This window comes from Platichthys flesus, chromosome 7 (assembly GCF_949316205.1).
Source record: "Platichthys flesus chromosome 7, fPlaFle2.1, whole genome shotgun sequence".
Lineage (NCBI taxonomy): Eukaryota > Metazoa > Chordata > Actinopteri > Pleuronectiformes > Pleuronectidae > Platichthys > Platichthys flesus.
Window position 1 is genome coordinate 4,701,011 of NC_084951.1, and position 50,662 is coordinate 4,751,672.

The 50,662-nt window shown below is 42.2% G+C and overlaps 1 protein-coding gene across 2 annotated transcripts; it reads right to left on the reverse strand.

Annotated features, from left to right (window-relative positions):
* Positions 1 to 10,226: 10,226 nt before the first annotated feature.
* wu:fa11c10 (protein FAM110A) lies at positions 10,227 to 41,200 on the reverse strand. Of its 2 annotated transcripts, XM_062391740.1 has the most exons (4): positions 41,076 to 41,200; positions 40,361 to 40,486; positions 13,463 to 13,874; positions 10,227 to 13,123 (listed from the first exon to the last, which is right to left on the reverse strand). In XM_062391740.1, the coding sequence occupies exon 4, from the start codon at positions 13,111 to 13,113 to the stop codon at positions 11,710 to 11,712; it is 1,404 nt and encodes a 467-aa protein (XP_062247724.1). In that variant the 5' UTR covers positions 13,114 to 13,123; positions 13,463 to 13,874; positions 40,361 to 40,486; positions 41,076 to 41,200; the 3' UTR covers positions 10,227 to 11,709. The 2 variants fall into 2 exon arrangements, with proteins under 2 accessions (XP_062247724.1, XP_062247725.1); XM_062391741.1 differs by lacking the exons at positions 40,361 to 40,486; positions 41,076 to 41,200 and adding an exon at positions 32,757 to 32,868.
* Between the last annotated feature and the right edge of the window lie 9,462 nt (positions 41,201 to 50,662).

Sequence of the window (50,662 nt, forward strand, 5' to 3'; positions counted from 1 at the left end):
AACGTATCAGCATTTACATTTTTTTTTTTTTTTTTTTTTCATTTCATGTCATTTAGCTGACGCTTTTATCCAAAGCGACTTACATTTTTTTTAGAACACTCATCATTTTATGAGGGGCCATCTAGGGGTTCAGTATCTTGCCAAGGACACTTAGGCATGCAGATGGGATAGAGTGGGATTCGAACCGGCAACCTTCTTGTTGCAGAGCACCCGCTCTATCCCCTAGGCCACGCTCTCCCCATTTAGTGTGTCAGCATGCGAAACTTGTATCTACTGAGATACGAGTTCAAAATGCGAAGGTCCAGGATGGGACGTAATGAGGTCCCCCCTTTCTGTGGGACCAGGAAATACCTCGAATAGAAACCCTCCAGTCCCTGCCTGTGTGGCACTATTCGTATGGCTCTTTTGTTTAATAGAGCTGATATTTCTTCCCGTAACACCCGGGCCGACTCTCCCTGCGCACGGGAAGCGATGAGGCCGGGAAAACAGGGGGGCATTGTGGCGAATTGAAGCCTGTAGCCTTTGGCCAGTGTTCTCAATACCCATTCTGACGCTGTGCATGCTTTCCAAATCTCTAGCCTCAAAGTTAGGGGGGAGTGAAGCTCTGTCTGACACAGACGATCTTTGGAGGCCCGTACCAGCTGCGCACTTCCGAGTATCACTGCGCATGCGCGGTCTGATAGGCTCGGAGCGAGCGGAACGGGATGTTTCACCACAGGTGGGACGCTGCTTCCCCCTTGTCGACCCAGTCAGCAGCCTGGCCTGCTGACTGGGTCGACGGACCCGGTTGAGCAGCCTTGGTTGACGGGGAATAGAAGGGCTTTCTCGGCCAAGCGGGCTTCGTTTCCGGGGGACCGTTGGTGTTCGCACCCGGTTGAGCCCTGGGGCGCTTCGGGATGCGGAAAGCAGGAGCGGCGCTCCTAGAGGCAACCTGAGCGAAAGTCTGCCGGGGGGGCAGAGGCGCCGCGGCAGGTGCTTTCCTCGGAAGGCAGAGCTGTAGCGCCTCATCCTCCTTTTTCTTCGCCTCACAGCGCTTTTGCATTGAGGCGAGGGCGGAGCCGAAGACACCCTCAGGGACAATAGGCATGTCCAGGATGTCCTCTTTTTCTCTATGAGACAGATTGGTCAGATTCAGCCATCTCGTCCTCTCTTGTAACACCAACATCGACATGCACTTCCCTGCCGCCTGTACAGCGCATCGCTGTCATGTAGGCAGATATCCGCGATTGTGGTGATCTCGTCCCACGCGGAACTTTCGGGCATGTCGGCTATGTCGTCAAAAAGCTCCGCTTTGTAAGCTGACAACATGGAGGTGACGTTGAGAGCCCTCACCGTCAAAGCCGCTGCTTTATAAGCTCGCTCAGTCATGGAAGATTGGAAGCGATCGGCTTTCGTGGGAAGTGTGGGGGCCCTGGATGAGGCAGCTGACAGCCGTGGATGAAGGTGTGCTGCCACCAGGGGCTCCATGGGAGGCATGCGGGCCATGGCATGATTATCCATTCCCTCAATATCCAAGGAAGACGCACCTTGAATGGTGGTTTTGCTGGAGTAAGTGTTATGTTTCCATGAGGCGGTAACTTCCTCCAGGAGTTCCGGGAACACCGGGAGAAGTTGTCTCGCAGCCCTCTTTGCTTGGGGTAATTTCTTCCCCTCGTAGCGGGACCTTGGGGCCTCCGCCACGACCGCGGGCCATGGAATCTTCAGTCTCTCTGCGCCGCGTTTACACACATCGTGCATATCGCCACTGGGCTGGGGCGTAATCGTCCCAACCGAGCCGTTTGCAGGGCTTGGAGAGCTGAGAGCCTGTGAAGGTGGGACAAAGCAGGATTCATAATCCTCGTCGTCACCGTCCGAAACCAGACATTCCCCGCCGTCGGACTCATCCTCCTCCTCATAATCCAATGTTGGGCAAGAGTCCCTACAGAACTAACCATGTGGTAGGATCCACACACAATGGGTCGTAAAAGCGTGGCCTTCGAGCCAAGATGAAGCCAGCTAAAGTCTCCCTCTAAGATCCAGCACGGAGATTGTATCTTCTGGTGTTAACTTAATCCCTGGACCAGCACCTCAAGGAAGCAGAACCTCTCAGGTAGAATAAAACCACTGAGACATCAATAATCGCTGCCATTTTTACCCTGCTCTGAAGACATCATGAGGCCCCTTCGGGGCCTCTCAGCTGTTTTAGTTGCTAAAGGGGGTAACCTTAACTTTTAGTTTATCAGCCATTTTTACCCTGCTCTGAAGACATCACGAGGCCCCTTCGGGGCCTCCCAGCTGTTTTAGTTGCTAAAGGGGGTAACCTTAACTTCTAGTTTATCAGCCATTTTTACCCTGCTCTGAAGACATCACGAGGCCCCTTCGGGGCCTCCCAGCTGTTTTAGTTTCTAAAGGGGGTAACCTTAACTTCTAGTTTATCAGCCATTTTCCCTGCTCTGAAGACGTCAACAGACCCCTCCGGGTCTTTCCAGATGATTTAGTTGCTAAAGGGGGCAACCAGAGTTATTTTCGTTCATTTCTTTCATTTTCTTTTATCTTAAGTTTGATCTTACTTTGATAGAGACTATTTTTGTTTTAACTTGAAAAGACCAAACAGGAAATTGCACGCGGAACAATCTCAGACTGTTTCACTTTCCCCACGGACTTTACTTTCTTTTCCCAACAATCTACAAACGGCTTCCACAGCCGTCCCCTGCAGAAGCGCGAGATTCATTCCGCTGAGGAGCACGACCTCCACATCCCTGAAGAAGGGCAACGTTCGTCCCGTTGAGGAGCAAGCAGAATCCGTTCCTATTCGGCCCAGCCGACGCCGCTGCGACAGAGGAACCAGCGCAACAGGCTTGAGCGGCCACGATTATTCACTGGACTTCGGAAATATCCGCGCCACACGCGCATGCAACACCGTGAAGGTCACAGTAAGAGGCTTTATTGTCTGGGCAGATGTTAATCTAATACGTAGCGTATTGTTTTAATACTTGAATGTATTTGTTTTGTATGAGACCGCCGAGTCTCCAGTGTTTTAGCGGCGATTCGCCACTTCCGGTTTCCGGTTACGGCCTTGTGCCATAGTTTTTAAGCGCCGTGAGCAGCGTCTCCAGCTCATTGTGACCGTTTGAACAACTTTAAAGATACTTTACCGGTCAAACCTCAGCACACAACGCCACTTGGGTGCTGAGTGGTAAAGTAAATGTAACTTGTCTCTGACGGTGCTTTTAGAGAGCTTTGCTCTCTCCTTGTATTCTCTCTCTCTCTCTCTCTCTCCTTCTAAACCGACCTATACACACATCCGATCTGTATTTAGAATACAGTTCATGTAACATAGTTAAATCTATATTCAGAGAGGCTGGACACATCTGGAAGCCATGCGGCCGAACGCCAAAGTAGAGACAAAGAATTCCCTTTGTCTGAAAATCCCTTTGTGTAATTCAGGTGACGACCACCAGTGTGAGCTCCGGCCACATGGTGTCATTAACATAGACTCCATTTTGAAGAACGCAAGTTAAACCACCATTTTGAGTCTATTATTGCCACGCCTCCTCTCTCACTCTCCTCCCATTCTGGCTCTAAATTCATAACGGCTCCGCCATCTTGTTTTGTAGTCAATTCGCCATTTTGAGAGTTTTTAGGCCTTGGTTCCACGAATCATGATCGGCCGCCATCTTAGATGTGACGTGACTTCGTCATCGCCACGCCCCCCTTCTTTTTCTCTCTCTCTCTCTCTCTCTCGCTCTCTCACACACACACACACACAGACACAGAGACACATTGATAGACACAGACAGATACACACACACAGATACACATAGATGAATACATGTGTTTTCTAAATTGTGATAAGCGGCTGCTGTTGTTATCTTTGAAATATGGGAGTTTGTTAAAATGATGAATCATTAAATAACACTAACTGTATTCCACATGCACACACATAGACACACACACACAGAGAGACACTTTGACACAGACACACACGCATACCATGACAGACATACATAGGTAGACCGCCGGTTTTACATGTACTTTCTGAATTGTGATAAGTGCTGCTGCTGTGTTTATCTTTGAAATATCGGAGTTTGTTAAAATGATGAAACATTAAATAACACTAACTTTATTTCCCCTTTTTAATAAATGCTTTTGTAATTAAAGTATCTGTAGTCTGTGATTATTTGTGCATATGTATGTGATTGCAGCTGGATTATGATTGCCTGTGCTCGAACTTAGAAGCCTTCACTGTTAATTAAATAATTATTAATATTAAATATTGAGATTATTGATTTGACATTTATCATTATGAGACTGATAGTTAAAGATTGAATTGTTGGCCCCTGTAACCAGGGTGGTGCCCCGCGACAATAAGCAATGATTACAAATTTGTATTATTTTTAATTGATAATTTTATTGTTTTCATTAATTATTTTAACTATTATTAATGGATAACCGTATCATTTCTAATTAAATGTGTTACTATTCTTAATTAATAGCTTTATCATTTTTGATTATTTTTAAGAAATAATTGTTATTTTAATAATCATATTTCATGATTATTAATAATTAGCCAACGTCAATTCTACTCCTACTATTGCACAACACCAACATGAGGGGTGGCTCCGTTAGCGGGTCAAGAAAATCCAGCGTGGAGCCCCAGCGCCGAATCTCTGATTCGGGAGCGTCCTCCTCGTCCACAACGGGTTGGGGTTCCTCAGTAATGGCACTGGAAAGGATCGGGTCCCTCTCAGAGATGCTAGCTTGGCGTGCTAGTCGTCGGCGGAGACTCTTCGCTGTGAAGCGGGCGCAGTCGGCGCACAAGCTCGCGTTGCTGACAGCGGCGCGGGCATGTTCCAGCCCGAGACACGCGGAGCAGACCTGGTGAGTGTCCATGCTCAATATTTTATTTCCACAGGTGCACAGGCGATGGGCATCGCTTGGTTGCGAGGTGGAAGGAAGCTTTGCAGCTGGATCCATTTAGCTTAGTGTGCTTAAGGGGAGCGAATTATCTGGAGTGATAGTCGCTTTTAGCTAGCTCCGGTGGCAGGCAGTGTGGTGACCGCAGGCTCCCGGTGCCGTTTAGCTAATCAAATAGAAGCAACTACCTATGATGAAGGCAGTCGCATCGGCGTTTATTCCACTAGCGTCCGGCGATGGAGGTGTTAGCTCCGGTCTGTGGACAGCAGCTAGTTAGCATCAACGCCGATTAGAAAATTGCTTGTTCGTGAAGCGAGAAGAGGTGTTTGAATGACGTGTGACGCCGCGTCGACCTTATTTAAGGTGCGGCACCTTGACGCGGACGTCACGACTGCCAGCCTACCAGGGCTGGCGAATTGGAATAAGTGCTTCTGTGAATACGCGCGAGGGGCGTATCCCATAGTGAGACATCGAACCGAATGCTAAGAAAGAGAACTACTTCTGTTTCTGACAGTATGTGTAACTTCCATAGAAGAGCATGTGAGTCGACGAAACAGAAGAAACACTGGAAGAATTTAATTTGGTTTAAAATTATACTCAGTGTCTCTCAGGCCTCCACACAACCACTTTATAAGCTAAATCAATTATTTATTGTTTCACTTTGCACTTATCCTCCATAAAGAGTCTTAATTTGGTTCTTGTGTGTGTGTCTGTGTGCGTATGTGTGAGTGTATGTGTGTTTGTGGTACATGCAAATCTGCACATCAGTGACTCTGTGCTGTCCTATGTTAGTTTTATGTGTGTGTACAGAAGCTCTCTGCTGTGATTTTTGAGTGTGTGTGCATCACACACCCACAGTATGCCTCAATTGAAACTCGACACACTACACACACTCATTTCAACGTAACACTCTTAATCACAACTGCTCCACACCTTCCTGTCCTGTGGGGAAACACAGGACTCATCATGTGCTTGCAGGTCAACAGTCAATACACCAAAAATTAAGGAATGAAGTGAACTAGTTAACTTAGGCTTGGTAACTCGGTTCTGGTAAGTGCCACGTGTCAACCATACCTCCGATAACCTGGCAAGCTGGTGTATACCCAGTCAACTTATCAGGCTGGTTGTCTTAGAATCCCCCCCCCCCCCCCCTTCACTTCCCTGGCGAAAGAGAAAAAACAGAGTAAAAAAGAGTCAAAGCTCTACTCACACCCAACATATTCATTTCTAGCCCGCCTTATAAAATGTCCAAAATGTAAAATATCTGATTGATTTATATGAGAATATGGAAAGAGAAGATTGTCAGTGAGTGGGCGGGTTTGTTGCGTTTCTAACAAGGGACAGATGGGAAATTTGAAAAATAACAAATGTCAAGATGAAAAAGTGGCCAATCAGGATTTGAGAGCATTTTCTCTCCCATTTCAAAGGCCCAACCTATCCCAGGATTCATTGCGCTTCAGAGACGGACTGGCTGCAAGCGACCCTCACTGACGGCTACAGACCCGTAGTACATACCCTCACTGACTGCTTCAGAGCCCTCCACACATTCCAGACAGACAGGCAGGCAGGCAAGCAGAGAAATATGACTTCATAACAAAAACAAAAATGTTTGATTTGAATTCATTTGGATTTGAACACTGGTTCCACTGGATTTCCACTAGTTTTCGACAGGACATTTTCCAGCATATTGTCTCTTCTCTGTGCTGGATGGTCTGAACCGCAGCGGAAAAAGCAAGAGTCAGCATGAGCTTGGTTTAGGAGGGATGGAAAAATATCATTTCAGCATCATTCCTTTACTCACGTTCATAGAGATGCACTGGTTTAACTTGAAAAATATGAAGAAGACTAAAATACTATCTAAGACAAAAACTATTCTAATTGCAGGATGAGCAGTGAGAGCCTAAAAGAGTGAATATTCTTCAGTTCACTCAGTCTTTGGATCAACACGTCACCACTTCAGCTCAGAGGAAATCCAACCTGTCATTATGTTTGTTTTAACTGCTTCAGATGAGTTTTGACATTTGACGATAAAGTTTTCACTTCGATCCTTCTCATGTTTTTTAACCACTCATGTGATGATGTAACTGCATAGGTCACCAGCTAAATGTAAACTCCGGGATTGAGGGTATTTGCTGTTTGATCCTGTCTGAAGCCGTTTAAAGATTAAGGCTGTACCAGGCCTCAACGTATAGAGGAGAGTAAACAAAACAGAGTTTTCCGTGTGTGTGTTTAGGCAGCAGGCCAGAGTCCAAAGATGATGTGATTTAGATGAACAGATAGAGACAGAGGGAGAGAAAGAGAGAGAGAGAGAGAGAGAGAGAGAGAGAGAGAGAGAGAGAGAGAGATGGTCCTGGAGAGATAAGGCGAGCAACGCATTGCTCTGCAACAACACGTTAAGCTAATACAGACAGCCCAGTTTTGTTTTTCCCACAGGATATACAGTAGGTCCCAGTGAAAGACACACACACAGACACATACACACACACACACACAACCCCCCCCCCCCCACACACACACAAATATAGTCAAAAACACAGAGATCCCATCTGCCCCGACGCCTTAATCAGCTTATCACTCCCTGCACTGAGGCGCTGCAGAATGACTGTATCAAGCGTTGACATACATTTGTGGCACTACTGGGATCAATATACAGCCTCTAACATATCGTCCCTGTCACACACACACACACTCACACTTACACTACTGACATGATATAACTAATAACATATTCCAAACATGCAAACTTGCACAGATTCTCTGCAAAGAAGACACACACACTCACAAACACAGATGCAAACACACACACACAAGTTTTTATCCCTAAAAAAGATTTAGAACACATTCAGCATGTAAAGGCTGTCAAAATCATTAAACATGCACACACACATACGCACACACACACAGAGCAGAGGAATGTTTTTCTTAGACAAACAACACCAACAAGATCGAGACATGCAACAGAGCATGCTCAGGCAAACACTGTGTGTGTGTGTATTCTGACTGAACGCCAAAGCCCAGCTGATCTCTTAGTAAATATGGACATATGGTCAGCCTCTGTAGGGAGAGAGAGAGAGAGAGAGAGAGAGAGAGAGAGAGAGAGAGAGAGAGAGAGACTGAGAGAGAGAGAGAGAGAGAGAGAGAGAGAGAGAGAGAGAGAGATAGAGAGAGAGAGAGAGAGAGAGAGAGAGAGAGCGAGATAGAGAGAGTGCATGAGGATGATACAGAGACGGTTCTTGGCATGATTTCCTCATCTGTCCACAGGGAGACCGCAGCAGGCGGAGACATCTTATCCTCCCGGGACACGTGTTCCTTCTCCAAAGCTGAAGCGTTTAGCCTTTTTGACTCTTCACGTCACCCCGGGGAACAAGTCAGGAGGTGTCCACTCTGTTATGTAACGATGAGACTATCAGGGGATGAAAACAAAGGAATTGTTGTGCCAGGCCTACTAGTTAGATATATAAGTTTCACAGAACTCGTACAGGAACTGACGTGAAATTATATAAAAAGACAGTGACAGGAATGTGATCTCTGTATTTTACATAGTATCTGTGTCAGAATCTACAGTTTTTGACCTACTGTCATTTGTAGGAAAGAAAGAGATTTACTGAAGTTTACTTTCTCTGGCTTGCTTGTATTTCTCTAAACCAATCACAATCATCACCATTAAACCAAGGATGCAGAGATGTTGCCGCTGTCAAATATTGTACAAGTAATGGTGAAACATTTGCACCTCATCAAAAATGGTCATTTTCAGCTCAAAGGTAATTGTTGGTGTTCCTGTGTGAAGGGCATTTTAAATGGTAACAGCCTTCCCTTCTGGAAGAGGGTCATGTGATAGGAGCCTGACGAATCACGTAGTGACCGAAAAGACGCAATCAGCGAGTGGTACTGAGTGCTGAGTCTGTAACCATCACATTAGAGTTGAGTTACATTACCATGTCTCATTTCCACCCTCTCTCTTCTTTCCATTTCCACCTCCCTCACTGGTTTCCTGTCTCGTCCTCTCCCGGTCCTTTAAACTACTGTTTGTGGAGCTCTCCTCGTCTCCTTCTCCCTTCTGTGTTGCTGGCTGTTAATCAGAGGAGCCTGGAAGATCAGGCGGCGGCTGTCTTGATGCCCAGCACCAGGCTGCAGGCAGCAATATTTATCATTTTCAACGGCACGCTCTCCACCACACATCTCCAATCCTCCAGCCACCCACATGCACAAAGCCATTCGATTGTGAGCGCGGTAAATCACGGCCACATCCTGGAGGAGATGGCGTTTGCAGTGTTGTTGTGATGTGAAGGGACTGAGACGCCTGACGAGCGAGTGGCCCTGAAGGAGCCACAGTCCAGCTGTGTGTGGAACTCAGACACTATGAGCTGATTGATGCTGGGAGTGTGGTTTAGTTCTGGAGTGCTCATATGATGAGACACATCAAACAAGTTGTATCATGGGAAATGGATGATGTAGGGTTTCCTGCGTCTGCTGCTTTGATTTAGTCCGGAGGTTTTCAAAGTATAATGCAGGCCTCTGTGGGGGGAATGCTGGTGAATTATTACATACAAAAATTGTTTATTTGTTATGGCATTATTCTATTAAAGAAAGATCCCCCAGAAACACCTAAATGTACGTGATCTGGTCAAAAATATGCTTCAGAAGTAGTTTTTTAGTTTTTTCCCACACACCTAACAAATGCATTAGGACAACATCAACTTCCACACCTGTAAACCAAAAGGAATTAAAACTCATTGTGGACTATATTTTGATACTGTGTTTAGTGGAGTATTCATCTAGAGCCACTTCCTATTTTCATGATTGTGCACACACACTGGCTGTGAATGTATACATTTATAGTGCAGACCCCTTTCACACTCACTCATTTTACACTGTGTCCCTCCTCCAGAGGATTTTATTGGGCGGCTGCTCTCTTAAAAGAGGGTCCAGAGCTCTGCAACAGGGTGGGGTCATCACAACAACCCACCAGACTGCAGTCTGAGCACACAGTAACACAACACTTTCTTGGGAAAGACTTAATGAAAGAGTGCGAGTGCAAGACTAGAGCGTGAGATTGTGTGAATGTCCACATTCTTCTGTCTAAGATGATGTAGAACACAGTCAAAGTAAACAATGACCATGCAGGAGAGCAAGGAGAAAACTGCCCTGCGTCAATTATTGATGCTGAAATGAGATTCGATGGCCGAACACCTGCCAGCGCGGAACTGGACCTGCACCAGATTGCAGATATCTACCGAGGTCTTGGCTTCACAAGATCCCAAAGCACTGAGGAAACCGGAGGAGCCGCATATCAAATCATTTCAGTAATCGTCAAAGAAGAAAAACAATGATCATACTTCAACATTTTTTATTAACTGTTTAGAATACAACCATGGTAAAGCATTTTCTTCACTTGTAGACTCTTTGGGCATCCAGTGCCAGATTCAACAGCTCACTTCATCGCTGCTGTCGCTGTTTTCCACCTCTCTGCTCCGGCTGCCGCTGTAGGTACGGAGAAGGAAAAGCTAAAAGCAGCTAGAGGCAGAGGGTGGAGAGCTCGCCCAGGGGAGACAGACCTCTTCTCTTGCGCCCACCATGAAAAAACAGTCAAATAAACACACTACAGTCTAACTTTCTGTAGTGCTCCCCACGGAGCAGAAGGGAACTTGTTACACGTAGCCTTCGCCCACACTTCACACTTTTGACTGGTGCCTGTATTAGCTTGTGTTTCAATAAACTTCTCTATAGATTTCATCGGATTGCACTTAAAAGCACAAAAAGACTGTAAGCAGTCGTCCAATATTAAAAAATACGTTTAATTTACATTTTTCAAATAAATATTGGTCCATTTTCATTAGTATGCCAAGTACATCTTCCTGAGACACTTTCAGAACAACAGACATGTTTATACATCATAGGTATCTTCTTTTAATCCATGAGTATTTTCTTCAGTCCTTTTAGCCATCCTTTGATTATTTCTCTGGAAGCAAAAAAACTGTTCATGTTACACTTACTTCAACCATCCACTTATGAGATCATCCCTCATCATATGACTTGCTCTCTCATCCGTGCTAACACATACAGTATGCAGTAAACAGATTTCTCTGGCTGCACCAGCGCAGCTTCATCCGAAACACAAAACAATTTTTCAGATTTTTCTAGAGAAATGTTACGGTCAAGTATAAAGATTCCACGAACTGCAGCTGCTCACGTTTACTGTAAATGACCTGAATGTACATCTGTGCTGTGAGGTGACCACCGGTGTGAGAGCAATACATGTGCTTTTGTTGAGATGACTGTGTAAGAATGCTTCACTCACATGCGGACAAATGTTTTTATAATTATAACAGTCTAACAGCCAAAATGGTTTTTAAAAATACAAATGTGTTTATGGAAGCTTTTCTTGTGACGTTTCACAGTATCAACGTGGTTCTCTTCCTGGCTTGCTGGACAGTCACCACACTGTGTGTGTGTTTGTGTGTGTGTGGCTAATTTCCAGTTTATCTTTGTGCTGCCAAGCTATCTGCTACACACACACACGCACGCATGCATGCACACAAACACACACACACATTAAGTACCTTTACATGAGGAACAATTGCAAACATCACCTGGCTTCATCCTCACCATCATCATTTATACCAGTCTATTATTGCTTTCGTATACCAGTATTGCTATACAAGATCAAGTGGAGGAAAAAGGAAATGTACGGTCCATCGAGTCTTGCAGGGAGGCAGTCCTGACTTGCAGCCCAGATAAAAAGACGTGTGTATACATATAAAAAGTTCTGCTTCCCTGTTGGTTTATTTCAAGTTCCTTCAAGTCCTCGTTAGTCTATACGTTGGAGACAGCGTTGTTGGTATCTCGGGCCTGACGGATGCCATAGAGCCACTTGATGACTCGTGCGTTCCTCTCAATGACAGAGATGCCGTACGGGACCCGTTCATTGGCTCTGGCGGCCCCATCCTCATCGCCCTCGTCCTCCCTCACCCGTTCAGCCTCATCCCCGCACTCCGAGCTGGGCGTGCTGACGCTGCGGAGCTTGGAGATGGAAACAATGTCTGAGTTGGCTCTTGTGAAGCGCTCCACTCCGCCCATCACCTCCACCTCTTCCGGGTCCAGCCCGCAGTAGTTGAAGAATCGCTCTAGGTCGGCTGTTGCACGGGAGTAACGGTCGCTCAGGTCTGATTTGGAGCGGTGCAAGGATGGGTGCTTACGGGCTGACCCCTTGGAGCTGGCGTTTGATATTCGTGTGAAAGCGGGGGATGCTGGTGGGATCATGCCCACTCTAACCAGCATGGGACTGGGTGGCAGATAGGCGGGAGGGGAGGGCAGAGTTTGTGAGGGGGTGCTCTGCTGAGTGTGAGGTTGGGGTTGGTTGTGAGTAGGTGGAGGCGGGGGTGGAACTTGGGGGTGCGCAACTTGACCTTGTGGAGTCTGTCTCGGCCTGATCTGCAGCATGGCCCTCAGGGGCTTCCTGATCTCTGCCTGAGGCCGAACATCCACCCTGCGTACTGTCACTGAGTTTGGGGAGCTATAGGGCACAGGAAGCCCGTTGCGTGGCGCTCGTGCTGGAATCGGGGGTGGACGTCGGATTAGTTCTGCTGGAGGGGCATGGAGGTTGTTACTGAGTGGTGAGGAAGTGCAGGAGGAGTTGGATGAAGAGTTGTTGTTGCCGTTGTTCATAGGTTTAAGGTTGTTGAGGAGCCTGTTGCTCCTCTCCTGTTCTGCTGACAGGCTGCTGCCGATGCTCTTAGCTCCTGACGAAGGAGATGACGAGGAGGGGGAGGTAGAGGAAGAAGACTGGGAACTGGGCAATGGTCCATCACATACATCATTGATTAGATTATTCAGAATATCCAAGTTAAGAGCAGGTCCTCTCCTCCCTCCTGGTCCCTCTCTTCCTCCTCTGTTTTCCACATCCACTGGGCAGCGGGGAAACTTGCGGGCTGGAGGAGTGCTGATCTGGCACTGGAACATCATCCCCGGAGGGACGAGGGGCTTGCGGATGATTGGTGGTTTAATAGGAGCCTGACGGGTGAGGGCCACCTGCTGGCTCTTAACGTACTTTGCCTTGTCGGCCTCCAGGCGCTCCACCGCACTCAGTTTACGGGCCCCGGGCTCAGCCTGGCGACGGAAGTAATCCGGGCCCTTGTTAAGTATCCTGAAGGGCATGGCCGAGGTGAAGGGAACTCCGGCTAAACGGCCGTCTGAAGGCCGCAGCGTTTCAACCGGCATGCTGGAGGATCTGACGGAGAGAAAGGAAAGATCTTAAGTCAAAATGTCTTTAAAATTAATCACAAGGAAAAGAAAAGCTGAGATTATGAGCTGTGGGAAGGAATAAGAGAATGATTATTGTGTTAAATGAAAACTGAAGTGTTTTCTAGCTTAAATGTGACAACCAGAATGTAGTAAACAAGAGGTGTGTGATGATTTAATGGTCCACGAACATCCTTTTAGAGCTCCCACATGTCCACTCTAAGCTTAAGAAAAGAGCTCTTTTGTACTCTCCCTTTTCTTCCCACTCTCCTCCCCCTCCTCCGATCCTTGCACCCTCACTCCCAGAGACCCCCGTTAACTTCCTTACCCGGTCACTGTGCTGCTGCTGTTCTCACTTCTCTCCTTTTCTTCCTCCTTTCTTCTCCGTTACCCCTCTTCTTTATAATTCCTTTTTCCAAGTCTGGGCTCAGTGAGAGGCTACTTGTGGGACAGGGTCAGTCGGGGTGAAATTCCACATCAGGTCCGGCCAGACCACCTCTGTTAGCTCAGTGGTGACCCACAAGGAGGTATGGCTGTAGATCTGGGTCAGCCCCAGTACAGCTGATCTGATGGGAGCTCTTTATCTCAAATACAGGTCTGGTAGATCAGCCAGCAACGATCCCAGCAACACCACAGCCTTTATGACCCCGTCACAATGTCTCTTCAGCCTCCGTCTGTCTGTCCAGCTGTGGTCACGCACAAAAAGCCAGCTGGTAACTCAGCAGCAGAGCCTCATAGTCCTGTAGAGAGTTCAAAACAGATGGAAGTCCAAGTAAGATATCGGTAGAACTCTCCTGTTGTCCGCCTCTCACGAACAAAAACATCCACTCACACTGAAACACACACACACTCCCTCTCTCACACACACTCTCACACACACACTATCCTGTGGCTGACAGACGGACTCTCTTCAATACTGAAGTGGAGCAGACGGGACAGGCTTTAATATCCCGTCTGGCTCCTCCCAGCCGGCCAATCGCACGTCACGCCAGGAGCCTCAGTGGGGCACGGGGGGCGGGGTGGTAGGCGGGAGGTGTGCAGGCATTGGTCCGCCTCGAAAGGGATTCTGACCAATCGGACCCCTCCCCCCTCTGAGCGGAACAAAACACTGAGGCAGGGTTTTCATTCAAATGAAAAATTCTTTGAAAGGGAGAAAGGGGGTAGAGAAAGGGAGGGGAGGGCAACGGGCAAAACAGCTGCAATATTTGACATTGACTTGCATCAAGCGCAGCAGGGTGATGTGAAAACACAGTGAAAAACACTGAAAGCCTGCACAACTGGTCACCCTCTGTAGCTCTTTGTCTCATCACAGTGGAGACAAAGTGTGAACAACCAGATTATTTTATTCACAGTCCTACTCAGCTCTAATTTGGAAATTCAGCTTTCAGTTGGTGCTTGACATGCAAGGATTACAGTAACTAAAAACTGTCTGAATACATTTAACTCTACTTTATAGACTCATCACTCATCGTCAGTGATGAGTCTATAAAGTAGAGTTACATTTATAGACTAAGAAACCTAAACAAAGAAGAAGAAAGTGAGTTTTTTTTTCTACATCTTCATGCCATTATGTTTTTAAAGTAAAACGTTCTCTCTCCAGATTGCTCGAATAACAGCTTGTATCCTACACACCTACACAGTTGTATCATTGTAAAATTCTGAATTTCACTGCACAACAAATGGAAGCAAAGACAACAACATCAGCCACGCTTACATGTGATCATCCATTTTGTGCGTTACACTGGTAGCTGAAGGTAATGCCAGTTGCTTTCTTTTTGAAAGGGTAATGTGATGGGAGCCTGACAAATTAGCGAAGGCTACGTTGAGACCGAAAAAGACAAAATCAGCAAGCGGTAGCAAGTGTCTGTCATTTTTTCCAATCATCTCTGTTTCTGTCTGCTCAGACTAAAACGCAGCCCTAGAGTTTTAAACTAAAAAGGGGCCAGCCGTGTTTCCAAACTTCTCAGTTTTCACAGCTCTAAAACTCAAATGAAATGTATGTAGAGTGGATGTAGCCTTAGCACCAAATTAGTCAGTTTTAGGAGTTCAAAGCGCTGCCGACGCACACAATGTTCGTCTATATTCAAGCTCTGATCTCCCAGAAAAACAATTCTCTCCATCTGCTCCCAACACCCCTCCACCTCCCTCCCCTTATTTATTGTTTACAACATTACACTCCAGGGTTACATCACACAGTCAGTGCGCCCCGTTTCTCTCCCTCCTCCTCACCTCCACCTCTAACGAATCTATCCACACATTTTTAATTAGTCTTTTTATAGCAGTCTTCCTTCCCTGCCTCCCTCAATATGTGATCCTGTTTTCACTACATCTCCTTCCCTCTCCCATCTCTGAGCAGCAGCAGATAGAGCAAAAGCAACCATGACAGCTTATGGTTGGACACACACACACACACACACACACACACACACACACACACACACACACACACACACACACACACACACACACACACACACACACACACACACACACACACACACACACACACACACACACACACACACACACACACACACACACACACACACACACACACACACACACACACACACACACACACACACACACACACACACACACACACACACACACACACATACTGGTTTCCATGGTTTGCGGGGCGTGCACTTTTTATCATAACCTGTGGGGACCACCCTTTCTAGAGGTTGTGGAAGTATGAAAAAAATCAGGGACACTAAGAAAAAATCAGTTAGTACATACACACCTTAAAATATCTAAATTCATGAAGTAGTGTTTTGACTGTGCAAAATGGGGACCTTAGAAAAAACGGGTAGGTATGGCTGATGGGGACCTCATTTACATATCATTTGCATGACTCACACAACTTGTTATAAGACTAATGGGGACCATGCTTCAAAAAGCATTTTTATATACATTATTACTGATACCGTAAGTCCTTCCATTATTACATTTGTTAGAGCTGTTTGTTTAAAACTAATAAAGTCTAGCATAAAAGAACAAAAGTTGTTGATAGAAAATGTAGAGATATAACATGATACCTGTAAATGGTGATAGGGATGCAAAGCATCACTTTGTACAGAAAATCTTGCTGTTCATGAACTACGCCTTACAATGAAGCAGAATTTAATAGGACTATTAGTGTAATGTGGTTGAAGTGAATATAAACTTATCAAACAGTGACGGGCTATCTATATCCCTACAAAGAATAATTCTTATTCAGTCAAATTTGTAAGATATTTTTAATTTCAGACAACCACATAGCAACCGCTTACTGGTGGTAATCTTCCCATTATTTACTTAATTTCCTCTTGTTGGCTGTAATGCGGTTATATATGTAGAATTTCACATTCTGCCAGCTCCGGTCCTTAAGAGCTTCTGGATCAGCCCTTAAACACTTCTCACAGTCAACCTTTGCTGGAGCAATACAAGATGTGATGAATCGATTCATGTGCCTTTCCACTGCCTTCACGTCTGTCTCCTTCCAGGGTGTTTTCTTCTTTTGGGCAGTTGTACCTTTAAGTGGTCGGAAAAACACATTTGTAAATACAAGGACTCCAAAGTGTGTAAGAGTTATAATCCAAAGTTACAAGTTCTATAAAGTATAAACTAACTTCTACAGTATAAGAAAACTAAAATATACAATTAGTCTGCCAAGAAAACACTGATATGTGCATTCTGACTGAAATTGTCAGTGGGGAGGAGGATTTTGATGCCATTTTCTTATAAGCTGAACATGCTGTGTTATAATAACAAATAAACTGTTCATTCTGATCAATGACATGGACTCACATTCACTGACATAAATTTCTCAAAATTGTCATGAAGAAAAAACTGTATTTATAAAATGTTGGATCTGTTGGATAAATAAATACAATGTACTGATTCACTCATTAATCTAACTAACTATGGAATTGTGAGGACGTAGGACAGGTGTTTGGTATAGGGACTAGTTGTTGTTTGTATGTTTATACTATTAAAACTGTAACTGTTATGAGTCCTACTTTAAGCACCTAATAGACTCTAGAATCAGCCAAACAACCCTTTATCTGATTATTGCAGGCATGAATATACAGATAAAACTACATTAAATGGGGGCAGCAACAGTTATGCGGCAAAGGTCTGAAATGACAAAGTATTGGTGGCAACATCTTAAGTTGGCAACACTGGCAACAGTCTCTGATCTGGCCTTTTTTTTATGACTGCTATCTAACGATGTCCTTTATAGTCTGACTTGACCGGGGTTCTTCTACTGCTCTGGGGGCTTCAGGTGTAATGTTTTGACCATCCAAAATCATGTTGTCTGGTGTTGTATAATCGCAGACAGTGGGGCCCATTGAGCTATCAGGATCATTAAGAGGCAGAAAAGTGTTCTTAAAGTTTAGTTGAACTGAAGCATCACTGTCACTGTCACTTTCGGAGATGGTATCTGGTACGTGATCATCTGCACTCTCTCATGACGAATCAAATAGTTCAGAATCTTCCAGATCTGTGTCTTTCATCTAAAAAAATTAATGAAAAGATTATAATTATGTAGAGCTGTAACAGGTAGATGAGAAATTATTCTTTGTGCTGTTTTGCAAGTTTTGTGTCATAATTTGATTATTTTAGCAGTTTATATTATAATAAGCAGAATATTTTGACTGTTCTGAAAAAAAAAAGACTATATCGAATTGCAGCAACTTGAAAAATTGAAGTGCAACTGAAAGTTATTGTAGGCCGTCTTAATTTTGGTACAAAAGTCTCAGTTTCATTTTTTGAAGTCTATAATCTGAAAATAAAGGCACATATGCAATAAATAATTTAGTAAAAGTGCATATAAGAATTTTTGAGATCAAAGTTGTGTCTGCTCTGCTAAACTAATTCTGAATTCACAATCTAGAAAAAACATGTTTCACACATTTTAGACACAACATTAGAGTTCATCGTGGGGACCAGTTTTATCTAACTTTTCAAAAACAGTTACTACTTGCACACTGTCAGAAGGTGTGTTGTGGGGACCACGTGAATACAAAATGTAGAGTGATAGTTTATCAAGAAAAAAAATACTGTGAAGTTTGAAATCGACCATGAATATACCTCTACCACTAACCTTCAAGATGCCATACTTGAAATGTCATTGTATACCAATTTACATAACTTCTGACCAGTAAAGCTATTTCTCATTCACACAACTTAACACATGCTTTGTGGGGACATTTTACACACAACATTATAGTTCATTGTGGGGACCAGTTTTATCTAACTTTTCAAAAACAGTTACTACTTGCACACTGTCAGAAGGTGTGTTGTGGGGACCACGTGAATACAAAATGTAGTGTGATAATTTATCAAGAAAGAAAATACTGTGAAGTTTGAAATCGACCATGAATATATCTCTACCACTAACCTTCAAGATGCCATACTTGAAATGTCATTGTATAACCAATTTACATAACTACTGACCAGTAAAGCTATTTCTCATTCACACAACTTAACACATGCTTTGTGGGGACATTTTACACACAACATTAGAGTTCATTGTGGGGACCAGTTTTATCTAACTTTTCAAAAACAGTTACTACTTGAACACTGTCAGAAGGTGTGTTGTGGGGACCACGTGAATACAAAATGTAGTGTGATAATTTATCAAGAAAGAAAATACTGTGAAGTTTGAAATCGACCATGAATATACCTCTACCACTAACCTTCAAGATGCCATACTTGAAATGTCATTGTATAACCAATTTACATAACTTCTGACCAGTAAAGCTATTTCTCCTTCACACAACTTAACACATGCTTTGTGGGGACATTTTACACACAACATTATAGTTCATTGTGGGGACCAGTTTTATCTAACTTTTCAAAAACAGTTTCTTCTTCTAACCAGCGAAGCTCTTTCTCGTTCACACAACTTAACACATGCTTTGTGGGGACATTTTACACACAACATTATAGTTCATTGTGGGGACCAGTTTTATCTAACTTTTCAAAAACAGTTACTACTTGAACACTGTCAGAAGGTGTGTTGTGGGGACCACGTGAATACAAAATGTAGTGTGATAATTTATCAAGAAAGAAAATACTGTGAAGTTTGAAATCGACCATGAATATACCTCTACCACTAACCTTCAAGATGCCATACTTGAAATGTCATTGTATAACCAATTTACATAACTTCTGACCAGTAAAGCTATTTCTCATTCACACAACTTAACACATGCTTTGTGGGGACATTTTACACACAACATTATAGTTCATTGTGGGGACCAGTTTTATCTAACTTTTCAAAAACAGTTACTACTTGCACACTGTCAGAAGGTGTGTTGTGGGGACCACGTGAATACAAAATGTAGTGTGATAAGTTATCAAGAAAGAAAATACTGTGAAGTTTGAAATCGACCATGAGTATATCTCTACCACTAACCTTCAAGAGGCCTTACTTAAAATGTCATTGTATAACCAATTTACATAACTTCTGACCAGTAAAGCTATTTCTCATTCACACAACTTAACACATGCTTTGTGGGGACATTTTACACACAACATTATAGTTCATTGTGGGGACCAGTTTTATCTAACTTTTCAAAAACAGTTTCTTCTTCTAACCAGCGAAGCTCTTTCTCATTCACACAACTTAACACATGCTTTGTGGGGACATTTTACACACAACATTATAGTTCATTGTGGGGACCAGTTTTATCTAACTTTTCAAAAACAGTTACTACTTGCACACTGTCAGAAGGTGTGTTGTGGGGACCACGTGAATACAAAATGTAGTGTGATAATTTATCAAGAAAGAAAATACTGTGAAGTTTGAAATCGACCATGAATATACCTCTACCACTAACCTTCAAGATGCCATACTTGAAATGTCATTGTATAACCAATTTACATAACTTCTGACCAGTAAAGCTATTTCTCATTCACACAAATTAACACATGCTTTGTGGGGACATTTTACACACAACATCATAGTTCATTGTGGGGACCAGTTTTATCTAACTTTTCAAAAACAGTTTCTTCTTCTAACCAGCGAAGCTTTTTCACGTTCACACAACTTAACACATGCTTTGTGGGGACATTTTACACACAACATTATAGTTCATTGTGGGGACCAGTTTTATCTAACTTTTCAAAAACAGTTTCTTCTTCTAACCAGCGAAGCTCTTTCTCATTCACACAACTTAACACATGCTTTGTGGGGACATTTTACACACAACATTATAGTTCATTGTGGGGACCAGTTTTATCTAACTTTTCAAAAACAGTTACTACTTGCACACTGTCAGAAGGTGTGTTGTGGGGACCACGTGACTCCAAAATGTAGAGTGAGAATTTATCAAGAAAGAAAATACTGTGAAGTTTGAAATCGACCATGAATATACCTCTACCACTAACCTTCAAGATGCCATACTTGAAATGTCATTGTTTACCAATTTGCATAACTCCTGTACGGTAAAGTTATTTCTCATTCACACAACTTAACACATGCTTTGTGGGGACATTTTGCACACTACATTATAGTTCATTGTGGGGACCAGTTTTATCAAATTTTTCTGAAACAGTTTCTTCTTCTGACCAGCGAAGCTCTTTCTCGTTCACACAACTTAACACATGCTTTGTGGGGACATTTTACACAAAACATTGCATTTCCTTGTGTGTACAAGTTTTACCTAATTGTTCACACACAGTTTCTACACAAACTCGGAACAAAGAGTGATCATATAATGATAAAACAGTGATGGACATGAATTTACCTCTTCAGGTGTGGTCTTTGGCCCAAAGGCACAAGCCATCAGACTCTCTGAGTGGACAGGATCTGAATCATCCTCCTCCATGGTGTTAACAGTGATGCTGGTCGTCTGTAAACAAAAGTAAAACGTTCCCAAGATTTACTTATATTATATTCTAATATTTCTATTCAGATAAAGTTTTGAGATTACATCCATGTCATAAGCAGGACTGGATACATTTGGCAAATGACCCTGATTCTTTAACATATAAAGTGATAGCATTTCAATGCTTTTTAATTATGCCCAAACCCATTACCCTAACACTACCCCTTGTTTTCGAGGGTATTCGTTCCCCTTGAAACAGAGGTTGAAATCTTCCCCATCTAATTGGGACAGCCCTCCAAGAGCTGTTACATAACCAGTGGTCATCGCAAAAACCTGCAACGACATCAGTAGTCTTTGATGTAAACACAAGCGACAAAAGGTTTTGCTGGGTATGTCATTGTAAAAACATTATTGAGATCTCTAATGAACCAATGCTATTGTTTGCATTCACTAAAGTGACAAACCTATAATATCCTAATATCATCTATGCTAATGCAGGTGAATCAATGACTTTTCCATTCATCCAATGGAAGTTGAAAAGTTTGGACACTCTGCACTATTTCACATATAAATCAAAATCAGAGCTTCAGGCTGCTTGCAGAGGTTTGTAGACAACCCTGCTAGGATGCAGTGTTAATAGAGGATCATTCAGTTCAGTAACATAATATCTATAATGATCTAAACTGACCTTCAATAGCTTCTTAAAACTTTTGTAAATTAGATTCCTGTTTGTTATTTCATGTTCCTGTTATTTTCACTACACTAAGTGGTCGCTCATACATAGCAGCTTAAAGCAGGTTGTGATAGGCAATCCTGGTATTTTTTGTATATGTAACGTGTACATGGTTATAACAATATTAATACAGCCAAATTAGGTCCACATATTTCTCATTCTACTATTTGTTGTGATACTTGACTCATTGTATTTGCTGTGTTCTGTGCTACATACCTGTGTTTGCCATGGGCAGTCTTCACCTCTATAGTTATAGGCGATTTCTTCTCCTTCTTTGATGTCATCCAGGGCAAATAAACAAAGGTGGGGTTCTCCATTAACACCAATTTTTTTCATTTTGGAGTAAGGACGTCTGTGTTCATCATTAACTTGTCACCCAATTGAGCCATCTTCTCTGAAGGCATCAATACTTGAGAAATTGGAAAAATTGAAAAAGAAAAAATACAAATGTCACAATATATCACAATAAAACCAGAGCCCCACTTAGTATAACTTAAAATAGTATATGGAGTGTAGTTTAGGAATTCTTAAGTTCACTTGAAGGCAAACATTAATGCAGCACTTCAGGGGTGGTAAAGTTTTCTCCTTCTCTGGGATTCTGCATCACTTATTATATCCTTAAAATGCAGATGCAGATTAAGATGCATTTATTAGTCCCAAACACATGCACAGACATGCAAAGGCACACTCATGAAGGAAGGGAAATTTAATCTCTGCTTTTGACCCATCTGGTGCAGGACACACAGAGCAGTGAGCGACCATGTACGGTGCTCGGGGAGCAGATGTTGGGGGAGTAAGGTGCCTTGCTCAGGGGCACTAGACAGGGCAGGGAGACTCTTGGATTTTTGGACAGATCAATCCAGGTTCATCTTTTGTTGTTTCTCTGTGGAGTCGAACCAGAGACGAACCAGAGACCTTCTCTGCCCACAGTCCAAGTTTCTAACACTAGACCACCGCCTTATGAATACAAATACACCTTTCAATTACATTGACCTCATCACACAAGAACTTCTCTCTCCCATGCTTTAGCTGTACAAACACTTTAACTTTCTATCTGCAAAAAAAATAATATTCACAGTAAAATTTCTCAGCTTTTACCTGTTTATTTGCCTGACGTTAATAACCTACTGCTCTACTTTTCTATTCTAGACATTTTATCATATTAGTGACTTGTCATTTGTGATTGTAGCTAATTTAACTTAACTGCAGGTTTTAGATTTAATCTTCTATCATTTAATTCCAGATTTATGCCTCTGACCATGTTTCTTTAATAACCTGCTCTGCCTCTTCCACATGAACCTGCCCATGTTAAATAAGAAAATAAGTTAAAAGGGCCGGTTCATAACCAGCTTCCAAATAGAGGTTATCCAGAGCAGCCAGGTTACACTTCCTCTGTTGTTTAAAATTTAAAGCCCCTCAGCGGAAGCTACAGTCAGACTTAAATTATTCTGTATAATGGTACTGTGTAAAATGAGAACAGCTGTAATTTGAAATTGTCTGACTATAGTCAAAACCTGTGCTCTATAATGCTCTCTATTAATTAACTTAAACATACTAAATATAGCATAACAGGGCTTATATTGATCTTAAGTTCATCATAACAAAATGAGACTCAAAACTCAGAAATGCTTGACTTGATTGTCTCCTTCAGTTTACATAAACTCCTACACATATGCATCATGCATGCAAGTAGTAATAGAAATGCAGTAAAACATTTGAGGTCTTACACTTAGCCTTTGTAGCTAATCAGAGCTATTAATCATGCTAGCTAGGTAGAAGTAATACATGCAATTTGAGGATTCAACACTGCTGATAATTATTTAAGATACAACTGTGCTTACCTTATGCTTTACTTTTGCTCCTCTGCACATGTTCTTATCTTCTTAGCTAGTTTCTCCAGCAAATAATCTTCTTTTACTGTTGATAGCTACCTCTTGATGCTGAAAATGTCCTCGCTGCTTGAATCATTCCTAATGGGGACAAGGAAGTGGGTGGCACCCAACCATATTTGGAAGATGTGTGTGTGTGAAGCAGTGGGTGCAGTACTAACTAGAAACAGTAGGGCCACCAATGAGCAATGCTCACACACTCACACTCACCAAAAAACATGTCGTATGGGCCAATGCTTAAAACTTCACGGGCACCTTCAGAGTAGCTCTAGTAGTCATTTAAAAGGGTTATCCTCATGGGGACCGGGATTTTGGTCCCCAAAGCGCAACCGGTCCCCATGACGTGACTGTGTAAACAGTCAACGGTCCCCATCGCGTGATGATTACCAGAACACACACACACACACACACACACACACACACGTACGTAATTTGGGGCTGCTGTGGCTGAGGGGTAGAGTGGTCGTCCTCCAACCTGAAGGTTCGATCCCCAGTCTGACCCATCTGCATGCCGAAGTGTCCTTGGGCAAGATGCTGAACCCTGAATGGCCCCCCATAGAATAACAAAGTGCACTCTATGAATGTGTGTGTGAATGTAAAACTGTACTGTTAAGTGCTTTCAGTGGTCATCAAGACTAGAAAAGCGCTATAGAAGAAAAAGAAAATAAAATTAGAATCTAGTCTTTAAGAAATATATGTTCATTTGTGTTTCCCATGCTTTTGTTGAAAATCACAAGGACCTTCTTGGGAATGAGGAAAAACGGCCTCACAAGGAAAAAGGGCCTTGTGCCCAGCTACTCACATCACCAGCTTCAGTGCAGTAGCTAAAGGTTATTATAGAAATGGTTGTATACACTACATGTCCATTCATAGAAACACATCCTAGAGAAAGACCAGAAATGGTGAAGACAAACTGTCTGGTCTCAGAAACCTCAGCTACCTCAGGTTCCGTGCGCTTTGGCCTTGTCATTACCCATACAAAGGCCTCTCCTGAAAAAACACATCTTTTTACTCCACATTTAGAGTCTCTTCATGTCCACAAACAGTCTCTAAGAACACCCAATGGTTGGACTATGTCATTTGTTTCCAGCTCTAACTATCACACAATCATCAGTCTGGCTCGGTGCCTACCTCCACTGCCGGCTTAAAGAGGGAATAACAATGCTTTTATTGAATTTCTGACAGGTCAAAAAAACCACAAACATCTGACTTTATACTGAATTGAATGGATACAATCGACAGTGATGAAAACATGACACACTGGATGAACACGCTAACATGGCAATGAGGAGAGAGCTCCTCAGTTGTTGGTATATTTATGATGTCAAACATGATGCACGAAAAACGTGAGGGACAAGCTCCTACACTGGCAATGGGAAAGTGTGTTTATTCACACACCCACTTAATTTAGGTGTTAAAGAGTTAAGTGCGAAAGGGAATCTGGATAACATGACTGATCTTTAACTACGAAGAATATTTATTGTAGAGCACCTACTATCTTTGGCCTTCCAGTTCAGACAGCTACAAGCCATGACCGCTGTAGGGCTAATTTGTGTATTACACCTCTGGCTGCCACAGAAAAACATGCAAATTGGTAAAGCATGGGTCCATTCATGTGTATGTTGATGTTTCAATGAGTTTGCAGTAACTTCCCAGGGAAACAAAAACATCCCCTAAGCCTGCCCTGTTCGTCTTGTTTTTCTAACTCTCCGTCTCTTATTTTCCATACATGTTCTGTTCTGCAGCTACACAAACAGCTGATGTCTCCAAAAGCCACGAAATTACCACAGGCACCGACCACAGTGACAGACCACGGAATGACATTCTCTATTGCATGATGGAAACTTGCTCGGTTCGATTATCATAAAACTATGCTAACCGCTGGGCTGTTATGAATCTGACTGCATTTACATTTGGCTTTCCAACCGCCATATTAGTGGGTAATGATGTCTGCAGCATGAGTGTGTGTGTGTGCGTTTGAATGAGAGAGATTAGGTTTTGTAGTGTTTTAGAGGGTGAGTAATATATAAGCAAGAGACAAAAAGAATAGAGGTAAGGGTAGAAGCGTGTACGTTTTTACTGTATGTCAGAACGGATGGCGAGGGAAGCTCCAGATGTAAGGAAGAGATGACTAGCACTTAACCACAACTGAATGAGCATGGTCATCTAGCAACCAGCCTGCATAACACTAATTATAGGGAGAGCCTGTGACTGGGAGCAATTGACTCACCAATATTTTCGACAACTAAGTAACTGAGTGATGGAATAAATAGCAAACATCAGCACATGAGGAAATGGATTTCAGGAGGAGAGAGGAAGAAACAGCACCAGGACTTGTCTGATCGTTCTCATACACTTCTTCCTAGAAAATGTCCTGAAACATGACCCAAAACAGGAAGACACAGCACTGTGAGGGTCCAAACATTGTTGGACAGGAACATGGTTCATTTGTATGTGCTCTGTGACGCCAGCTGGCTTGTCCTATAGCTGTGGCCTTGGTCCCAGCGGACGTTGACCCCAGACTGTGTAGAAAACAAGAGAGACTCTGCCTAAAAAGTTGTCACCAGAAATTCCCTAATGTCTAATGTGAAAAAAAACCTTAATGAGTGAAAGACGGGAAGATAAAATGGTTTCACTGCACTCTCTCCTCAGAAGTCTGTTTGAGTGATGCGAGACAAGCATAACTCTAAAGGCTTTTTATCCTATGCTTACAACAGACTAATGAGCCTGTCAGAAAATACAACTTTGAAGGTAAAACTTAAGTGGGAAACCGACATTGATTATGCCTTTGAGGACTCTGAATGGAAGAAGATTTGTAGTAGCTCTCAATCATTCTCCTATAACAGCCGACACAAATTATTACAGTTTAATCTTATACACAGGGTTTACTTGACTCCTCATCGTCTCCATAAGATAAGTAGTAACTACTCTGAATTCTGCCCTAGGTGTAAGACTGAAATAGGATCCCTTCTCCACATGTTCTGGACGTGTGATTGTTTGGAGCAGTACTGGAGCTCTATCTTTGACATTGTTAAAAGAATTGTAGGGGTGGAAATCCCGGCCAACCCACGGCTGACACTATTGGGGGACCTGTTGATTTTACCAATTAATATGAGAGTCAACACTCGTTTTATCAGATTAGCCCTGATTGCAGCTAATAAATGCATAGCTATCAACTGGAAAAGTGAGGACCCCCCTGGTGTTTCCTTGTGGCTTAAAGAGCTCTCATCATATTTACCATCAGAAAAGATTTTATGTGGTCTCAGGGGGAGGCCATCAGTTTTTGATAAGTGTTGGGGAGGATTTGTGGCATTCCTACACAGTGGAGCTGCTCCTGGGCGTGACACGGGTGGTCAACATTGAGATAGGACTGGATACACTGAATGGGACTGTTGTTATGTTGTTACATTGTGTGTGATCTGGATTTTTCTTATGGTTTATTTTTGTTTATTTATTTAATGTATTTTTTTTAATTAATTTTTTTTTTTTTTTTTTTTTTTTTTTTTAATTTTATCTTTTTTGTTTTGATTTGTCAGTATTATCTTCGCTGATGTTGTTGTTATTTTATTTTATTTTTTATTTATTTATTTATTTTTTTTGTTGCTGTGGTTATTGTTGTTGTCCTTTTTCGTTCCACTCTGGCCCATGGGGTGGGGGTGGGGGGGGGGGGGGGGGGGCAGGGATTTGATGCCCTGTATCACTGTTGTTTGTTTGAAAAATTGAAATAAATAAATTGTTCAAAAAAAAAAAGAAGTCTGTTTGAGCTTAAAGAAAATACACTGATCTTGTGCTTTGTTCAAATAGCTGCTTGTTTTATTGGTTGGAAACTTCTTGAGAGGTTTGAATATGGCATGCTTTCCCTTTAAGTATGATAAAAGAGAATAACATGCTCGTCAGACAGTGATGTTCAGGATACGTCCACACCAAGACATTTTCTTTTTAGAATTTCAAGCTAGAAAAACATTTTAGCCCTGTATCAGATATAATCTCTGCCTGTGATAACACACCTATAGACATGTCACATGACAGTGTAAACAGGAGCTGGATTGTCGACCCGGCAGTTGGTTGATTAGTTGCATAAAATACTATGAGGAGCAGTAATGGTGAAAAGCAAGATTTCTTTGCTTGGACCGATGATGAGGTTACTGACAGTCTGAAAGTGTTAGCAATGCTTATAGTTCAGAATTAATGTTGTATTCATCACTGATATTCGAGTCATGATGGATAAGTTCCAATCAGGAAGCAAATGTAGGCGATGCAACCCCTCAGGGTTCAAATTAAACTAGGACAGTATTTTTTTTTGGAGCTTAAGAACTCCGGAGTTGTGTGAACACAGCAAAAGTAAGTGGTATTATGGTGGGTATTGCCTCAGGGACACACAGTTGAGGACAACTTTTAGAAGAATGAAAAACATCAAAACGAAGGAAATTGAGAACAATTACTTTAATAAGCATGCAGATATATCCGGCCTTCACAGGGTGAACAACAATCTGTGTACTGCTGGAGAGTATTCAGTATGTTGCTCTGGAAAAAAGTCAAGGTCCTTGCTAAAAAAAGTATATTCAATCTGTCAATGTCTGATAAAGATTTGTGTTTCATTAACACCTGGAAGAGTCACCTTCACCCCAAGCAGAGGGACAAAGACCAGTTGGGACTTCGTGGCAAGTAAGTCAGCGTTTCATTGTCTACTGGAGGGATGAGCACGAAGCAGTGAAGCATTGCACAACAGGAAACGTGTGAGAGCGTCAGAAAAACAAACAAACATGCTCAGCTTGAGTGTTTGCATCTGACTGTGTGTGTGTGTGTCTGTGTGACTAGCAGGGTAAACCTGTCTTTAGGGTGACCTTTGCTCATCTATTTCTGGACACTTGGACGTGCCTCTTTGCCAATGATCATAAGCCATTTTTCAAACATGAACTCCACTAAATGTCCGTACAATTGGATCCTGACTGTTATTTAAGTTTGTCTTCCACATATGCAGAACGCAGCTGGAGATTCTCCAGTCAGATGTGTTCACAACAGAAACATCTCTGGAGCCTTCAGGTGAGGTGTGACACAGCATGCAGAGGCAGGACATAACGTATAAATTCTGCTACAGACGCTAGGTGGCATTGGTGTCGGTGTGTATTACCAAAAGCTTTCAAATCTTGTTTTATTTCCAAGAGACATATCTTTGTCTGCATCTTCTACATGGATGAAACATTTTTATCCTGACATATGTGTATCCCTCATCCTGACAAATTCGTGTCTGCCGTGTGCTCAAAAAGGCCAACTTAGAAGCATCTTAACCCTGATAGCTGTGGCTACACAACAGGCTTTTTAGAATTATTGTAACACTAAACACTCCATTATGTTAGGTGTTTAGCAAACATTCTTTACCTTAATAGTAGTTTGGGAGAACAAACAATGCTGGGCTCAACATCAGGATGACTGTCGATGGCTAACATTTGTTTGTTTCAAATTCCGTGCATAATAGTAATTATGAGAGGAAAGGCATACTCATGGGCAAATTACAGAAAAATTCAGGGAATGGGGTTGGAAGCTAAAAAATAGGGTGGGGACTGGGGTGTTCAATCTCTGCCTACATGGTCTCAAAATGCAACATGACAAGTGAGCTGTTGGGCAGTGTTCACACTAGACTCAGTGCTCGTGGAACCACATTTGTGAATGCGCAGCAGTAATGCTTGCTCACGAGTATGCCTTTGCACTCACGGATACTCTTCTATGCACTTGCATCTGAGGGTATGATTTTTACATGTGCACATTTTATGCCAAAACTATCACTCATTAGCAACCAGCTCAGATTGGACCAAAGTGGTGTATCAACTGGCAAACCAGCAGAAACCAGCACTGCCATTCATAGAGCCAAGCCGCTACATCTTAGTTCTCATTATCACTTCACCTAGAAAGAAATATTACGTAAAGAAAAGATGGCAAGTGCAATCCTAACAAAATGAAGGTCCCTTTCATTACATTTATTTTCTCATAGTTACTGTTTTTGAACACTTCACGCTTGATTTGACTGAAGCATCTTCCTTGAGGCTTCTGGTTGAATAACAATCCAACCTCATTTAATTGTATAACCAGCTTGTGTGAGTTAGATTATGTGTGTGGGACACAAGCCTCGGCCCATCACCCCACTGGAACACCCCTGTTCAGTTTTTAAGTCAATAAAATCAAAACAGAAGGGTTCAAAAGGTTATCAGCCACTCCCCCTCAGGACTGATTTAGGGAGCTCCAAAGACAGCTAATGAAGACAGAGAGACAAGCACCAGAGCACTAGACGTCACACGATTCAACCTTTAAAGGGCCCATATTTTACACCTTTCTGGGATATCATTTGAGGTACGGGTTCCCTTAAGATGACATATCAGTGGTTTAAAGTAAAAAAGGTGTTTCTGAACGTTAAGTTACGCCGTCCTCCTGTTTGTTAAAGTTTGAGCAGGACAGTCTGCAAATGTAGGAGTTATGTCCAGAGTTGCAGTATGGAGTTTCACAACACAGTTTCAATGCCGAGAAACATAGACGTTAGCTCTGACACGGACCACAAATCTATAATTTAACTATGCCACAGACCATTCCCCACAACTGACTCAACACCTCTCCTTCTCCACCTGCACAAGAATCATGTCAAACAGTACAGACAGTCTACGGATCAGAGCCACAAAAGCAGAGTTGAGTGTTCCAAAAAAATTAACTAATAAACATTGCAAGAGGGTTTGGCCGGTGGTTGAACATATGGTAAAGAATTACAGATTAATCTGGAAGGAGGTAGGAGCTGCTGCAACAACTTAACATCTGGATATGAAATGACCTATATATGGATATGAGTTTTTGGTCGTATAGCAGAGACCAACACAAAGTGCTCTGCACTTGTCAGCCCTGGTCACGCTGCTCATTTCGTACAGAAAACAGCTCTTGGCCGCAGGAGAACTCGACTGACATGCATGACTGAGTGTCTGGACTAGAGGGGTTATGCAACCGTTATATGCACTAGGGTCTAGTCGACTGCAAAAACAACCATTGAACCATAAGCAGACAGTTATTATAGCATCTAGCTCCATCTTTGTGTGCCATCCCCCACCTCCATCGTTTGCTGCACTCTTCCACCCCCTCCTCCAACTCGCTGCCCATCACTGTCTGTGTCTGTGGCCTCAGGAAACACACACATCCATGCACAATTACACCCAAGGGTGGGATGGGGAGGGGACAAATTAAATCCTGTCTCATGTGCATGGGCATCTGGGCATGCATGAATGTCAGCCTCCTCTGTTTCTCTGGGTGTGAGGCATGAACAGAGATTTGACTGAGGAGGTAATCAGTGGAGAGCAGGTGGCCGAGTCGTCCCTCTGGAGAACTGAGCCCAGCGGTTAAGGAAACACGTATTATAACATCTGCCATGTGCCCATGTCAGCCAAATAGAAAATGTTACAAAAATCCATTGCAGCATTGACAAGATTGTAAAGGTAGCACATCACCATCAGTGACAAGCAGAGAACTTCCTATTCTCTCCAGGGATATGCCGATCCTAGAGCGTTTGAAAGACCCTGTAGAAAAGATTTCAAGTGTATTTAAGATTTATTTTTCAAATTAAAAGATTATTCTTTTACAAAATGTTAATATAAAGTTTGTACTTTTTTTAAAGGGTATATTGATGAACTGAGGTTTTAGTTGAGGAAATCTGATTGTGTCTGTTTTATTTCACATATAACAAGTAAAGGATGTTGGCTGGAAATTTTTCTCCCTGTACCGGATAACTAGCATGACGCCTTACAAGCACCAAGATTTACAGTACCCGTAGAGGTTCTGACATCGCTGAGCCTCTAGAGGGAGAAACACCTCTGACCCAGAAAAGACATTCTGCTGATCATGTGTAGCTCTGTGATGTTAATCTCCAAAGTGATCTGCAGGTGTGAATTGAGATCTGTCTTTAAATATGTTTGGATCAGTAGTTGGCACACACACACACACGCGCGCACACACACGCGCGCACGCACGCACGCACACAAAGATCCACTACTGCATGACGCAGACATCTACACAGTCATACAAAAATATCCACTACTGCATGACGCAGACATCTCAACAGTCATACAAAAAGATCCACTACTGCATGACGTACACATCTCCACAGTCATATGAACACGTAAGCTGCTCTATGCTTCAACACTGAAGCCTGAAGGCAAACATTCATGTACAGAGATAAAGCCCCCCCACCCTTCAACGTGGTGATGAATACATTCCAGGAGCATGCAGGCGTGGACGCAATCACATACTCCTGCTCTCTACCATGGCTGCTGTCCCCTGCCCCCCTACCCCACATACAAACATGCAAGCACACACACTTGTAGAAGTGTATGCATTGCGTTGCACTGTTGGCTTGGATACAGGGAGTGTTTTACTTAGGTACTTACTTCCACACACACGCATGCACATACATACACACACAGTTGCTTGCACTCACAAGTACAAACACAGTAACACATATGACTCATTCTTCCACTATTAACCCTTTATAAACCCTGATGAGCTGCACAATGACAGAGGGGTGCTACTGATAGTCTAAAAAGTGAGTTTCTTTTTGTTTTAGCAAAAAGCCTGAGGTGAAATGAACTTAAACATACAAGCTTAAAAACACAAGTGAAATGTCACGTGTCATCAGACTTTGTTAAAATCTCAATCCTACAGTTATATGAGAAACAATACATGCACTCTGACAGGCTGCCGCACAGCCTCTAACCCCCGTTTCAGCTGATGGATTGAAAATAGTCCAGGAGCAGTGGTGGCAAATGTTAAAATCATAACCAGTATTTTTAGATTTTGCATACCATGTCAAGGACAAGGAAGCATGGGCAGAGACAGAGAAATGGACAATAGCTGCCTGCGTTATAATCCAAATTTCAAGTGTCACACAGAGGACGTAATGCTCCTCCTCTTGCTATCATCCTCAACCTATGAACTGATAAAAAGGCAACACAAGGGAACAAAAGAGTAAACCACTAGAGAAATACTGACAAAGATAATAAAGTCAAAACAGCTCTCTCAAGTGTAAAGTCTGATGTTGCTGTCAGAGCAAGGAGCCCTTCTACCTTTTTTAGAACACAGACAAAACCTGAAATCTGCACAGTTCAGACACGGTGATCTGGTTAAACAGGAGTGAAGGTAACGTTTACTTACGTGATGTGTGCAGGCTGTGTGATCCCTAAACTGAGTCTTTGGAGCACAGGACTAAAAGAAGCGGGTAGGATTCTGTGGAACAAGCCCCTGTATGTGTGGTGAGCTCTTTCGTTTCAGCGAGCTAAACAAACACTAACCTGAGCGTCTCCCAGCTCCTTAGTCTAATATGCTCCCCTCCCTCCCCTCCCACTCCTGAGGAGGACTCCACCCCCCTCTGCAGGAAGAGAGTTGGGAGAACAGGAAGCAGGAGTCTTTTCTCGATAATCACATGACCTTCTCAACTCTTTCATTACGCCTTCTTTCTTATGAAGTTGCCAGAAGCTGTGCCAGTGGCACAAGAAATTCAGGAAATGCAACAAGATTTTTTAAAGCCACCTGATGTGCTTGTATGTGAAAAGACAGGAAAGTATAGTAAAGTGATGATCATGATTAAAACGCTCAATGTTGACACATATTAGAGATTATTAATCAAGGGTAGGGTTGGTAAGTTAGGTGTGAAACACTAAAATCAAATCCTGAAAGCCATCAATAAATAAAGTAGTCTAAAAAACAAAATGGTGCCTTCTGTGGCCCTTGCAGGACTATAATAAACACGATCAATAAGTTCATTTGGCTGGCGTTCCTTTATGACACTTACCGATTTGCCTGCCTGTGTTCTCACTGCACATGATCAGTACACCGCTGAGGCAGAGACAATAGCCAGAAGTTAGAGTCATGGAAAAGTCGGCTTCTGTCAGTTGTCAGTCAGTTCACAATGATGTGTTTTGGGGGTAAAGCTTTGTTGAGAGGGCAGAGAGGGTGGGTATGTATCAGTTGCATCTTTTCAAAGTAGGGCCTGCCCTTGAGTTCTTATCAAGGATTACCAACCCCAGCTTTAAACAGTGTTTTGGGTATTGTTAAGATTTTACACTGATTACATTTATCAGTGTCTGTAATGCACACTGTGACTTTCATCCCAAGGCTGAGTTGCAAAACAAATATTATGTCTTAATCCAAAAACACTGCGGCTACAAATACTGAAAACATCAAATGAATCATTCTTCTCCTCATGTGGCCTTTTTCTGGCAAAGAACCGTTTTCAAAAATGCTGTTCTCATGTTTGACACTATATCCTATGAATACAGCATGACTAGACATAAAGAGCGGCAATGATTGGAAGATTATGTTGATTGAACAAAAATACAAAACAAACAATTTCTCCAGCTTCTAAAATGCAGCTTGAAGCCATTCATAGCATTAAATTGTTTTGCTTGATGGTAAATGTTATTATGTGTAAGTTTTAGACTCTCTGAGATACTGAAAATGATTGTTACTCACAGGAAAACATATTCCCTTATGAGATATTACAGCTGTGTTTGAGTATATACACAATATAAGAAGGAAGAAAAACATAGTTTTACTATTTAGTGGGTTTACACACTCCTTGACCATGATCATTCCTACAAACACTATATGTAGCATGAAACTCCCACCTCATTATCAGTCATTGTAATGGGTGCTCTTCTTTTCATAATAGGAGTGTTAATGCAACACAAAGTCGTCTGGAATTTTGGAATGTTTTTTAACTGAACTTAACTTTTGCCATAACACATTACAAGATCATGCAGTAGCAGGAGAAAGTAGATACATGCTGATAACTGTTCAGGTGGGTTCAGCTTCTCCTATAAGACTATATCAGCAAATGCACTTGTCTGCATTCCTATCAGTGCTTTACCCACACCCTGCACAAAGAGGCTCAGCTACCCTTCCTCCTTGTCTCCAAACACACACAGCCGTGCTTATTTAAAGCAGTCTGCAAGGGCGGAGTGCACCAAACCAACTTGTGGCGTGCACACACACAACGCACACGTGTAGACAAATCGGCCATAGAAATCAGGCACCACAGCCACATTCTAGAGACTAACACAAACACATGCAGTGGTCAGTCATTATCCGGAGGCTGCAGCAGGGAGCGGACTTCCACTTAAGCCCCTCACTGTGGAGGAAAAGCAAGTGGCTGCTCTCAACTCCAAAACACACAGCAGGAGCCAATAGGATAAGACAATAATTAATTCAGCTGGGTAAACAAACTCCAACACCTTCTCTACCTCCACTTCTTTCCTTCCCTCCTTTCTTAACTTCCTTCCTTCGAAAGACTAGGCCTGGCTGACAATCAGCTTTTTCTTCCTCCTCTCATTTTTCCTTTTTCCCCACCTTTTGTGTCATTCCTCTCTTCAGCTTTCTCCCGTCTGCTCAATCTTATGAAAGCTACACCATCTCTGTGCCAGGGGGAAATACTTTCAACATAATACCCTGTGAGCATCCCAGCCGCCCCTCTGGCAGAGGTAACGCACCCCCATGAGAACACACACCGTCTCTCAGTGACATAGAGGAGACAGGTGGATTAAGAGTATTAGTGAATGTGGGGCTTTCTCATTTGGCCAAATACTCTATGATCCATGATGCACACTCACAGGTTAATTCACCCACACAATGATGAGTCCATATGCAGACAACCCACTGGATGTTTACTAAACACACACATACACACACCATTAGCTCTCTTCAGATTTCTCAGTTTTAATTCATCAGCTAGTAATGTCTTTTTATAGTGGCCTCTAAAAGTAGATGAGGTGTACAGTTACTGCAGCTCCAGCTCCTTTCTCTCACACCAAAAATCACAAGCTCCGTCACTTGTTGCAGCCCCACACACACACACAAGTGCACGCACACATTCTACTAATGCAGGGACTTATATCTCACATTACTGCTCAGATTCCAGCCTGGCACGCCCCAGCACGCCATGTCTCTGTCACCCTGCGACCCGGTTTGGTGCAGATACTCAACGGCACGCACTGGAATCAGTCTCCTTAGAAAGTCAGGCTGAGCAGAGCAAGAACGATCTGGAGCAGCGAATATGAACTTAACAAAACTTCTCAAACAGTAATGACACAGGTGACAAGCACAAGCTGTTGAGCTTTGGTCTTAACACTTATTTGCTCAGATTAGCAATTGGTGTCCTGGGAGTATCTCCCCAGTTTATAACAGGTGGCCGTTAAAATTCAAATTTGTAGGAGGGACTTGTTATCAGGCCTGGTTGCACTGACTCAGTGTATGTTGACATTTAAATACTCAATCATGCTGCAAACAGACCAAGCAAATATTTGGGGCTTGTTGGATCTTTACTGGTTCTTTAGGGCAGCACGTGACAAGTTGGATACTGGATACTGCCAGTACGGTGAAATATTTTTTTCCCACACATGCTGTATTTGTCTAGATATCCTCCTTTTCTATTCAAAGTCTTTCTGCACAACAGGGACACACAAACAGGGATTAAAACCTGTTTGTATGAGCTCTCTAGTTAGAAGGCTAGTGGGTCAGGTGTAGGGGAGCAGGGTTAATAATGGTTACCCAGAAGCATAGTGCTAAATAGCGACCTCTAAATAGCCAGAGGTGCTGACAACAGCCAAAGGGTATAGTCTCTGTCACGTGTACCGAGGAGGCTAGGGCATATGGGCAGAAGAAAAAACAAGGAGGGAAAGATGAAAAGAAGGTCGGCATCCAAACTGCTGTCGTTTGTCTTAGAGGGATGAAGCAGATGGTTGACAGGGAGATCCTCCTAAAATACACAAGGAAAAACACCCATGCTCTTTCCACACACACACACAGAGTGGGTGTGTACGTATTCATGAAACCGATGAACACTCATTGTGACGTATCAAACACACACTTGCAAACTCATCATACCGGATATTGTATTTGTGTCAGTGTTGACTCAGTCTTAAGTGTCTGGTTCCCAGACTCTGTCCCAATTCTGATTACTGACTCAATCTGCACTTGGACTGTTGACACATGCAGCAGCACACAGGTACTACTTCACCAGCCAGACACACACAAATCACATGATGCATTTACAAAAGGGTTTTCTTTATGTTTAGGCCAGATCAGCTGTGAGCTGCATTGAAAACTGAAAGAGATGAAGTGCATCCTACAAGGTCCTCCTCTGTACATTACCTTCGGCCGAGCACATCACTGTCAGTTTGTCTCTGGCTCAGAACTTCAACCAGTAACACAAGACGAGTTACTCGCACGTGAGGAATCTGCATGCGCTTCTCAGCTGCTGACCTCCAGTGCAGTTCAGTAGAAACAGAACCTGACGGGACAAGGAGTCACACTGACCTCAGGGGAGGACACGTGACTGCTACTGTCTAGGATATTTGGGTCAAAGAGGGTTTAAGCATTGTTATACTGTCTGCATCCGCACATAAGAAGGGGTGTACAAGAGCACTCCTGGTGAAATGTTGTACTGATCCAAGAATGGAATGAATTTGACGAGGGACTGTATGGAGGAGGTTTGCTGGTACCCTCTCCTCCACTATTCATCTTTAAAAGAAAACAATGCCAACATACAGAGCAGTTATAGAACATGTCTGTGGTGTCTGCACCGAACCACACACATATCCTGAAACAAGAAACGCAAAGGCCACTCTTTAAAAGTGAGGAATCACAATATGGGTTTATAATAAGAGGATGAAACCCTGAAGGATGTAATGCGTCTGTTCTGCATGTGGGTCAAACCTCATCTGCACAATTACTCTATCAGGCTACAGTGTTACAGTTATTTACAGCTGAAGACTCATACTAGCCTCAGATATATATAACCGCATATATTTTTGCAGAAAACAAGGCCTATGAATTTTCATCACTTACACTGTGCATGGACCACGTTTGAACGGCCCAATGGGGAAAACAACATGTAAGATCACAGTGACCACCATTGGCACAAATCAGAAAGCTTTTTAAAGAGCCCAAACCACTGTTTTTTTATATACATCACACGACACAATACGCAATGTTAAAATCTTAGGTTGAGGACAAGCAAAACCAGCAGTCTCCACACTGGAGGCTTCTCTTCTGATCCTGACACACAAGGTTTTAAAGAACCTCAATTCACTGGCCACGTGCACCTCATTGATGACTGATCTTATTGGATAATGAATCAGCTTCACTTGGTCAGAGAATACAACACACACACAAGCAAAATAAAGAAACACAGGAAACACCAAGAAACAGACGTTGAGACATAAACACATGCAAGCATTAAAACATGTGGTTTCTAACTCCGTCCCTGCAACACTGGGAAAAACACTTGGTGTATTTCTGCAACAAGGGCCGCGTGGTTATTTTTCTGTGGCAACGCTTTAGCCAAACTCTTGAATCTTGGGTAGCTCAACTGAAACAGCACTCATTGTCTGCTCTTCAGAAAAACATGCATTTAGATGTGTAAAATCTGAGCGTGGCCTGTCTGCACTGCTGCACAGGAAAACATTATTCTGCAACAGTGATGTTGGCTGTTATATTACAGGCAACAGCTAGTGGAGCACAGTCTGGCCCACACTATTATTTGCTGGCATTCATCAGGATTGATGGTATGTAGGTTTGGTAGGAACTTTTTTTTATTTTGCAGCTAATCACAGGTTTGCTACTTGCATGAGCCGAGAGAAAACAGAACAGTGGCTGCAGTGGTAGGTTAGACTATTACTGCAGGATGAAGTAACAGACAAGATTAAATGTTCCTGTGTTGCCTGTGTGGCAGCTTATTCGAGCACAGACTGTAAATTACCACCGCTGACATCAACCATACGTCTTAATTTCCCTCAGTTTTTCCCAAGACGGCTCAACTCACAAGGCCTCACCACCGCCGAGATCAGAATACTGATAATCCAACAAAAAAGCATGGACAGTCAGAGAGACACTGTGAGAGCAGACGTCATGAACCAAACTTGAAACATGGTGACTGACTAACAAATAGCTATAGAGTTACTGTACGATTCTCTGCATACATACCAGTACAAGCATACATCTTATTATGCTATTACACTAATGCATTTGGGTTTGCCACAAAAACAAAACATTGTTGGAATCGTTATTAAGAAGTGAAAGATAACATATCTTTCACAAGGTAAAGTCAACAACAACTGCTTGGTGTTGGGCTGCAACAAACTCTGCGTTTTCTTATTAATTCATTTATACACCTTATCTATTACATGCTATGAAATAGTGAAAAATATACACCACAATTTAGGGCCCATGGAGAACTCCTAAAGGCCCTAAATATAACTACTATATTTGTTATTTCTTAAAATCCTCTCCATGTACCGATGGCCATAAATTAATAAAGGCCCTCGCCAGACTGTAATGTAAACAAAACAGTGGAACAAAATTACGTTTGTCAGGACAAAATGTATGCAAAATGTGCAAATAAATAAATTATTATTCCAAAAGACACAATACAAACACTTCAAAAAGACAATAAAGATTCACTGCAAGAGACAAGTGCTATGATAAAAAAGTTCAAAAAAAGAACTTTGTTTAATTATATTAAATTATTTAAAATAAAAATTTTAATGATAACTTTCATATTATTTTTCCCGCCAGCTCTGCAAAGATGCTGATTGAGCCAATTTGGGCTCCTGAAAAGACTTAAGGCTCCGTTACTAGTGGAACAGAATCCACCAACATCTTCCAGGTACATTACATAAGCTGGAGCCATTCTCCTGCTTTGATACCGCTGATGTAAAAGTACACGTCCCCTGGACAGGACACTGGTGGGCTGCGGTGAGCCCCTGTCTTGTGGTGGGTATGAACTTAAAACCCCCGTAAGCTGTTTTACAGACACCCCCAACCTATACACTTCCTCCCATTTAATGTCCCCCCTTGTCTTAATGAAGGAAAAAAGTCTGAGCAGATTCTACAAAAGACAAATGTAAAGAACAGTAGGCGCTTCTGCGCCACTGCTAAATGCTCCGCGTCATCATGACCTGTTATTTACGTTTCGTAAGTCATATGGTTTTCCCATTGAAATATAAGAAAGAGATTCAGAGTTACAGCCAGTGTCAGCCGACTGTTTTTCTTGTTTTCGAGAGAGGAATACTTTCTCCCAAAGGGGCCTATACAAAAAGACCCCTGCTGTGTACGCTAACTTTCCTGGGCTGCAGGATGCACATTCCTGGACTGAGAATGATTAAGAGAAGAAAATTACAGGTTGTTGTGTTTGCTGCTGTTGCCGAAGGTGAACAGTTGTTGCATGTTGGTTACAGTCCTTGGGGAGTACGAGCCAATTATTTAACCAACATACTTTGGCTAGTCTCCTTTTCCCACACTTTTGTTTATATCCAGGTATCCAGAAGGGCTATAGCTTTAGCAGAATGTATTTCATGCACAATCAATCAAAAGAAATGGGGTAATCAACTCAAATTATCAGGGTAGGTTTAGGTCAAAGAAGCTCACCTTTGACCTCCAGATTACATAGAAGGGAAAACACAAGTTTCCTGCAGGATTCAGTCATTTTATCACCCACAGGTCTGAAAAGCGTAAAGATTCTATTTTCAATGTGACTCAAGACTCAACTTGCTAATAAAAGGAAAAGGAAAACCCGGAAAAGAGGTGATTCAACATCAGAGCCCTAGCTTCCTGCTCTGACAGAGAAAGAGGAACTGGGTGTAAATACAAATACAGCCAAGCAGTGTGAAGCCTTGTGTGACCTTTAAACCAGACCATACTCATATCCTCTTAGACTCAAGTGGACTTCCTCTTTTTATGCAACAAGTGTGATATTATGTTACCTCACAGCTCTTCTTGGAATCAGAGGGTCCAGCTAAGACCATCCTCGTTTCCCAACATCACCTCCACAGCAGGGTATTCTCTGCAGATTTCAGAGGAAGTGACGAGGTTTCAGGGGAAATTCAGACCTTCAGCGGAAAACAGCCACATGCAAGATAAAAGATGAAAAAAGATACAACTTTATTGAACCCACAGCGTGGAAATTCACTTGTTACAGCAGCAGACAGTAAGAATGAGGCTGACAAGAGAATAAAAAAAGGCAATACTTAGAAGTATATATGCATGTATGGTATACAATATTAATAAGAGTATAAGACGCTGTTAAACACACACACACACACACACACATACACACACAGCCACACACACAGCTTTATGATGTTTATTTTAGAATATTAAAAAATATATTATATGGGTATAAATTAACAACAGCATACAATATGATATGAATATTAAATGGCATGCAAGTACAAATAAGACACGTGAACTTCTGAAAGGGTCACATAATTGGATTAATAGAGTTGTTAGATGTTGGTATAAGATCATCTGCAAGAGGACATTTTCATTAAAAGGGACAGTAAAGTGAATCCACTGCTTTCATGGTTTATATCTCTTTCTCATTCAGTTGAACCTGTGAGCATTATGCTGATGTTACAACAATGTCTTCCACCTGTATATCTCCACATGAGCACCTTGATTCAAACCGGAGCTACTCACCAGTGTCCACAGGTCTGATCCACTCCAGCACAGACGTGTTGATTTCTCTGATCAGACATATGGCGCAGGTACTTGATGATAGCAGCTAACGTTAGCAACCAACAGACACAAGGGTCCACTTTCACCCAACTTTCAACGCTGCCGCGGGTCATACCATTCACCAGCTCCCACTAACACAGTGCAACAGATATGGCGTTGTCGTGTCCAACTCTGAAAAACCTATTACAACCTTTAAACACGTCATTAAGTACGAACATTTAACCGTCATTTCAATGGATAAATAAATTAATTTGAAAAACTGGATTATTTTCAGAGATACTCGGCGCACCCCTTAAGTGTCCCCCCTTTGGTACGGTCAGGTTTGACCTCATTGGTCGGCCTGGACCATTTAAAAGATTCGGAGGACGCCGCGTGCTCGGTACCTTGGCAACCGCGCGAGAATTAGACGACGGAAATAGAATCTGACAAAACAAAAGCATGGACGTTCACCTTTAGTTCAATCAGATATGTACCCTCCTGCTGCTACTGTTGCTACCCACACTACTGTAACCTATACTAATCTGATAGGGACTGAGTATCTATCATCTATATAACATAATACAATATAATATAATATAATACAATATAATATAATGTAATATTAGAATATGAATATGATATAATATGATATAATAATTAAGATACATACATCCAATGTATACCTAACTAATTAGGCATAATTGAAAAAGTGACATTCAGTCACCAATATTACAAATTCTATACTTTATTTAATGGACACAACAAGAGATCAGTGTAATACAATTTTGTTATTATCATAGAGTTGTGCAGTGTAGGTCAGGAAAGAACCCTTTGAATTACGGAACCTGTTCTAGATCAAAGGGTTGATCCAGGATTTTTCTTTAATCACTTCCTTTTATGTTTCAGGATCTAGAGAATTTAAATGCATTGTCATGAGGAGACTGACCCTGAGCAGAGGTATGCACTTTATTTAGTGCCATTCTAGTTATTGATCCTTTCTGAACTTGACATTTATTGTTCAGATGTGATTGTTTGAATTACTGTTATAAAATGTTGAGGATATTCAAGTACTGAGACTTACTTGTTTTAGTTTTTTTTATCACATTATAACAGTAAAGACATCTATACTGAATGGACTGGAATTATTGAGTGTAAAGCATGTTGGACCTTTCAATTCCTTACAATCATCTTTGTTACTACTTTAATAATGCATAATTTCCACTATAATATTCTTATATTTATAGGGATAACATGCCTAATCCAAATAATAAACCAATAAGGAGTCATGCTGATTTATTACAGCATTACTACAGTATCTCTAATAAGGGGAAACAGATTAGGGTATGTAGGAAAACAATCATTTTCAGCCTCATAAAACAATGAAAACCAGAAAACTAGACTTTAATGGTGAGCAGGAGAGTTTTGATTTTGTGTAAAAGCTACACAGAATCCATCTCATTCGTTCTCTCCTTCTCAGAAAGAGAGGCCATAGGAAGGGGTTGACAAAGACAAGCTGGGGATGATCTAATGTTTGGCAACAACCTGCTTTAATTAACTAATTCAAAATGACCTAAGCTCTAAGGAGAGCAGAGTGTTCTCCCCCTCTTTCTCCACGTGTGTGCTGGATGGAACACTTACCACACTTAGCAGTTCCCATGAGGACAGTCATTGTTTTCTGTTCCTCAGAAACCCGAGTGTTACTCCTATACGTTTCTCTCCGAGTTAAAGAGGTGAGGCTAAATGTCCGGGAAGGTGAGTTGATGAGTATACTTGCCACAAATCAAAGTGCTGCTAAAAGCTGCCTGTGAGGTGTTCATAGCACATTAGATAATAACTATGGGTGTTTGGTGGTGGATGCTTAGTCTCCGGTGGTATTAAATGTGAAAAGGAAACCAAACTAAATGAAAAACTGGAAGTTGCAACGTGTAGCAGTGTCTACATCATGCCATTCATGTTAAAAAAACAAGAGCTTATAGAGCTGCATAGAAAAGCAGTGTACAACCAGGGGTAACTAACATTGCATACCATCATGCATTACGCTCACGGCGTTGAAAGGAAAAAAAAACGGCAGAGAGACAAGAGGAGAGAGAGCACTACGTCTCAGTTTTCTCTCATGGTGAATCTACATCTTTTTATTCTCATCAAAAAGATCTAAATCATCAGACCATTACCCCAAGCTCTGTTTAAAAATCCAAAACCCAAAAGGTGTTCATGATAAATGATCCCTCCCTGGGCCACTTGTTATTATTACAATCAACGGCAGGTTTCAGAGCATGTTTAATCAGAGCATGTTTTCTCCCACCATCTTCACTCCGCTAAATACTCAAACACTGCATCCTTTTCTCAAACTGGTAGTTCCCCTCCGGCCCTTCAGTGTCAGGTCGTTTTCAGACGGACAACAGAGATGTGTAGAGAACTCTCTTCCCCCAGCTTCCTCTCAAGAGGCCGCTGCGCTGGCACAGTGGGGGTTCCAGTGCAGCAGGCTGCAATGTTGTCTGCCAAACAAACACAGCTTAAACCTGGCTCAATGTAATTCAGCACAGACCCTGACACATGCTGGTTGCTGAGGTTGTGACACACAGACATTATTTATACTCAGTTTATAAGTATGGATAATTTAAAAACAATACTGCTTTGCTTTTATGAATTAAGCTGTCAAAAGGACCTCTTAACACCTAAGATCTTGTGTTATTATCAGATATTTGGAAAAACACAATATGTATTTAATCAAAGTAACATCGACAAATTCAGAGAAATCAAACAAAGTTGGTGAAGGAGACTTTGTTTTTTTACAAATTTAGGTTTCTGAAATGATAATCTTTCTGAAGCAACAACAGAGGAAGGAAAGTTGAGAGAAACCTTGAGGTAAGACAAAACAAAAGCTGTGGTGTCTGACTGGGATTGTGCCTTTATTTAGCTGAGCCATTTTCAGAAATGAAGTCCATAGAATTGGGACCGGACTTTACCCGCAGTTTGCTTTTTACACATGCACAATGCAGCCGCAGGCTTTCTGCTCAGACGCCCTCACACCAGCAACAATTCTCCGCATTATTGGAGTGAGGTGGAGCAGCCGGGTGCAGGAAGTGGGGTATTAATTCCGCTCTGGAGATCACTTGATTTTCTTGAGAACTCCTGGTAAAAGAGTCATCAACACCCCCACTTGCTTGTGATGTATCCAGCAGAGGCATTCCTAGCTGTGTTCTCACATTGGATTTTCCTGAAATTCTTCTGACTTTAAACCAGGGGGCAAGGCAGAGACAGTCTGGAGATAATCCAAAGGCTTTCACTCTGATATTTGCATTCACACATGCAATTCCACCGGAGAAAGTGTGGATAATGTCAGGAGTTCACTATATGCCTAAAAGCAGCTTAAGTCTGTGCACCTCCTTCTAACTTGGGCAATGTGTACGGTTTTGGCGGGTCCTCATTTTTCTTGGTTACATAACAGTCTTATCTCTTTATCTGCTATCTGGCATCAATCACACTCAAAACCTCTCACACCCCCACACTTAAAACATGCAAACTCTCAAAGTATCTGCCATAGAACCAGCCTCAAGCACTTTGCTTATCACTTCATGCTCGGGAAGTCTGTACTCACCTTCATAAACATGGTTGTTTCCTCTCTTATGTAACCACAACAACCCCCAACCAAGAAACATATTTTCCACAGCTTCACATTCAGTAAATGAAGCATGACTCAGAGCTGTGCCGACTGATTGTCCTTTCACTGACTTCCTGTTAACGAAGAGGAAACTTAAAAGTCCTCAGATTCTGACTCTTGTATGAACCGCTGGACTTAAAAAAGGAGGAAATCATTCACTGGCGCCCGTGAGTCACAACGTCATAACACAGTGTATAACATACAGTAAAACATTTGGGAAGGTGTAGCTGATGGTTGCCTATTCACACATTCAACAGAAAGAGAACAACATGAGCCTTCATTTTGTAGTGTTGAATTTATGGTCTATATTAAGAATCCTTTTAGCTCTGACTTAGGTCTCCACCTACTCCCGAGAAACACATTTTATTCTTTAGTTGCGATGCTTCACCCGCTCGTCCAGCTAGATCCATACGTTCTCTTTTAAAAATGCATCAACTCTGCTACAGATCCTTCTTGCATCCACACTGCTCGGAAGTTTTCGAAAACTGAGAATATTGAAATCTCTGCTGGCCCCGCTTTAGTTTGAAAACTCTGGCGCTACATATCATTTTCCTCTTGCCTTCACCCTATAGTGTAAATGTTAATTGGTTTGTGTTGTTTTTAGCATCACTTTCCATCACGCATTAGACTGAAGAGCTATTTATACAAGTGGTTTCCCGCTATTCAGTGGCTTGTGTTGTGGAAAGGTCTGGCCTGAATACAGGTAGTCTATCACAGCTGACAGCTCCACTCTCTCAAGTCTTCCGCTGCATCCATTCAACCAGCCCACATCAACATTTCACAGTATCCCCTCACAAAGCTTTTAATGGAACTTCTTAGGAAGCTGGAGTTTCATAAACAAACTGCATTGTGTTTTGACTTCTTATAGGAATTCATGTAATCCTTCTTTCTACTTCAGTGTAAGGTATTATTCCTGGATGCTGTTCTGATGTTGTTCCCCCTGACACATCATAAATAGCAAATGAGAGTGCTTCTCAAGATTTATTTCTACTGTGGCAGGAATGCTGCCAAACCTCGATCTAAATATAAACCCACTAATACCACGTCTGTCTGTCTGTATGTGTAATGCATATTACTCGAGCCGTTCATCTTTTGTTTATCATACTTTGTATGTGTATTATCAACGGTCATGGAAAATGCAGTCCAAAGTTTGACTTGCAATATGTTTATTATTAATAAGATTTAATAAACAGACTGCCAGTGATGTGTAGGAGTCAGTGGGGTGCGGCAGTGTGTCTTCAGTCTGTGGACTATGTTAAACATTTGTTGGATAAATTATTTGGAGTTCAAAATCAGCACCAGGCTTTTTTCATTTACATTTTATTACTTCACCATAACAGACACTCACAGGTGCTGCCCTCCAAATATGGCAACAACATTCATAGATTCATCTCCTTTTTTAGCAATTTGGCTTCAAAGTAAAATCACATTTTAAGTTGTTATTTATATCAACAGAATTTTATTTGAAAAGTTGTGAAATTTGGCCTAAAGTTTGTGTTAATTGCTTATTGACCTGAAATAGCTGATATGTAAGAAAAAAATAGTAAATCATTTAACCTTAAATATAAACCACACACGTGAACAATAATACAGCAAATTCAGTTTAATTTTTTGAAAAACATTGACTAAACAATCTTCATTGCAGATAAACCAGGTAGGATGAACCCCAAGTTTTCTAACAACGCTCTGAACCATAGACAGTTTATAAAAGGCTCTGCACACAAACAATAAAAAGTGACAGAACGTTTTATAACCGTTCAAGGAGAACTCACCAATGACAAGGAATAAATCTGAAGTGGCTCCAGAGACAAGAAAAGAGAGCATTACAAATAGGATTAGAACAGATACTGCACCAGTTGATATAAATAATGATAATTTGAACCAAAAATTTACCCTAATAGGTGGGCAGTGAAGCAGCACTAAATAGAAGATGCAAACCAGTAAACCCAGCCAGTGAAGAAAATGATGAAACAAGGGACAAACAGTGAGGGAATCGGGATCGTATGAAGTCTCAGGGAGCTCGTGTGGTTTGCCTTGGCGCTCTGGTTAAAACGTGAGTTGTGGACAGAGCAATAGCCCGGGCAGCAGACGCGACTTCCAGTGGGAGCGACCACATCGTTCTTTGGGGTTTTATAATGGTAGTGTTCAGCTGTGTTACCTCTACTCACTGGAATGTGAGAAACACGGAAAAACTGACACAAGCATATAAAAAGGCAGTTGCTAAATAACTGCATCCAGCTCCTCCATGAGCTCATAATGCACGCAGCACATTTCTACTCACAAAGGCAAGAACCACTAACACTTGGACTAGCTCATGTTGGTCTTGTTATTTACGGGATATGAAAATTATTTTATTTGCGCCAACATTGCAACTCAATATAGTGTTTACTTGAGAAAAACGCACACACATTTCTTTTTGTTTTGACTTCATGCAACCTTATTTAACCCCTGAGAAGAGTCCACTAACCCAAATCATCAGAAAAACTGATTCGCTCTTACTCCTTGTGCTATGTATCTATGTATTTATGCAGCTAGCATCAGTTTTATTAGTCCTGAGTGTCAGATACGTCAACAGTGGAAAGTGTCATTTTCACAGGGGTAGCTGAACAATAAAATCTTTTTTTAAAGTCTGACCGACCACCTGCCATAGATGAGATGAGATAAAAAATGTTGACACAATCATATGCCTTATCTTCTCCGCATAGATGTCTGGACCATGAGAAACCTGATAGGAAAAATAAACATGATTATATGATTATAGTGTATTAATGATACACCGATTTCCATAGCATTTCTCCTTCTTTTCTCATACCATTATTCCAGTTTATGGTTATTTTCGAGTTTTATCTGCTATATTTTTATGAATGAAGAAAATTACGACTTAATAACAAATATATTAATATACAAATATATAATAATATATAAATTACTTTTTTTAATTTTTGAGCATCTGCCTTTATGCACCAACAGCACAGTGTTGAATATTTCAAAACATCTGTATTTTTACAAAATTGGAAGGTTGCACGGTGACAGGCGGGCGACCGCGCATGTGTGGGGGTGGAGGGTTAAAGGTCAAGGTTGATGTTTTCAGGTCAGGTGATCACAGAGTTGAGACAGATGGCGACTTACCAGCATCAGGCAGCAGGTGCCGTGACATAGCAGACACCAATGGGGTATCTATTCAAAGTCAACAGATATAAGGATTAAGAGGGAAAAGTGAGAACAATTGTGATGATGATGAAGAGATAGGCGCAAATAACAGATTTGACAATAATATTGGGGGAGCCATCTTAACCATTGGCTGTTTGAAATAAACACATACATCAGTTGTAGCAATTTATTTATGTTATTATACGTTCAGGAAAGTGTTCAAAAGTAGTTTCACATAAGATCGTTCACTTTCTCACTTTCTTGAGTTGATCAAAATATCGGTACCACTTTCATACCATTCAGAAACAGCTAGGAGAAATAGAGAAGTTTGAAACAATGACCCAGTCACCTGAATCTGCTTGGGTCTTATAAGTCAGGACTCGACTACCAGAAGTGAATATAAAGCATTCCTGTCACTTCCTTTCAACAACAGTTTCATCTCATCGTTGGTCCAAGATCTTTCACCATTGCTGTTCCTCTTTCTAAGTGTTCTCTGTAACTAAGCATTCATCTGCTAGTATACGTTCTGTATCCTGTTAAACCTGGCATGTGCATGCCCAGAACACGTGAATGGTCATGGCATAACATTTTCATGTTGTGTTTGCATGGAGATCATTTCCAATATGGAGCTAAAATGTGAAAACATATAAGCTTTAATGTAGCCTAAACTTGAACCTTGGAGCTGTTCCCTGTTGTTCAAACAGCATGTTTGCTATGTTTTTTCATTGGGTTTGCCTTGAAAAAGGACATAAATATGTATTTCCTTGTATAACAGTACTCAAATAAATACCAGTGCTAGGCAATATGAAGCTGTGCATCTCCTGCTCTTGCAAATATATCACAATAAACCTTTTTAAAACAAATGAATGCTTAAAATCAACAGAAATGCTTTGTTTGTGACATATTCGACATTGAAACTGTTAAAAGATATTTTTCACTCTCTATTCTGCTGTGAACTCTGCACAAGACCTTGAAGAGCAGTGCGGCTTCCGCTTCTGAGCTGTAGCTGAACCACAGTAAGTCTGGTTGCTCCAATCTGTTAACATGTGCCCTGAAATGAAAAGCAAACCGTTCCGTGGGTGCAATTGCCGCAGCAGGTGTTATGGTGGAGCAGTTGGACTGGTAAACAGAGTAAGTATAGAACACAATCTTACTTTCTGTGAGTTAAGTAATAGTTGGCATACATCCTCCCTTTAAACCAAAGCTTGGTGTTCTCTACCTCATCCATGAAGGTAATGTTTTCATAGCTGTCTGAACCCATTTCCTTGAAACACGGTGGAAGGGTGTGGTATGAGCCAGGGAAGAAAACAATCACTTTTAAGCAGATTCGATTAGGGGGGTGGATCAGAGAATCTATTTTCACATTCTTTAACATTGCAAGATAGGGTGGGATGTGCTAGTGCCATTCAAAAAATACACTTTGGTTTTGGAAGGATTTTACAAACCTGACACAATGTGCTGATGAGTAACCTTTACAGGTGCTACTATACATCCTTTTGTTCTAGGTTTCCAGTCTTGCACTAAGCTCATTCATCACTGTCTGTTCCCATGAACAGGAAGAAGAACGAATATCTCAGGCTGTGAAACTAAGAGATAATTAAAAATATGATATTCATTTTTTATGTAATGTGCGATTTTCACTCTGAAATCGAATCAAACACTATTACTTCAAATGTGCATGTTGACAAATCAAATTTGCCAAATTCACTGCTGAAGTCAAGAACATCTGACAATAATGCAAATCTGTGTCAAAGGTCGAAGAAAAATTTAACAAGATCAATTTTCCCATTTCTATTCTTCCCTCCCTCTTCTACTTGTCCACCCCACTAACTCCTGCACTTCCCCTCTATACAGGCAACCAGCTGCTGCTACACAAACTCCATCTGAGCGAGCGATGATCCCCAGAGAGGAAAAGAGGGAATAGACGAGAGGAGGAGGAAGAGGGCTGGCAGGACAGAGGGAGGGAGTGGATGGGTGCGACTAGACGCTCAGGGTCGCAGGTCAGGGCCGCATGTGCCAGGATCTTTTGTGTCGAATCCCCCTCCGTCACCACTTCCACTGTTGGTATAACACACGCTCGTCGCTTGGGGTGAACTCTTGGGTCCAACACAAACACCTCTAACTGCCTGTGGGGGTCCCAGTCCGAAAGACCCCCCCACACACACACTCATTGTGGGGTTTAACCACAGACCTGTGATATAGGGATTGGGTTTAACGGCAGAGTCAGGGTCACAGCCCGGGGGAGACAACCTACCTCCTCCCTCAACACACACATACGCACGCACGCACACAAGAAGATATGTCATATTCACTCTTTTCTGTCGTCCTTTCTCCATCTAACTGCCCTCAACCTGAAATATTCCTCCACCTCTACCCTCTCTTTTATCCTGCTGCCTTTTTTGCCAACAATAATAGCTGTGTCTCATCTCGGGGGCCTCATCCTTGGGAGCGTTTGAAGAACGATTGTGTCAGAGCGGTGCGACTGGACTGTCCCAATTCGAAGGCCGGGACAAATGCGGCCAACAAATGCAACCTTCCACCCCTGAGCAACGAAGGCTTCATCAGATGGATTCTTCCAAGGCACACATATCCCATGATTCATTGCACTTCAGTGACAAACGGTTTTTCAAAGAGGAAAAGCCAAGCCATAGCTCTGTTACTAGGCAAAGGCCTGTGGTAGGTCGAGCTGGTGATGCAATAAGAGATAATAACCGTTTCATTTCTAGCTGATGAAGGATTCAGCAACCAGACAGCAAAC

Excerpts from the sequence above, each read along its gene's own strand:
- wu:fa11c10 (XM_062391740.1), bottom strand. The coding sequence starts at position 13,113 with ATGCCGGTTGAAACGCTGCGGCCTTCAGACGGCCGTTTAGCCGGAGTT.